At 43.8% G+C, this 72089-nt stretch overlaps 1 protein-coding gene and 1 pseudogene across 1 annotated transcript; one reads left to right on the forward strand and one right to left on the reverse strand.

Annotated features, from left to right (window-relative positions):
* Positions 1-22692: 22692 nt before the first annotated feature.
* Positions 22693-25713, reverse strand: CHST2 (carbohydrate sulfotransferase 2). The gene is made up of 2 exons (XM_037525837.2): positions 25133-25713; positions 22693-25015 (listed from the first exon to the last, which is right to left on the reverse strand). Exon 2 carries the CDS (start codon positions 24831-24833, stop codon positions 23241-23243), a length of 1593 nt encoding a protein of 530 aa, XP_037381734.1. The 5' UTR covers positions 24834-25015; positions 25133-25713; the 3' UTR covers positions 22693-23240.
* Positions 25714-47203: 21490 nt separating this feature from the next.
* On the forward strand, positions 47204-48608 carry LOC119256922 (6-phosphogluconate dehydrogenase, decarboxylating-like; annotated as a pseudogene).
* Positions 48609-72089: the final 23481 nt, after the last annotated feature.

A 72089-nucleotide genomic window follows, 5' to 3' on the forward strand; every position in this document is an offset into this window, starting at 1 on the left:
AGACCTCAGTCCTGGCTCGCAAGGGGAGGTGTTTGGGGGTACAGAGTCCCCTCAGCCCCTCAGCCCCTCAGAAGCAGCAGCCAGCCCAGGAAGATCAGAGGACAGCAAAGCAGATTACCATACCAACTCGTTACGAAATGCCTTATGGTATAAAGCACACTCCACACGCGATTGACAATATTCTGGCCTGGACCCTTGCAACAGCTTAATCTATGTAATGTTCAGTTGAGAAGACCTGAAAGGAGGTAAGAGCAAATGACTCTTCATTTGCCACCGAAGTCCATATTTTATAATCTCTATAAAGAGCACAGTCATGATAATGAAATGCCAAAAGACAGACAGGTGTAGGGCATGGGGATTTGCAACTTGGAGATGTACCTGAGACTAATGATAGAGTCTTGTTTATTCCAAGTAAAGTTGATAGCTGGCTACACAAATTGACACAGGCCTTGCAAACCTTCCATAAGACAATCTTCATCACTCCTATTCCAAACCTTGGGGTTATGCTCATGAACAAAAGAGACAAATTCCTTGCTCACAAGGGTCTTTCATTCTCATTCCAGGGGTCAAATAAACAAATCCACCAACAAGATAATATTAGTTAATAATAAGTGCTATGAGGAAAATACAACTGAGGAAGGAGACAAGAGCACCCGTATTATCAGGAAGCTTCTCGGAAGTATATATTGAAGCAGAGACCTCAATAGCAAGAGGGAAGCAGCCATGCAAAGGAAGTAGCATTCAAAGCATAGGGTAATACAAGTGCAAAGGCCCTGAGGTGACTCTAGCCCATGTTTCATTCCTTTCACTATCAAATCAGGTCCATGCCATGGCAGAGCTTCTTACTGCAGTATTTCTGATGGCCTAGCTCTCCAACATAGAATGCTGGCATGTTTCTCAGACAGAAAATGACTACCTTGTTGAAGAAGCAAACATAGGAAATCATAAGGGCACAGAAACCCAAGAGATTAGGAAAATAAAAATTTTATTTTCTAGGTTCAAGTACTGGTTCATAGAAACCCCTTCTGAACCCTCTCAGGTAATTACAAAGAGCAACAACACATGGAATCAAAAGGGGCAGAGGAGTCCTGAGAAGGTGTTTGACAAACACCAGGTTGTTTGTTCGGTTTTTAATATATCTTAAGGAATCACATGCTCTATTGCCACTTGGTCTCGGTCCGTCACAAGTTCTCTTGTCCCACATTTTTCATGATGATAATAGTATGCACCTTGGGGGTAATCTACAAAAGGGAACTGGTGTCTAGGACAGCAGGAGCTGTTGGGCAGCAGGAGCCAACAGGAAGATAAATCTGAGGGGTGGGGGGAGAGCAGTGAGAGTAGTTGACCTCTTCTACATTTAGAAGAAAAATGGATGCTCCCAATTGGCTTCAAAATGGCATTATACTGTATCTCAAGAGGCTGGGGTGAAAGACTTGAGTGGATCCTATTTATTCAGAATACAATTATAAGGGAAGAACTACTGAACCCTCTTCTGTTGAAATAATCCCTGCAGGCACTCAGGAAGTGATGAAGATTACTTTCCAAATCCTTCTAAAAATGTTGGGACTGTCCTTCCCTCTAGAAGGGCAGTGTCATGGTCAAGTCTGGTATAGCCTCTTGAAAGCAACAATTTTTTACAATAACCCAAGTTTGGTCATATCTGGAATTGATCACCTTTTGGGGAACTGGCTCTAAGCAACATTAAAAAACAAAATACATTGCCTGAGAAGACTATCTAGAATTTCCCCTTACTTCTTTCTCAAAATCATGCATTTTTTCTTCTAAATTTATCATTTGCCACCAAATGCATTAAATATAATAGAGGCAAGAATTTGACTTTCTAGATAAGAAGAATTAGGTGTTTTGATTTATATGATTGCTCTAACAGCATTACCCACATGGGAAATTGTTGGCTAAATCAACGTGATTGAATCATGTTCCAAGGGTTTCCTCACTGCACTCCTGTTTGATCTATAGCATGAATTTGATGAGGAATCCATAGAAAATGAAATAGAGACATCCTTCACCAAAACAGAACAGATTAGCTTTTGCAGTGGGAGGTTTGGAGTTCATAAATTACCTGTTGACTATGCATATAACTCTATGATATCCTCCAGGGAAATGGGTGTTCCAGAGTATCAGCTATGCTGGGATTTAATAGAATTCAACCATCTTGATAAATGCATTACAAACTGGAAAACTGAATTTCTAACTAAAGTTGTATCTACACAATAATACAATTTTTTAATGAAAAATGTAGTCAGCTAATTAGGATCTAATAATGCCAAACAACTACACAAGTTGACTTTTTTTTCCTTTTTACATTTTAAAAAGACAGATTTATTAGGAAAAGGAGAGAGGAAAAAAAGAATTACCTACATGGTCACAGGCAGACAGAGACACCAAGCTGAATTTTGCTCCACTAAATTGGCCGGTAGCTTAAGTAAATGGATTCAGTCAATCAGTTGATAATGAATTAAACATATATTTTACTCCCACCAAAACATATAAGTATAAAATCAGAGTTAGAATAATCAGTCTTTTCTGTTTTTGGCTCTAGTAGCAATCTATTCTGGGACTCAAAGGTAAATAGATGAATTGTTAGAACAGTAAATAGTCGATAAATATTTGCAGAAACACAGTAAATAAAAATAAATATTGTGTGATATTTCTGTAACTATTGGAATAGTAGCTTATTTCTTAGCATCTCACAGATATTTATAAGAATAAATTGGTAATAAAGAAGTAACTGTGTTAGAACTGTGTTAGAAAACTACAGCTGCTTTGGTAGTGGGTCTGGTATCGTAACATACCTATGAAGAAGTGTGAACCTGTATCTCTGCATCATATGCAATGTTGTAAACCAGTGCCTTATAAAAAATAAGTAAGAGCAGGAAAGAATGAATTGTGCCTCACTTGTATTAAGACTCACAATTGTGGGGCCTCCCCTGGTGGCGCAGAAGTTGAGCGCTGGGCTGCAAAGCTGCCTGCAGCCTCTACAGCTCCGGTTCAATCCTGGCCGCCGGCAAGGGTCCCACATGGTGCGCAGACCTCTCCTGCCGTGCCTGCTGTTCCCCTCAGCAGTGTATTTCGTCAGTCTGACTGCTCTGTTCCCTGCTCTGGCTCTGATGAATTCTCTCACCCTCCCATGCTTCTGACTGTACCCAGTGCTCGTATAAATAAATAAATAAATCTTAAAAAAAAAAAAAACCTCACAATTGTGGCCTATGACCAGATCTTAATTTCCAAATAGCATTTTCCAACAAAAGGTTTCATGACTCCTTGGACAAATGGCTGATTCCAGGACAAGAAAGGAACAGTAAAAGCTGAGCCTGGACCATTTCACAGTGCCAAAAAGTAAGAAATGCTCAAAAAAATATGTGGATATGTCAAAACGAGATTTCAAATGGAGAATCAATTGGTCAAATTTGGGGCAATTTCAACAATAAAACAAAAAATGATTACAATAGATGGTTGTCCAGCGAATAAAATAAAATCTATTATAAATAAATATCAAGAAATAATTGAATAAACAAATAAATGAGAGAGAAGGGAAAACACTTTCTTATAATAGTTTTAGTTAATAAGTACAGAAGGAATAATGGAAATAAAGATTGCCATTTGACAAATGCCACAGAGATCATTGTTCTAAGCAAGAATTATCAAGCGCTGCTAAAATTAATGGACAAAAATATGAGAAACAAGATATTCATATGGTTTCACAGCATCTCCCCACAAAATACTGATTAGTTACAAAGGGGAAATATCTTTCCAATGAAGAAATCCTTCAGATACCACCTTAACCAAGTTATCAAAGTTAATATCCACATTTATAAAAAAAAATCAATCTCATGTGATGGTCTTAAAAAAATGCACAACCTTTATATAATCATCAGGAAACCTGAGCAAACCCTATTTAAGGGACATTCCACAAAATAACTGCCCAGAATTCTTCAAAAAATATCAAGACCATAGAAGATAAAACCTGAGGAGGAAACAGGCAGACAGTAAAAGAAACTAAGGAAAAACATAACAACTAAGTACAATGTAACATCCTGAACTGGATCCCAGACTAGAAAGGGGTTGATCAGAAACAAATGTATGAAATATCTCTAGATTTTGCAACAATGTTAATTTTCTCATTTGTATTTGTACTGTGACTATGGAAGGTGTTAGCATTCAGGAATTTAGGTGAAAGAGATATGAAAATGTAATTTTTTGGAAGTCTGAAAGTATTTCAGAAATTAGTGTTCAAAAAAAAAGTTTAATTGGGTTCTGGTTGGAATGGAGTTGACACATAGAGGCTGGGTGTTAGAAGCAGCTTGTAAAGACCAGGCTGTATGATCTGTCAGAGTTAAGAAGACAGGCACCAACAGGAGGCAGCAGTGACCTGAAAGTACAAGATTTAGAAACATTAAGCCCTGCAGTAACATATAAACCTGACCCCACACTTTGGCCACACTTACCTATTTATACCACACTTACCTATCTATACTACACATGCTTCAGACCCTACCCTGCTTCCAGCTACTCTAAAAATAGTGAGCAAACTTCTTCAGGGGGCTATGGACAAGTCACTTAACCTCTTCATCCCTCACCTCTAAAGAGGGCCCTTAAAGCAGTTAAGCCAGGGCTTTTGTGAGGATGACATGAAAGTAATTATATGAAAGTACTTTGCATGGGGCCTGGCACAACCAAAGCTCTTATCAGCATTAGCTGCTCATCATTTCCTTTATCATCATTATTATTCTTTTGCTTAAAAAATCCTACAAACAACCTCACAAGACTTGAGTTCCATGGAGTGGTGGACACTCAGTCCAGCTTGGTCACAGCTGTAGCCCCAGACTTCACCCAGCCCTCTAGCCTGCAGGTTCTCAGTCAACATGCTATTCACATGGAAGAAACATCTGACCCAGCTTACTTATTCAGCTATTTTGTTTCATTTTTTTTTTAAGATTTATTTATTTATTTATTTATTTATTTATTTATTTATTTATTTATGCAAGCACTGGGTACAGTCAGAAGCATGGGAGGGTGAGAGAATTCACTAGAGCCAGATCAGGGAACAGAAATACACTGATGAAATACACTGCTGAGGGGAGCAGCGGGCATGGCAGAGGAGGTCTGTGTGCCAAGTGGGACCCTCACCGCGGGGGATCGAACCGGCGCTGCAGAGGCAGCCGGCAGCTTCGCAGCCCAGCGCTCAACCACTGCACCACCAGGGGAGGCCCCTCTTCAGCTATTTTGAATGCAAATATAGCTGCACTGACATTCCCAACAGTTTTAATAAGGATTTGGTAAGTAATAGAGACCCAAATTACCAATAACTGAAATCAGAGAGCTTATTTTTCCTTCACGTAAGCACCTTAACACAAACAGCTCATGACGGGAAGATGCCTCCAGTGTCAAGATCCGGCTCCTCTCTTAGGGTAGGGCCATTCCCGGAATTCTGATGACCTCATCCACATTCCAGCCTGAAGGAAGCAGGAAAGGCAAGGAGGAAGGACACGGTCTTTAAGGCCACAGCCAAGAAAGGATCCACATCACTTCTGTTTCCTTCTTACTGGCCACAGTTGAGATGCTGGCCACACCCAGTTGCAAGGGAGGCCGGGAAATACAGTCTGTATTCTGGGCAGGCATGTATCTGGCTAAAACCTGTGGGCTCTATACTATACAAGAAGATCAGAATGTATTGGGACACCACCAGCAGGCCTCCAGCCTCATCACTCACATTCCATACATCAGCCCTACTGTGCCTCTCCCAGGTCTTTGCACACACGTCTCCTTCTTCCAAGTGCCTCGATGCCACCCTTTAGAGAATTCCAATTTTGCCTGTCAGATCGCTGGTGAGATATTACTTCTTCTTCAAGGTCTTCTTGAGCACCACAACCACCAGTAAAGATTAGCTCCACCTCCTTCCATACAAGCCTCCTTGTTTCCCAGACTTGCCCTATCAGGGGGCCTCACAATGCATCTGAACTCTTTATTAGTCTGTCTCTCCTGCTACAGTGCACACTCCAAGAGGGCAGAGAATATGTCTGAGTCTTTTGCATATTACAGCTCTAGAAATTTCTGCTGATTCATTATTTATTTTTGAAATTATATGAATTCCTCAGCCACTGTTGCTTATAGAACATAAATACGACCCCACCCTACCCCCAAACCTGGGCAGGTAGTAGAGAAGGTAGCAGTAAGATCAGGTCCACTGCTTAAGAGAGAAAGGAATCCAGATGCTGTGGTCTCCTCAAAGGAGCTTGGAAATGCTTGTCCTGTTCTTGACCCGTGTTTACACCCAGTCAAGCTAGAGGACAACAGCTACCCACGAGTGAAATCAGCCAGATGGGGGCTGTCTCTGGACTCTGGACAGCACACACTCACTTCCTGGGCAAGGAGAGTTAGTGTGGAAACATCAGGACTCAGCTTGAAGTCACAGCACAGATGGCTTATGAACATGAAAAGGCTGTTTAATGTTAAAAGCCTTTGATTTTTTTTCCAGATTAATTCCTTTGGTGCCCTGTGAGCTGTAGGCAAAACAGTGCGAGCCAAAGAGAAAGGGCATTTTAACAAATACACTAAATTTCCTCACTTAATACCATTTCCGTGAGTTCCAAATCAGAATCTTAAATACATGTTTGTGGAGTCAGGGTTTTCTTTTGTTTGTTTGAGGAAGGGGAGTAAAGGATATGGTTTTAGGCGCTTTTGTTTACCCAAGTTTCAACAAAGGGAAAAAGAAATATCAAGCTCAGAGGGAAGAATATAGAGCAGTTACTATTTGCTAAGGCTGTTCAATGAAAGGAATCCTAATTTAAATCTAATCCTAATTTTCACCTTATTACTCTCTCACCCATTTTTCCTCACATAATGCTGCTTCCCTCTCTCCCAAATCAGTTTTAAATATAAATTTATGGACTGAGGGTTTGCTGTTGTTTGGTTGAGGGAGGAAGAATTTTTTTGATGGCCCAAATGGTTCACAACAATAAGTGGTAGAGAGCAAAGCCACCACAGTCTACAAGACACAATATAGGGACACACTCAAGGTAACCTGGAGGAGTGCCCTGGGACAAGAGTTCTGTACCCTGGGCCATCCTGGTTCTCACCAGTGAGGACTGAGGACCACTCAGGGTGTGGGAAAAATCAACAGGGCAGGATGGCTAGCCATACGCTATGTCACCTCCCTATATATATACACACATAGTTATGTGTATGTATGTGATATTTACATGGAGGAAGGAAGAAAGGAAAGAAGGAGATGGTTGAGGAGCCCAGATTTGGTTAACCAGAATGAATACACAAATCTGGCTGTTGAACAATCTGCAAAAGATAAGAAATCAGGAAGTCATTGATTAAACTATGGGAAGCTGTGTGGAGGACCCTCAAACTACTAAAAATGGAGCTACCATAGGATCCAGCAATTCCACTCCTAGAAATCAACCCAAAGGACTTAGAAACATTACTTTGAAAGGAAACCAGCCCTCCTATGACTATTTGCAATAGCTGAGATATGGAAACAAACAAAATGCCCAAAAACAGATGACTGGATCAAGAAGATGTTGTACATATACACAATGGAATACTGCCCAGCAATCAAAAAAGATACACTCATGCCATTTGCAGCAACATGGATGGAGCTGGATGGGATTATGCTCAGTGAAATAAGTCAGAAGAAAAAGGAAAAATATTGGATGGTTTCACTTAAAAGAGGAATAGAGGAGGCACATAACAAGGGATCAGAAAAAAAAGACTAAACTAATAGGCAAATTATAAGTCAGAGACATTCATCAGGGAGGAAGAGGGATCAAGATGGGAAGGAAGGGCCTCCCCTGGTGGTGCAGGCAGTTGAGCGCAGCGCTGTGAAGCTGTCTGCAGCCTCTGCAGCGCAGGTTCAATCCCGGCCAGCCAGCGAGGGTCCCACATGGCGCAGCAGACCTCTCCTGTCTTGCCCACTGCACCCCTCAGCAGTGTATTTTATCAGTCTGCCTGTTCTGTTCCCGCTCTGTCTCTGGTGAATCCTCTCACCCTCCCGCGAATCTGGCCTGTACCCCGGTTCTTGTATGTATGGATAAATAAATAAATCTTCAAAAAAAATAAAAGGGGGAAGGAAGAGCACAAGAGACTATGGTGATGGTTCACAGGTGACTAGGTGACTTGGTGGTGAGAATTTTATGGAGATGACACCTGAGAGGATAAATCAAACATTGTATAGTAATGAACAAAGAGTAGAAAATATATATAAAGTATAATAATTATATACATAAAGTGGTGCTGTCTTTTGGTGACAGACATATTATGTTATTTGGGCCAAGGACCCAGGACAATCTATGACTTCACATGAGAGTCCTTGGAGTCCCTTTAACTGTCCCTGGGTATTCAGAGAAAACACTGTAGCTTTGACTTCTTTTCCCAGGGGTTGGTCTCTGATGGGAAGGCACTACAGCAAGTTGAGGATCACAATGAACCCGCATTGTCACTGATTTTATATAGCTAGCAAGAAAATGAAATGAGGGTCTCCCTAGTGGCACAGGGGTTGAAGACAATGCTATCAAGCTATTGCCAACCACTGCAGCAGGAGTTCAATCCCCGGCCAGCCAAGGAGCAACCCACATGGTGCGGCAGACCTCTCCTGCCTCACCCGCTGCTCCCCTTAGCAGTGTATTTCAGTCTATCTGCCTGTTCTGCTCCCCACTCTCTCTGGTGAAACCTCACACACACACACACACACACACACACACACAAACACCCCGCACCTCTGGCTTATACCACAGTTCTTGTATGCATAAATAAATAAATCTAAAAAAAAAGAAAATGAAATGAGATGAACTCCCGCTATGGCCCAGTAATCTAAAAAAAAAGAAAATGAAATGAGATGAACTCCCGCTATGGCCCAGTATTTAGAATATCTGACCTTCTTCCCCACACTGAGTGGTCCTCCGTCCTCACTGGTGAGAACCAGTGTGGGCCAAGGGACAGAATTCTTGTCCCAGGGTGCTCCTCCTGGCTACCTCGAGTGTGCCCCACTGTGTGTCTTGTAGCCTGTGGCAGCTTTGCTCTCTAGCATTTATTGTTGTGAACCACGTGGGTTATCAAAAATTGTGTAAAAAAAAAAAAAGAAAAGAAAAGATGCTTCGCCTGCCCAAAGGAAATAAAGGTCAGGTGAAACGTTTGATATTCAAATGGGAGTCACCACACCAGGATATTTCCTTCAGAGCAGTCAGGTAACAACTGTAAGCAATTAGAAGCTCTGGGAAGTCCTCTGATGTTAATATCAGGCACCATAACATTCCTGCCACCCAGAGACTGGTCCACAACTGAAAAATGGAGCCTAAAAAGAACAACAGCCAAAGGTCTGAGATTATTTCAGGTAGCTTGAAAAGGCTGAAACAGCAACTGCCAACGGCAGTGTCAGGACGGCGTCCAGGAGGGACCACACTGAGGCAGTCTCTGCCTACTTGCAGGAAAGCAAACAGAACTGCTAGGGGGATGAGTATGTTCCTGTCCTTAGTTTGAAGTCTTCTAACAGCCATTGTGAAACTAATTCTTAAGTTACAGAAAAGAAATGACTCATTCCTTCTGCCCTGCATTATTCAGAAGTTATGCAAATCATTTATGTCACATGTATATATGGATAGAAACATGCATATATCATCCTTAGATGAGACTCTGTCTTTATAAATTCATTCAAAATTCACTTTAGGGTTGGGTGTAAAACTCGTACAGTAGAAATACATTCTCACTAAGTGGGGTGAGCAGAAAGCAGGAAAAAAGAACAAGATCTGCACAGCCATTTATAGCTAACATAACTTTTAGAAAATCTGGCAAATCAAACTTTCTCATCACCAGAAAACAAGCTAGCAAATATAAAGATTCATCATTATTTCTGTTACTCATACAATGTTTGTTTGCCTTTAATCTTAATATTGCACGCTCAAAAGTCTCTAAAAATCAAATTCTTGAGTCAGTCACATGGCTAAAATTCTGCAGGATGGAATCGCAGAAATTATTTTAACATGAATTTATTCCCTAGACTGTGACAGAATTCGGTTTCAATTAGTCTTCTCCAGGCTCCCAAAAACAAGAGGAATGTAGAGGGTTGCTAACATGTTCATAAGTAAACAAATGCTGGGTCCTCTGTCAGGCTGCCAGAACGTTGTGCCAAAGAAGACTCCAGGCATCTAAGGGGAAGCCAGGGGGGTCTCTCCCGTCCCTCACTCAGCAGGCGGGACCAGACTAGGGCAGCGTTACTGGCTCTCTGAGCATTTTTATCTATACATTTACGGAAGTGTGGGGGTAAGATGCTCATGGAAAGAAGACTGAAATGCCGCCAGAATTACTGGACTGAGGAGGGACTGACTCCTTGTGCACAACCACTCCAGCCTGATGTTGTAAAATGAAGTTGTCTGTAGGTCTGTAAATCATTCCTTCCCAGATTGCAATGTGCATGTGGATTACCAGAGGAGCCTATTAAAATGCAGATTCCCTTCCAGCAGGGTGGGGAGGGGCTGATGCTACTGGTGCGAGGACCCATTGTGAGTAGCGATGCTGTAAAGTAAGCTCAGGACCATTCCATCCATGCACATGAAATAAGTCTGGTTTCGAGGTGTCCAAGCACCAGGTCCCATGCCTTCTGCTAAAAGCATAAAGATGGTAAAACAAGGGCCCTACCTTTAATGAACTTAGCGAGGGACAGGTCACCACACACTGAGTAAACTGAGCATCCCCTGGGCTTGTCCGAATTAATGAAGAAGGAAAAAACATCCAAAATGGTTTGGAATGTAACTGGTTCCTGGGATTACAACACGCAGTAAGGCTGACTTCAGGTCCGGTCTGAAGCAAGGCTAAGGTGATGTCACCATTATCTAGTTTCTCTTTCTCTACAAATGCGAGGGTCAGCTCTGCTTCTTATGATTCAACTCCCTTCTGGGGGAAACATGGATGCCAGTTCCTTTCTCTTCTTAATAAGAGTGGCTGCCTACCCCCAAAATCTCAGCAAGAATCCAATGTATCTCCTTGGTCTAAAGGGGTCATGTGCTCAGCCCTTAAGCAATCACCATGTCCTAGGGAAGTCAGACTTCTAACTTGCAGAATCTACAGTTTGGGGTGGCATCAGCCCCACCAGAACCAAAAGGTACCAAAAAAATAAAACAGAAAACATGTATCCTCAAAGGAAAATCTGGGTACTTAAGAGGTTTGATAGAACCATGTGCAGGGTGCAATGAGATCATGGACAAAAGCGCTGGTACCTGATAAAAATTCAGTCCCTCTAGAAATATTTCATTCTCTTTCTGTAGAGCAGATAGGAGGTAAAAAGTATGGTTTACATAAAATATATAGAAGGAAATATAGGCGAAACACTACGGGATTTGCACATCAAAGACATCTTTACAGACACATCACCCAAAGCAGTGATAGTGAAGGCAAAGATAAACAGCTGGGACTACATCAAATTAAAGAGCTTCTGCACAGCAAAAGAGACAATAACAAAAACAAAGAGAAACCCCACCAACTGGGAGAACATTTTTGCACCCAACACTAATGATAAAGGACTGATCACAAAAATCTGCAAAGAGCTGATGAGACTCAACAACAACAAAGAAAATAATCCAGTCAAAAAATGGGCAGAAGAGCTAAAAAGAAACTTCTCTGAAGAGGAAATGCAAATGGCCAACAGGCATATGAAAAAATGTTCAACATCACTTGCCATCAGGGAAATGCAAATCAAAACTACCATGAGATACCATCTTACACCAGTGAGAATGGCACATATTAAAAAAACTAGCAACAACAAATGCTGGCAAGGGTGTGGAGAAAAAGGAACTCTTCTGCACTGTTGGTGGGAGTGCAAACTGGTCCAACCACTGTGGAAAGCTGTGTGGAGATTTCCGGACCTACTAAATATAGAGCTTCCATATGATCCAGCAATTCCACTCCTAGGTATTTACCCAAAGGACACAGAAACATCAATTCCAAAGAACACCTGCACCCCTATGTTTATAGCGGCACTGTTTACAATAGCTAAGCTTTGGAAACAACCCAAATGCCCAAAAATAGATGACTGGATCAAGAAGATGTGGTACATATATACCATGGAATATTACTCAGCATTCAAAAAAGATAAACACATGCAATTTGCTGTGTTTAACAGCAATCCATAAACACATGGATGGCGCTGGAAGGGATCATGCTCAGCGAAATAAGCCAAAAAGAAAAAGAAAAATACCGGATGGTCTCACTCATAGCAGGAATCTAGAAAACTTAAATAAGGGACCAGGAAAATGAATAACTATAAGAAAGTGAAAATCAAAATCAACAAAAAACTATGAACCAGAGACACTTTTTTGGGGGGCGGGGGCGGGAGGGAGGGATTGGGGTCAGAATGGGGGGGCTGCAATTGTATGGGGAATATAACAATAAAATTTATTATTAAAAAAAAAATAAAAAAAAAGTATGGTTTAATTGCTCCTGAGAAGATAGAATTAAATTGGACTATAGATAGATTGACACACATTAAATATTTTGAAGCCAGTATGAAATACTGTGCAGCAGAGTATTGTGCTCAAAGAAAGGAGACATTAGTGTGAGCTGGACTAGAAGCTTCCTCCAGTATGAGAAAACAGATTTAATAACTGGGACACGAAGAAAATAAACAAGTTGTAGGAGAGGATAATGTTCAAATAACAGAGATAAATGCAAGATCATTGATCTCCTCTCCATCAGGGTCCCTGTGACCATTAGCCATGGCAGCAGTGTTGGTGTTGGTGATGCATCCGAATCCCAGCCTTTCAGCCTTCACCTTCATTCTAACACAACTACCTCAGCCCTTCCCCCGTATCAACTGCACCATCTCAGAAATGTGGGTGTCAAAAACATGTAGAACCACATATTCTACATTCTATGCTGACAGAACTATATATTTGTATTTGTATTTACATAAAATCTTTAATCTCCTTGAGACTTTCAATCTAGTAACCCTCCTACTTCCCTCACTCACTCACCATGCAATTAACCATCTTTTCCAACCTAACCTAAAGCAGTAGAATATGGTTAGAGAAACACGCAACCTTTAAATTCATGAAAGCTACAAATGCCCAAACTAGTGGTGATGATGATGATATCATTATGACCAAATATTTAATGATTATCATGACATTACAAGTCAGTCTTATTTTCAGTTTTAAGTCAATTATTTCATGATTCTTTTTGGCTTAATATACCTTAGTATTTCTCAAAGGAGCCACTATTGGCATTGTGCATGCAGCACAACTGTTGCATGGGACTGTCCTAGGCATGGCAGGATACTCAGCATCACTGCTCCTGGTTCACTAAATATCCCAGTCATGGCTAAACACACACACATGCATACACATGTGCACACACATCCATTTTCCCAAAGACTGGTTCCCAATCCACATATCAACCAGATTGCAGGGACAGTCCCACACCCAGTTAATAACCACTGAGTGGAAAGAGCACTAATTTGAACATCAAAACTGACATGTAGTATACAGTGAGACCTTCAGCGAGTCACTTAGCCTCTCTGAGTATCAGTTTCTTTCCCGTAAAAGGCAGATCATAAGCCTACTTCTGTCCAGTAGTGTCAAGTTTCAAGTAGCCTAATAAGATATTAGAATTGTATTGGGTGGTATGTAACAAAAATGGCAGCAATAACATAAACCCAAATCACAGGTATCCTGAAGGCTGCACAGTGCACAGCCAGTGTGTGGTTCCGTGAGGTCATCAATGTCCCTGACTTCAGTTTTTCTGCCAACAGCTTTTACCTTCAGACCTGCTTCTTGGCCACAAGATAGAGGTCCCACTTCCAGCTTCAAGCTGCAGAAAAGACAAAAAAAGAGAAGGGAGGAGAAAGAGAGACAAAGGAAAAGGGAAAGGAAAGGAGGAAAAGAGGGTAGGAGGAAGGGAGGGGACTAAGGCAGAAAAAGCTCTGTCTACATCAGAAAATAACAAACATAACACCCAACAAATCCCAGCTGACTTTCATTTACATCTCATTGACTATAACATGATCATGCCTATCTACAAAGGAGACTGGAAATATTTTTAGCTGAGCATATTGCCTCTTTGAATAAAATAGAAGTTCTGTGAGCAAGAAAGAAGAGGAGAATGGATGTGAGGGGGAGGTCAGCAAGATCTGCCATATTTTATGAATTATAAACCATTATGGAAGCACAAGATGGCATTATTAAAACCTGAAGGAAAGCACATCACAAAATACAGTATCTACATAAATTTCACTACATGAATTCATCTGGCATCTTATTTATCTGCATTGCTTCAGACAGAATAACTGATTGTTCTTATTTACATCCCCCAAGCATGGTGGCCCAGTCTACTAAAAAGACACATCTCTGCCCATATTTTAACATAGCGCTGCAGAGTGAACTTCCCTGAGTGTAATGGGGGAGCTAAAGAAAATAGTCCCAATTATTCAAGATAATCGGAGAATAATAATAAATTATATAAATTAATATAGAAGATATTTATTGGCTTATGGCTACTTACTTTTGGTAGCAGTGTCGTGTTGCTTGGGACGCTCAGTGATGCGCTCAGGTGCTGGAAGCAGACACCTGACGAGATGGAGAAAAGGGGGAGAGAGAAGGAAAAAAGAGAGAAAACAGAAAGGAAGAAAAGAGGGAAAGTAAGGAGAGGAGAAGAGAAGAGAGGAGCGGGGAGAGGAGAGAAGGGGGGGGATGAAAGCCTTACTCCTTAGCTCTTCTTCAGTTCTGTGGGTTCCTCACATCTTTTCCAGTTAGTTTCCTGTTTTGCTCCAAATAGTTCAGTCAGTTTTGCAACCAAGGAACTTGGAGAGATGCTTAATAGAATGACACTACAGACTTCCCAGAAATTCAGTTGTCTGCTTGGTTTCAACCTCATCTCCTACTAAAGCTTGACCAGAATTCTAAAGGACACTCCTTTGACCCTAGACATTCTACAGAGATATTGAGAAATGTCGCAGTGGCCAAAAGACTGGTAGGAATCAAAGAGAAAGTCTTATGGCAAGAACATATCAGAGAGCCCCCAGCTGGGAATCAGGAACAGGAATTTCTAGTCTGGGTTCTTCCTCTAACTAGGGACGGAAGACATCTTTCAGTCTTTCTGCACCAGCTTCCATCCTGGTACATGACTGAACTGATTCTACCACGCCTATAACCTGTCAACATTTCCTAACTTTGCTAAGCCTCCACCTGCCCACTGTAGCCTTAGAGTTACAAGGCAAGTATCAGCCTCCTGGACAGCCCCTACAACTTGAGCTACTCAGGTTACCCCATCTTTTGCATTACAAATAAGATTGCCTAGAAGCTCCAACTAATAATTGAGAAAATCCTCTCTTTCCCAAACATACCCAGAGGGCCATGGAGTAAGCCAACTCTTCCATGGGTCAACTCTAGTTCAGGGTTTCTGGTTCAACTAAATTTGCAATCATCTCTTTGCATTATGCTTTCTGTGGTTTTTTGTTTGTTTGTTTGTTTGTTTGTTTGTTTGTTTGTTTTTGCCCCAGGACATCCTGTTGGCACTACTCTGATCCTTTAACCTGCCAAGCACCATTCACTTAAAGCAGTCACACAGCACCCTTTAGTAGAGGTTTGGGACAACAAGAGGCCTACACAGCAGCTCAGGAGGGCAGGCGGCTCCAGCTAAACGTCTGCTCTTCCTGTCGCTCCTGACGCTTCTCTTCTGGGGAGTATCACTCTAGGGTCCCCTCCTGGGCTGTCAGTATGTTCTCACATTACTGATTCCCTGTTATTCCTCCCTTCATCTCTTCCCCTCTCCTTTCTCTTTCCTAAATCCCAAATTTCCTATTCAGGAGTCACCCAGGGCTTCTTCCCACCACCAAAATAGCCTATTTCATGTTTTGTTAAACAAAGGTCATTCTAAGAGGAATTGTGACCAACAGCATTTAAACCAACAATTACCTTTTTTCTTTCCACTGCACTGGAATTCATCTCTAAAGATACTGATAACACCTGTTCTCTGACTAAAGGCATAATACCTTGAGCATTAAGGATGCTTTGCCCAGAAAGCATTTCTCAGACAGCATTTGGCTAGGACAAAAAGATCTGCTATTATATCAGTATCCTTTAAATGAAAAAAATAATATCCCTTAAATGATCTCTGATGTATCTAGCAAAAAGAAAGTTTTTATCACTTACTAACTTTGTGACCTGAAGAAAATGACCCATCAAAATCTATATTTCCCTTCTGTAAAATGAGGACAATAATAATATCTATTCCATAGGATTTTTATGAGAACCAAATGGAATTGTACATATTACAGTGCTTTGTACAGTGACTGGGACATAAAGAATGATCTACAAAGGGTAAATCATGGTGATATATTGTTATTAACGCCATCATCAGTATTGCCACTTAGGGCATTTAAAAATGAAATGAAAATAGAGGGAGAAAGTCATATGGAACACAAGACATGCGGAGGGCACTTGGGAAATGTGAAACTATAAATGAAAAGCTATGTGCAGCAAAGACAACCTACACAGAGAGTACTCGGAACTCACGTCCTGGGAAGAACGCTGGTCTCACCAGCAAGTAGGGCTGATTAAATAACAGGGCTCAAAACTGTGGATGTGAGTGCCATTATTTCAGAAAGAAAAATGTGTTTCTATTTTTCTTTTATAAAGGAATAACATAATACCCTTGTTCATCTAACCATACTGAGCCCCTATGTGAGAACATCAAATATTTTCATTCCTCCCAGGAGCTAGTTCAGTCCTAGAGAGAGAATAAGTTGCCAGAGTAACTGGGACAACTGAAAATGGAAATGTAATATTTAGACCTCCAGTCCCTGAAAAGGTGAGTTCCACTTGTCAAAGACAAATACACAGCCTTCGCCTTCATTACAGTAACACATTTTCCAATTGGGTCCTTAGGAAATTGTACCTTTTTTTTTTTTTAACTGTAATCCAGTTGGTATCTTTCTTTTGGAGGTTCTAATTTATTGTTTCTCTGTTTTAAACTTTACTATGGAAATACCACCTTTGAGGCCTTCTGAGGGCATTGTTTGGTATTCCTTTTCATCCTTATTAATTTGCCTTGCTTTTATAGCTTCTGCCTGCCACACATGAAATTCAGGACACCTTGGCACACTAGGATTTTACAAACTAGAGCTTAAGCCTCTTTGATAAAGTGCATATTCCTCTATCTCTTTGTTCTGGTTTTGGGGTTACATCTATTGTGCCACTCAGTAAAGACCTGCATGCAAGACACAGTGCTCCAGTATTGGGGTGATAGGCTTACACCACTAGAAGCCAGTCTCTTCCCTCCTGAAAGGGAACCTAAGAGAGGGAGTAACATACACGGGGGGTAGAAGGGTAGAATCCCAATCTGCAGGGATACACAGTGACAGATTTACGCACAAGGCAGTAAGGAAAACTAGGGGACAGAATGGTCCAGGATCTTCAATAACATAAAGAATTCATAAAGTGGAAAAAAAAAAGGAAGGTGGGAGACAGGTAGAGAGGTGGAGCACTGTTACTCAGTGGGAAATAGGATGTACCACACCTATAATAAAAATAAACTAAACTGACTATGTTTCCATAATGATGAAGTAGACCAGTTTGCTTAGCACATCTTGCACCTTTATTCTTCATGTTTATTGTGAGTGGACTTTCTGTTTCCCCAAATATAGACTTTCCCTTCCTATTACACATGAAGTAAGTTGAGGGTCCCCACAGTAGATTCAGAAGGAAGGAAACATAATTAGCAGAACTTGCCAGTGTCCACATACTAAGGATAAGGAAATCAAACTCTCCATCCTCATGGGAGACATCTGAACTGTCTTGTAGGGATGCCAGCAATAGCACAGGGGTCTCAGTCCTAAGCAGGGTCAGCCCAGAGTGTTCTTAAGTTCAACCCATGATGCGGTAGCAGGCACAGCACGGGAGCAGCCTGGGGATTGGGGAGCTGTGGGAGGTTTGCGCCAGGGGGCAGGGCTCATGGTGGGCTGCGTCTCATTGTCGATCATTTCTGCTGTTACCAAGGGTTGTCCTGTGTGCACGCACATCCTGACAATTCTGTCACTTGTACACCTAAGTGCACTTGTCTTTGTTTTAATTACAGTTAAACACAGTAACTCACACCTTTGCACCCATTTTGCAGGAACTTGCAGGTCTCCATTACTTACTCTTATGTGGTGCTGGGCATTTCAGACTCTGCGTCTGAACATAGGACAGTTTCACAGCATTCAGCCTGCACAGTTTGTGGGGCCCATACTCTGAGGCTTAATTCCATGTAGTTACCAAACTGAAAAGTTAGTAATTTTTTAACAAGGATTCCTGTATTTTCATCTTGCACAGAGTCCTGCAAATTATGAAGCTGGTCCTATCTAGAGGACTAACTGCTTCCAGGTGAGTTTCTACAGAGCCCTCTCTAGAGACTGGATAGGAGCCATCCCTGATTGGTTCCTTGTGTAGTTGTTGATGACAGTGATCATTTCACTGGCATTCACTTACCAGGGTGATTGTCACAAACCTAAAAATTTAAGCACCCTGAAACACTTTCGACATCTTATTACAAGTCACTGGTTCAACCCAAAATTAAGCTTTGGTCTAGGTCATCCTTTGTCATTCTGCCAAGTGCACAGCAAGCTCCTGCTTCTTCAAGCCTCCTTTAAGTTTATAAACAATACACCCCCAAACACTGGTTCATAAAGTTTCCTATTCTATAAACTTAATGTGTTATGCAGAATTTAACAATTTCCGTAGCATAATTTGATTAAGGATAGGCAGAATTGCATCAGATGTAATAAAAGTCAAGCCCTGTAATTTCAATTATTAAACACTTGTACTGGAGCTTGTACCCAAGCAGCCCAGTGGCTTGTACTTGAACTGCAAATGCAGCAGCTGGGATGCCCAGAAAGGACGAAAAGTGTGGGAACAGATTACTGTCTCAGCTGTGACAGATTTGAAAGGACTCTTCTCAAGGTAAGTGACAAAAGGGGTAAACTGTGCATTTACCTCAGGACATTCCATCCAATACCTCAAACCATTCACCAAATTGCGATGTCATTTTCTTCCTGTCCACATTGGATACTGACACAAGACTGTCACAGGTTCTGATCAAGTAACTGACCACCAGCTCTCCAGAGGCCCAAGAGCAAAAATGTCCCTCCCACATACCCGTTAGCTTATATTAAAACATTCTCTTTTTCAGACCTTAAAACAATGCAGAAACTTAATTGTGTGTGCTGGTGCACAAGCGTATTTTGCATCAGCAGGGAAGAAAGTTGGGGGAAGGTGGCAAAGTGACACTCATCCTTTTTCACAACTACAGGTAAGGTTCAGTCAGCATTTTTATTTCCCTATTGGTCTTCTGAATTCATCTCTAGATAAGTTCTAAACATGATGTTTATTTCATTGCTCAGACCCAGAGAATATTAATTTAGCGGCCTCACTCAGCTTCATATTAATTTCAAGCCAACAACACAATCTATCCACAACTTTATTGTGTGCAACAGAAGCCTTGGATGAACTCGACCATGGCCAGGCAGGGAATGCAAGGGAGTGGGCAGCTATTGTCTCATTCAGCACCCAAAATAAGACAACCTTCTGGAAGTAACTATTTCGATGCCAGGGTGAAATGCACTTCTCGGTCTTTCAACCTGCGCAGACACAGCACCCAAAATAAATAGTAATAGTAGTAATAATTATATATATTATATCTATATAATATATCTCACACTGATTGTGTAAACTTTTATAGTCCTCTTTTAGGCACCAGACCACCATTTGTTCTGGAAGCATGTTCTGATCCTTGCCTTCATTTTTGTTAAATCAGTTGGGGAAACAAAAATAAAAATTGAATTCCTCATTTGGAAACTATTACCTCTCCACATTCAGAAATAAAAATTCTGAATTTTTGCCTGCAATTTATCAGAGGGAAATGTCGGTCTCTACACGGTACCTTGTAAGTCTTGACACAGTGACCAGCTGGCACTTTTTCCAAACAGGTAACACATTCTTCCCCTCTTTCTCTTCTGAGCACTTTCAAACTATATATAGCTAATATATAGTTACATATCTCCTACCTTTATTTAGCCAATATTTATCTATGTACTGGACACCAAATAGAACAGGATTTGCCCCAGCGTCGGCAGGCAAGGTACCCACAGGTCGGTCTGAATGAAGCCTTTCAGTGCCTCCGAGCGCACTGAAACTCAAGCACACAGCCTGTGCCACTGCCTTGTTCCAAAAGCAGACTTGTTGACAAAACGCACTGAGTAGACTCGTTTGATAAAGAGTGCTTTCTAATTAGCAAAGGTTTTCCATAGTGAGGGGTGGGGGGAAGGGGGGGGGAGGGAGGGATGGGGATCAGGTGTGCTGTATCAGTGGGGCAGAATTAGAAAATAAAATTCACTCTGATAAGCTGCTCTGAAGAATGTCTCCTCTGCTGATGGACATATTGCCAAATTGGAAAATGTGATTCTCTTCTGCATTTGCAACCTCAGAAAGGGCCACAGGTTCTGTTGCAATTTGTTGCGGCCTAGGTCTGTTTGTACCAGAGGCTGACAGCAGTCTATTAACACACACACACAAAAGCTTCTCTCCCCAAACCTGCAGAAGTGGAATATCACTGAGATGACTGTCTTGGCCTTTAACGGGAACAACACCTGTCTCACTTTCCTAGAATGCAGCAAGGTGCAAATCTCCAGGAGCCAGCGTTCACCTTTTCAAATTACAAAGCCCAGGAGTGGCAGGGTGGAGAGAATGCAGCTGCTACAAAACAAGGGAATTACCAGCAGAAAACCCCATCCAAGACAGCTAGGAGAGATGTGCTGGCGTTTAGCTAAAAAATTTCATCAGAGCAGAGACCATGGATTGTCTGTACGCAGCATTAATAATTTTTTATAAATACAGGATCCAAAACATTTCATTTTTATGCAAAAAATGAACGCATACATTCCAAAAATGAATGCATTTTCTTAGACTGAGAAAATGAATTCAACTGCTTAAGAAGCCTTCATTCAAAAACCAAGCATAAGTTTTATTATGATTAAGTGATAAGAGCTGCTTCTAATGTTACAAGAAATTTGTTTTTAATGCCACATGAAATTTGTTTTTATATGGTTATTTTATTCAGAGTGGTTGCTTTTTAATGATGTCTCAATTCCTATTAAACCTGTTTCATCTATAGTCATCCAATATTAATATTTACTTTGCTCATTTAATTTTAAAGTATGTCTCAATTAAAACTATTACAAATATTCTTCTGCTGCTAAAGATAATTCAGCAGAGGCACTATTATTAAAATATCACAGAAAGCTTGATCAATGTGCGATAGCTGTAGCCTGACTTAATAACAACATATCATAAAACTATTTTATTAAATCAAGAAATAACATTCTAGAATATTATAAAATCCACTGCTAAATACATTTTTTTAACCTCTGTGCTTCTTTATTTTGGAATACTTTACAGTGCAGATTTCACATTGCAATTAAAATTATACTTACGAAACATCTTGTGTTGAAATATTCCCCAGGTACATATTATTTTCCATTTTTTTCCCTAAGATAAAATCCTCAGCATTTAACCTGTACAGGTTGGCCTAAGAGCTCTCACAATAAATTACAGTGAAATAAAGCCATGATATTTATTTGTACCGTGTTTAATGTAATATGTAACTACACTGTCTCTTGCTCCTTTTTAGGCTTCATGACCTACTGTACCCAGACATTCTGAGGATTGCTTCCTTACAAATGGGCTCAGGACAGCAGCAATGCCATTCCCACGCAGGAAAATGCTGTGATTTTTCTCCCCAGAAAACACCAAATCTCAACATCCAACACTAACTCATCAATCACTTTCGTTTCCTTTCCCCAGTAACTCATTTTCATATCTAAAAGGAGCTCTTTTACTGTCCATAGCATGTTATCATTTCTTGTAAATTTACTTTTAGAAAACACCATCAAGTAAAGCAATGTAAATAAAAATATCCCATGGGCATCCCAAGCAGACCAGTATAAATTCACATTCTCTTGCACTAACTCAGCTGGGAAGCGTGAGGAGGAAAAGTCTGTGAGTGCCTTTTTAGTTCTCAGATAAAACTTCCCTTTTCATATGCCTCCCTGCACTGTGTCAGACGCAGAAAAACACTGCAAACATGTATACATATACATACACACACTTTTCTAACAGAAAGTTGCTATCATTGCCAACAATATAATCACAGAAGTTTGAAGTTTGTGTTCTCATCACTTTTTAAATTACATACTTTTAATGACATGCCTGTCTTTTAAAAACTCTTTTTCTGAACTAACTTCCGGACCAGAACATTAGTCTCTGCTTCAAGGTTCCCCACCTTTACCTAGTAACAATCAAAAAACCAAATGCCTTCAGATTCTCCAGGGGCTGCTTCTTCCTTTGCCTGCCCAAATTTGAACAGGAAAGTGGTATGTGATTTTTTTTCCCTCCCCTTCCCTGTTTAGCTTTTGCCTTTAAAATCTGAAGGTTGGTTCCCACTCCTGGGCACCTGACAGGCTGTGATTTACATGTGAGAGAACAACTCCCAGGTTCTTATCAAGGAGTCAGAAGCTGCTCCCATCCATGTTAGCTTTTTCTCTAAGAACAGACTGGAAAAGGCCTTGAGGAGAGCAGATACTGAAACTACACAGGCCAAGCAACACTGGTAAATCCAAAGTAATGGAGGCAAATATAAAAAAGAATATTATTTATTATCTTCTTTATTAATACTCACATATAGCCTTCGCTCTTTACACAAGTCTACTTGAGAAGACTGCCTCCTTGCTTTATCAGCCCAATGGGACTTTTCGCAGCTGGGCTTTCCCCTCTCCACCCCACCCCCCACATCCAAATTGCTCTTTTACATGTTCACAGATAACCACGAAAATTTTGTAAACAAGATTTGGGTTACTGGATCTTGATTTAATCAACATCCCACTTCAAAGTGGAAGGCTGGTAGGGGAGAGGGTAAGAAGTGGGATGAAGGAGACGAGAGAACGAGGAGAGGAAGGGCAGCTGGTCAGAACTTTCAAGTCTCGCCTTTTCTGAGATGTGTGTTGTGGCTGTTCCTTGAAATTCAATGACTCAAAACACTGACGGCAAGTGCCTGCGTGGTTATTTATATTATGTATCTATGATAGAATATGTGGGCTTCCTCAGCTTGGGTCTGGGCTGTTTTTGTCTAAACACACCACACTCTTCCTCCGAGTGTCTCCCCAGGAAGTCAGGTTTTCCCCTGGGACCCTACCCCCTTCAGAGCCGGGGTTTCCGGAGCAGGGTCTTGCTGAGGTCTTTGACCTCCTCTGGGCTGCTGACCCGCTCGTAGCCCAGCACAGCCATGGGCTGGTAGCAAAATTCCTCCACCTGTTTGATCTGCTGGAAGGTAAGGGCGGTCCGCCAGGCGTTGGCGGCTTGCGTGGCATTGCGTGCCGACACCACGAAAGGTTTAGATGAGGAGCCGGAGCCACTAGTCATGTTGAGGGCAAACTGCTCCATTTCAGGGCTCACCAGCAGTCCCACAAAGTCGTATACCCTCCGTAGGGTCTTGACTGGGTCTCCCACCAGGTCCTCGTACCGCACCACCAGGTAGTGGCCTTGCAGCCAGTCAGGGGGCTGCAGGGCCGTCTGCAGGGTCTTGGCCATGCTATTGCAGATGACCTCCATGGCGCCGAGCGCATGATAGTCTGCAGGGCCACCCACGCCCTCCTTCTTGGCGCCCAGTTTATGACCAGCGGCCTCCAAGAAGGGCATGCGGTGGGCTCGAGGGTCCCGGCTGCGCACTACTTGCAGGCTCTCACGGATGAGACCGTGGCGCGAGCGGATGCGAGAGCTGGCCACAGCACGGGGGTCGCGCACCAAGTGAATGACCTTGAGGTCCAGGGTAGGGTCTCGTAGCAGTGGCGCCAACACCGCCACGTCGAAGACCCGCACGCCCTTGATGACCAGCGTGCGGTACTTGCGGCACTCCTCCTCAAAGCGCGCCAGGCGCTGCGGCGGGCACTTCTTGCACACGCGGTCGTCCACCAGCCCCACGACCTCCTTGCGGTAGGCAGGGCAGAGAGGAAAGGAGCACACCACCTTGTTAGTGGCCGCGCCAAAAATGCCCAGCGTGGTGAGGTTGCGCCCCCCGCTGCCCGCGGGGCTGTACAACTGGAAGACGGAAAGGTCGCAGCGATAGAGCGCGCTCAGCATGTCCCGCGCCGCACCTTGCAGGGAAACGGCGTCCCCCGGGTACAGTTTCTGCCACACGTGCCACACGGGTTCGTAGAGGAAGAATACCTCGGGGTTCTGGTTGAAGAGCTCCCCAAAGAAGGACGAGCCCGAGCGCCACGTGGTGAACACGTACACCAACTGACGCTTGTCCCCGCCGCCCGCTGCGCCTCCCGTGCCATTGCTCGGAGGGGCTGCGGCCCCCGCCAACCCCGCCGCTGCTGCTTTGGCCGCCCCGACGGCGGCAACGGGAGGGCGGTAAGGGGTCCGGGGGTCCAAGCGAGCGTGCGCGCGGGGCGGACCCGCTGGGGGAGGCCCCGGGCGCCCCCAGCCGCCCCCAGCCGCCCCCACCGCGGCACCCAGCGGCCCGTCCGGGCTGCACTGCTGCAGCGGTTCCTTGTGCCACTTGTAGTCCAGGAGATTGAGCATGGTGAGCACCAGCAGCAGCGCGTAGCCCGCGCACAGAACCAGCGCCTTCCTGCGGAACACCTTCATTCCGAGCGGCGACGCGGGCCAGCGGCGGCCCGGGCGCCGGGGCCACCGCGAGAGGAGGGCGCGCGGAGCGGCGGCGGGCGCGGCCGGGAGCAGCCGGGGGGGCGCGCCCGGGGGCAGGGCTCGCGGCGGGCTGCGGCTCATCACAGGCTCAGCCCGGGCCGGCGGCGCGGCGGAGGCGGCCCTGCAGCCCGGGAGGGGGACGCAGCGGGCCGGCTTCGGGCGCGGGGACTGGGGCCGCAGCTCCGAGGCGGGCGCGGCAGCAGCGGCGGCTGGTCCCCGGCGCCCAGGGCTGGCTCTCCCATGGCAGCGGCTCCGGGAAGGACCTGCGAGAAAAAGCGGAGTGAACGGGTGCACCCCAATCCTCCACCCCGGACTCCTCCCCAGACTCCTCCTCCACCCAGTAACACCCTCCCTTGGATCTGCCAGGCTCCCCCGCTCACCCGCAGCCGCCGGCGCGCCCGGAACCACCAGAGACCGCCGCCCGGCTTGCTGACCGACGGTCACTGGTTCCTCGACTTCTGGGGCGCTCTCTCCCGCCGGGGGTCCCCGGGCCTCCGCGGGGGCCGATGGGCTCGGCAGTCCAAGCCCTGCGCAGAGTTTCCGGGCAGCGAGCGCCCTGGCGTTCGGGAAGGGAAACTTTCACCCGGCCCGGGGCCCCGCTCTCCACTCCGCGGAGCCCGCTGCGCCCGGGTCCAGCGGCGTCTCCTCCGCCCTCTCGGGACCGCAGCTTCCTTCCGAGCGCAGGGGGCCAAGCAGGCTAGGGGGGAGGGGGTCATACGGGACCCAGCTCCCGGCGAAGCAGCTCCGCCTCTCTCGCTCCCGGCCTCCGCGCCGCGAGTCTCCCCATCTCTCCGGCGGCGGCCAACGGGGCGCAGGACGACCCCGCTGCAGCGGCCGCGGCAACAGCTTCTTTTTCCATCACTCGGAGGATGCCCGGGCGGGCATAGCCGGCAGCCCCCGCCGCCTCCGACCGGCTCGGAGAGACCCGGCACACTCCGCTCTGGGCCCAGGCGCCCGGTCCGCAGCGTTCCCTGGCCCGCCCGCCCCCCGCGCCAGCGGCGATGGCCAACGAGGTATCGGGGCAGAGGAAGCCCCCGCCGCCACCGCCGTGCGAAAGCGGCGCCCGGGAGGATGCCGCTCCCCGACCCCCCCTACGCCGGCGGCTGCAGCGCGCTCGGGCCGGCCTCTGCGCGGCTCCTGCCAGCCCGCGCCGGGTTGGTGCGCGCCGCCGCCCGTCGCCTCGGCTCCTCCCCTCGCCGCGCCAGCCTCCTCCTCCCCCGGCCCGCGCCCGCCCCTCCCGCGCGGGGCTCGGGCCGCCGCCGCCCGGGGGCTGGAGATGCGGGGTCCGCTTTACAGCGGCGCCGCCGGGGCCGCTGTTCGCGCCCTGATGGCCGCAACTCTTCGTCCGAAGCGCGCTCGGAGCACGCTGGGGACCAGGGTACGGACCGGGATTCGGCAGCTCCAGACCCCTGAGCTCTCAGAAACTTGGATTCTGCGTGCCCCTGCCAGGTTCAGCTGCGCAGATTTTGGAAAGAGTTCTTGATAAAGTTGAAGCAGAAATCCCCCCATGGTGGCCCCCTAGGCTCTCCCCCCGGGGTCGGCACCACCCGGTCCTCCCGGGAACCGGGATGCGCCGCGGCTGCAAAGACGCCGAGCGCCGCTTGCAGGCTTCCGACTCCCGGTTCGCCGCTCCCAGCTGGCCTGAGGCTTCTCGCGCCCAGGGAAGTAATAAATCATTCTGACCCCCGGGTCAAAGAAGACGCTACAGTTTTCCGGAGGAGCGTGCGCTGGCGGGGCGTCTGCCCCCCGCTTTACTTAACCTACGGACGGGGCTGCTTCGGTTTTACACCGGGCGAGTATGCTTTCCCCATCAGCGCTCCTAATGCGGTGTCTTCGGGTGTGACTGAGCCCTCCAGAACTGGGGTGATGGGGGTCGCGAGTTACTGTTGTCATTGACAGTAAAATCTCAATACTTACCTTCTTGGTTTAAGATGAAATCAGATGATTTGACGATTTAGTGACTTAATGGAAACACTTTTGTTGTAGAAAGTCATTGTCGAGTTTGGTTTAAGTACTTTTTTTTTAAAGACATTTATTTATGTTTTTATACAAGAGCTGGGGCACAGGCCAGAGATGCTGGGGGGTGGGAGGATCCACCAGAGACAGCGGGGAACAGAACAGGCAGACGGCCGAATTACACAGCTCAGGGGAGCAGCGGGAGAGACAGAGAGGTCTGCCTCGCCATGTGGGTTTCTCCCTGGCCGGCCAGGGATCGAACTCGTGCTGCAGAGGCTGTGGATTGCTTCATAGTGCAGTGTTTAACCCCTTGTGTCATCAGGGAGGCCCTAAGTACTTTTTTTTAAAAGATTTATTTTTATTTTTACACAAGAACTGAGGTACAGGCCGGAGGCATGGGAGGGTGAAAGGATTCACCAGAGACAGAGTGGGGAACAGAACAGGCAGAAGGACCGAAATACACTGCTGAGGGGAGCAGCAGGCGAGACAGGAGAGGTCTGCCGCGCCATGTGGGTATCTTCCTGGCTGGCTGGGAATCAAACCTGTGCTGCGAGGATACGGACAGCTCCATAGCGCAGCGCCTCAACCCGCTGCGCCACCGAGGAGACCTGGTTGAGAAAAAAAAAAAAAGTGAAAAGACTGGAAAGTGAGGAACTCTCTCTCAATACTTTTGTCTCCTCCCTCTCATCCTCTCCTCTCCTCCAAAGACTAAGCCATAGCCACAATTTTATCCGTCAAAGGGGTGGGGGGGGGCTATTATAATAGCCTCCAGTAATTGAAAGGTAATTGGGTGTTAGATGCACAGAAAATGAAACCCCAGTTGAGGCCTCAGCTGAATCACTCCAGAATCAGGGCCACGAGTAAACAGCGCTGGGCTCCTGGAAACGTCTGGTTGCCTCCTGGCCCCCTGATGGAGTTTTTAGAAGTTTGACAAACTAACAACAAAATTATCTCTGTGCTATTTTCGGAAACCTCTCTCAGCCAGAGGATCCTTCTAAATTTAAATGTTGCTGTTTGCGGCTTTATTTTTCCGTGAGTCTTACAGAACCTCCTGAGTGCAAGGACTCTTGGAACTTAACTCACTTGGGTTTTGAGCTTAGAAACATGTTCAAAAAATTCGACTTAGCCCTATTCTCCAGAAAAATCAAAAATACTGTGAGTAGAGTTCAGCTCATTTTTTCCCTTGTGATTCTGATAAAGTGTCCAGATGAGCTGTTTCTAGAACAGAGTTTGTGCGCCTTGTGGGAGGGAGAGTAGAGCTTGAATTTTACAGGCAGCTTTTTCAGCAAATAACTCAAGTAGCATTTCCTCTGGGAATGAGTAGGGACAGACAGACCTTTCTAATCCCAGTTTACAAATGAAGGTTGGAAGCATTTCATTGAGTGACTTCCTATCTTTCCATTTCTGGGCCCACCCACCTCCTTTCACAGGCTGTGTGAAATAACCCTGGGCCTCTTCCCTCTACCATTTACTTCTCAAAAACAAGTTACATTGGAGGGTTAAAGGATTGATGGACGTGAGAAGGCATTAGGGAGGGAAGAAAATCTCAATCTAGTATTCAGCATGCTTCCAAGAAAAATCATTTCTAACGTTTTCAATTTAGTCTTTGGCTTTGTAGTGGTCACTCAGAAAGCCTTGAATTGTTATTTGATGTAAAGACTTTTTAAACAATTGTTTGCATAGAGATAATTTTGTCGAAATTTTGTAACACTTTCAGTAGAGTTGGCAAAATAGTAAATCCATTTGTCAGCCGCCCCCACAGTGAGTGCTCAGCTGGCATAAATTTACAGGTTCTAGCATCTCCACCCTCCTTTGCTTGCAAATATTTTACCACTTTTCATGACGTCACTATTAATTCTAAACTTTGTTGCAACTAATGACATTCAAAAACTTTATAATGCCTTTCTCCCCACCTTTGTTTGGAAAGTCCTCATTTTAATCCTCTTTATCATTTTAAGCATGGTAATGCCCCAGACAGGTTAAATCACATAATAGTTTCTTGGCAGATAACCAGTCACACCACAGGGTGGTCCTTTAGTTAGCTCGATGGTGAGTTGATGACAATTCAGTCTTTTCCAGGATGCTCCTGTGTCAGTCTATTTGCTGCGTATAATGTGGAAAGGAAACTGCTGTTGGAAATGTGCTGTGGGTTTTATCTAATCATGGACAAATTGGAGCCCCCAAATTTGAAGGTGCTGTAGGCCCAATGCCAGCTTGTGGGATTTGGCAGAGCGATCTTCCAGAACCTCTTTCCATAGTCTGCATTGGGCATAAACAGGTTGCCTGGACTTTTCCATTCAAGTAAACCTGCTCACTTTTGGGAAACGTCGGTCCTGGGGCACCAAGATAGGTACTTGTTCTCAGCAAACATTCCTTTTCAGCAAACAGAAGTTTTCAATGGAACTTGAATGCACAGAAAGGGATGAGTCACAATCCTTGATCTTAAACATGCTGTTGTCATTAGCCCTTTTTTATTTCATGATTTTAAATAATATAATGCATATCCATGAACTCATCACAGAGCCCAAGAACCTCCAGAAGTAACCAGTTTACTTAATTTAGTTCAAAAATGTAAATGAAATTGTCCAAGTTCAAGAAATAAAACTTGCCATAACCGTCTCAAAAGGAAATAGCCCAATAGTCTTTAATAAATTATTAAGGAAATGAAGCAGCCATTTAAAACTTTCCCATAAGAAAAATTACAGGCCCAAAGGGCATCAAAAAAAGTGTTCTACCAAACATTCAATGACTAGATATAATTTTTTACTTTATACAGACTCTTCCAGAGAATTAAAAAAAAAAAAAAAGGATACTCCAACTCATTATAAGAGGACAGTAACTAGAGGGGGATTTCAGAAGAAAATACAGATCCTTTTCAAAATTAATATATACAAAACTCAAAATAGCAGCAAGACAAATCTAATTGAGTGCAAGAAAAAAAGACAGTACACTACTACCACATCAGGTTATCCCACAAACATATGGATGACTCAGTAAACATTCCCTAAGCACTTACAAGGTACCAGGTGCTGGTCTCAGTCTGCATGAAGCAGAAGTGAAACAGGCCAGTGCCCACCCAGGTGGGGTTTATACTCTGGAGTGGGAGACATTTACAGATAAGATTATTTTAGAAAATGTGAAGTACTATATTAGAAATACAACAGATTGACTGGAAGCAGCTACTTTAAATTGGGGAGGTGACCCTTGCAAAGTATGAGGAAGCAACCAAGTGAAAACCGAGGGGGGAGCACTATGTGCAGATGATACAGCAAGTGCAGAAGCCCCGAGAGAGATGAGGTTGCTGTGTTAAAAGAACAGCAAGAGGGCTTGGGGCTGGAGCCCAGAGAGAGATCCCTGCCTACCCATCGGGGGTTGGGTGCCTGGTTTACAGTAGTTGAAAGGGTTTCCTTAACATTAGGCTTTAAAAAGCAATTTGTTATGAAGCACAGAAAGTTTGTCATGGGACAAATGTGTTCAGGTTCACTTCAAGAATGTGCGTGCCTGATTATCAAATGTGTCTGTGGATGTTGTCTTTGTTTGGCACGGCTCCTCTCCCCAGATGCCATCTGGACTGGCTCAGCCTTTCTGCATCTTCACTTGTAGACCTTGCCCAGCTAATAACTTCCTGTTCTCTGGCCTTGAAGGTTGGCAGCCCTTTGAGTTTCTTCCTGCAATTTTTTTCCTCCCAGACATCAGCAGACAGGGATGAGCTAACTGGACCAAGAGACAGTCCCCTGCTGTGACTCGAGCCTCCCCCATCTGAGTCCAGCCCCCATTTAATCCACTGCCTGTAGTGAGCATCACCTTGGGTTCTGTCTGCCCAGTGTCCATTCTCCTTTCTATTACCAGTGACTTAAGTGGGGCATTCGGCCACATGCCTCCTCCTCCTCCCAAGTGCATAGATGTGACCCAAGCTCAGCAAATCAGGTGCTCTCTCCCTGATGAAATTCTGCTCATTCACTCAATCTGTCTGTTTTGAGTGCCTACTATGTGCCAGCAAACTATGTTTCTGCCCTCTCATCTCAACAGTGGGTCATCTAAAGTGGTGACCCACTATCCTCTCAGAAGGAACTCAGCCCATTTTAAGCCTACTCTTTGGTCTTTCTTTACCATCTGTTAGCTACTCTAAATGCATCTGCAAATCTCTGCCCCCTTGCCATTAACTTTATCAGAGCCAGTTTCTGCTACAACCCCAAATTCCTAATTGCCATGGTGACAGCTTACATAGTCCTGACATATTAGTTCTCAGTGGAATTTATTGGCTGATTTACTGTGGGTCCTTAGAAAATAACTATTTGTTATAGAAAGTGAACTATGTGCTTATATCTATACTAAGCACAACTATAGTGTTGGGGAGGGAGGAGCTGGTTGGGATGAATGACTTCTAGGAAAAGGCTTCATAAATAAATAAATAAATAAATAAATAAATAAGAAAAGGCTTCTAGGAAAAGGCTTCTTAAATAAACAAACAAGCAAACAAACAAACAAACATAAACAAATAAATAAGAAAAGGCTTCTTGGAGAAACTATTGACTGGAAACAAGAGACCCAGCTTCTATCATCCCTTCCTATATCTCCATGATAAACATCTCCCACCAGCAGTAAAGTCTGTCTTGTGTTAGCCTCTGCTGGAAAGTACTCTTGAAGCATTTGAAAAATCATTTCATTTCCCACCACTTCCCCTCTCAGATTCCCAGGTGCTGTGAACATACCACATGGGCTGGAGGCAGAGGTGGCTTGTGCCGTGGCCCTCCACCGCCCCTCATCCTCAATCAGGGGATTAGCTTCACAGGATCCCTCCTGGGAGCAGCCCCATTCTTTCCATGGAGGGCTGGCCCCTGGCAGCCAAGGGCTGAGAGGCCAGGTGCCCCATATCCACTGAGAGATGGCCATGACTTCACTGGGGACCTACTGGCTCGTCTCCTTCCTGGTCCTAAGCAGTCAGGAGAGCTGGACCTCATTGTATTTTAAAGCACAACATATTTGAGAGCCTAGGGAAACTGACACTGAGGTATTAGTCCATGATCAGAAATGCTCTACAAATAATCAACCAGTCACCAAAATCAACTGTCATGAGGACGCTGAAATAATGTCACATTAGGAGACACACCGTGGGACATCCATGGGGTTCTTCAGTAATAGAATTCTGTTTAAAACAAACAAAGGGATGTCTATTGTGATTCCCGCATGCCTTCCATGTCACCTCTACCTCAGGTACCATAGCATCTGATAAAGGCTGTCAGTTAGAAAGCATCTCTTTATTGACAGAAAAAATTAAGAAGACGTGTTCCATAGTATAATGGTTAGCACTCTGAATTCAGAAAGAATTAAGTTCCTTGAAATTTAGAAGCAAGACGTAGTGGCTCATGTACAGAATTTGGAATCAGTGGTGGATGTAATTCCATACAAGCTTACTTACTAGTTCTTGGACAAGACAGGCAATCTCTTGGAGACTTGGTTTCCGGTCTGTAATAAGGGATAATTGCTCTCTCATAGATGGCTCGGAGAAGCCAAAGAAATGCAGAAGTAAACACCCAGCATGGCATGGAACGGTCAGTGAGTAATAATTGCTGCCTACACCTCAGATGAAGGACCTCTTCCTTTTAGGGAGAAATGAAGCAAGTTTAAAAATGGCAGAGTCTGCAAGAAATAAGGATGTGATCTTTTCTTTATTCCTTTTGTGGTAAGGATATTTGGGGATTTGGTTTGGTGAGGGTTTTTATTTTCAGGGTGGGAGGGTTCTGGTTGAGCTTTGTAGGGGCAGAAAGATGGAGGGGAGGGTTTAGCGGTTAGCAGAGAAGTTGGGGCCCACCGTGGCTGAACTTGACCTTTGTATTTTGTTGGCCTTGATGTCCACTGAGCCTTGATACTCAAAGTGTGGTCTGTGGGTCAGCTGAATCACAGTCCCCTGAGAGCGTACTTGAAACGCAGGATCTGCATTTTAACAAGATCCCTGAGTGACTCCTATGTGCATTAGACTTTGGGGGGCACAGTAGCAGCCATTTTGGTGTTTAATGGCAGGTAAACACCAGCAATAAATAGCTCCATGTCGTGCAGGTGGAGGACTGGTTTTGCCCTTCCCTTTTCTGTTGCATAAGTTTTCAGGTGGCTAGTAGAGGCTTCTTCTAGAACAGCTGCTAGTCTATGCAGTGCAAATTAGAAAGAGCTGCCTCTACCCTCCACCACCCCCGCAGTCACCAGGGCACGCAAGTAGCAGGCAGATGCTGGAAACTTTGTGGACAACACAACACAACCTGAAACCGCTGGAGCTGTTAATAACCCCAAATAAGTAAAATAATACTCACAAATTCCCAGAACTAGGCCATCACTCTTGACTTCTGAATTTACCAAAAGCAACAGAAATAGCTGCCTTGCTTGCATTTAGCAGAAAGAAAACATGGTTGTGTTTAATTATGGTAACAACATATTGTGACATCAGTTCTTTCTGAAGAAAGATGAGTTCTTTGGGCCAGCCATGAGTTTCAGGGTACATGTAGTCACATGCAAAAGCAAATTCCATTCTAGGCAATTTTATCTCCATCTTTGTGACTTAGAAACAAAGTACAATGAAGGAACATAGCAATTTTCCACAGGTGACCTCTAGGCTTTCCCAGGTAATTTCTATGGTGTGTTGGGTAAGGAAGTGGAATGTACAATGTATACATAAATTATTTTGTTAATCAAAAGAGAAAATCCAACAGGGAGAGACAAAGTAGCTCTCAATCTAAATAGCTTCATTCTGCCTCTTCTCAACTCTGTAGCTGGTCTTCCCCTTTTATCTTCTATGACTGTGTCTGAGTTCTGAATTCCCAAAGTTTTATGTCAACTCTTTATACCTTGGCTCAGATCCTGCTTAGTTTCATGCTGAAAAGTTGGATGTGATTTTGGCTTAAAATGTAATGTCTCATTAGTTTTCAAATGATATGTCCTTATCCCTCTACAGATTTCTCTTTTCTTCAGTCACTACATAACATGTGGTTTTACTTACTTCAAAGGAGCGACCTTTTGGTTTAAATGCAGTTTCTGCCACAAGATTTTCCAGAGCACAAAATGTTTTGCTGATTTGTTGAACTGTTTCTTTTCCTTTGCCTTGTTAGTTGTCTAATTTTATGCAAGATTTCATTGTTAGGACACAAGTTATTATGCACAAAATTCTCTTCTGAAAATCCATTGTCCCACTTGGAGTTCTGGAAAACAATCCACATTCTAATGCCACAGGTCAAATTCCAATCCAATAACTATCTAAACTCCCAGCCTTCCTATAAAAAGATATTATCTTCTTCATTTCCGCCCAGTGCCTCCCTTGCATTTATTCTGGGACCTCATTGGCTTGAGGAAATTTCAGTACGACATAAATTAAGAATTGATTGTACTGAGATATCTACTTTGATTTTTGACAAATATCTGAGTTGTTCAAGATTAACCTTCCCAGCGTTATTTTAATAATGGATATAGTGTTTCTTTTTCCCCCAAATCTTCACTGTCTGGAACAGGAATTTGGTGAACTTTAGACTAACAGTTTCACTTCATTGTTTCATACTACTTACGGAGAACCAACAGTCAGTCATTGTCACCTCCTGGACTCTGCACCCACAGAATGAAGACATGATGATGTCCACCCAGAGTCATGCATGACAGAGTGCAGTGCTGGCAAAGTGGGGATAAAAGTCACTAAGGACAGAAGCAAGCTCTGTCCCTATGGTGAAAGTTCTTTCTGAGTTCTCAATTAATACGTCTGGCACTACTCTCCAAGCTTTGAGACCCTGGGCTGGTTTAATTCTGTCCATAAAGATGTTGAAGCCACGACATCTTTATATATTTGTGGCATTTTGATGGCGTCATCAAATCACAGCATTTGTTCCTTCTGCTTGGAATGCATGTTGGAGAAGAACCCAAGAGAGATGGTGGCATTTGGTATGTTTTGGCTGAATAGAATTGTTTCTATAAACAGCTGGATTTGTCCAACCATGTTGGCCATCAGGTTGGGTGTTTATGGCCCTTATGAAACTCCCACATCACTCAGGCAGGCAATTGTTTACTTATGTTCCACTGAAAACCCTTAGAAATATGTGCTCAATAGCTGCAGATGTGCCTACAGCTTGCCCACAGTCCCATCCTGGGTCAGCAATCTCTTACATCTTTTTAAATAACCCACACAGAATATCCCCTAACAGAATATTATCCATCTGGTAGTTCAAGACAAAGTGCTGAATATGCACTGCATGCATTTGGGGCTCACATTTAGTCTAATCCCATGGTTCCCCTGATTCAAAAAGTCTTTATTTACCTACAAGACCCCCCCACACTGTTGATCCCTGCTGTCAGGAGAAGGTGGGTAATGTCATCTGCCTGCACCATCATGGTTCTTATTTCAAAGCAATTTACAAATGCTTGTCCCTATAATCTCCCACCAGAGAAGGATAGACATTTCAAGAAGACTGGAAATGAGGCCCTAATTTTACCCATGAAAAGCAAGGTCCAGTAGAATTTTAGCTTATTTCATTCTGTTCCCCAAGGACCACTGAATGCCTATCCCTGTACTTCTAGGCTTATACAGAAAATGTGAAGAGAGAATGCAGAAAAGTTCTGTCTCCATCCTCCCACACCCAAGCATTCTTTTCCCAATCTTTCCCACAGAGATTTCATCTGACTGGTAGCAAATACATGCACAAGCCTCATGGACAGAGTGAAAGATACATAAAAGTGTTCAAGTTGAGTTCAGAAAAAAGCCCAGCAAAGCAGAAGCAGCTCAATTTGATTGCAAGCAAAAGGAATGCTGACTCTGTGTTCAGGAGGGTCTGCCCTCCACTGCTGTGTATGCTCCAGATTCACAGGCTTTGTTTTTTTTTAAATAAGTTTTATTGATTTGCTAATTTTTTATATAACTTATAATTTGGGAAGCACAACTTCAAACCTTACATGTGAACACACTACACTCACCCTCCACCAAAGTCCCAGCACCAGTACGTGATCATGTTACCCCCCAGCCCCCCTCCTTTCCCCTCCCCCATCTGGTAAGCACTGGTAAGATTTTATGGTCCAAGGACCTTCTCAAAATGAGGTTCAAATATTCCTGTCACCCCACCCACTGAATCATCATCTCCAAGGTAGGTCTGTAAATTCCTCCCGTTGATCCTGATGCACGCTGCAAGTGGAGAGCCACTGTCAACTGCAGGGCCCAGCTCACACTCAGTCATCTCCCCCTGTGATAGACAGCTTGCTCCAAGGCCAGTCTCCATTCACAAAAAGAGGGCCTCAAAATGCTACATGATGAGGCAGCCAATCCCCAGACCTCTTCGTAGCTCATGCTTGAGCCCCTGAGTTGGCTGAGATGAGTGTACGTGTCACTTCTCCCTGTGCAGTTCCCCACACCTCTTCATTCCTCCGGCACTGGCACTCTTCTTGCCATGTGCAGACACCTCTTGTTCTATTGTTCATGAATATTGCTTTCATCACATTCAGTGTTCAAGACGTAACCTGTGTTTATTTTAAATGAACATTTTAAATAAACATAAAAACATATAAAATAAACAAATACAAAATAAATGTGTATATTTTTAAATAAACAGATATTTGAAATGAAATATTAAATAAACAAATATTTAAAATAGAAACTCTCTGTATTCTAAATAGAAATTGTCTCTACTACCATAAGTGGAAGACCATTATCGTGTTCCAAAAATGAAAAGTAACCAAAAAATGGATGTAACAAAAGCAAAAGAGAGCCATTAAGTTCCGGGTAGATTTATAGTTTATAAAAGGCTTAAAGATGCGCTCTCTTTTTAAAAAGGGGGCGGGGGGCAAGATTCGTAAGTATTAAAAAAATGGTTAAAGACAGCCTTGACTCAGAATAAAATTGAAAACTATTCCTGTTTTTCCTGACAACTACCTGACATGTCATGAGTGGTAGAGTTCCTAATCTTTAAGAAAACACTGTCCAGAAGTTAAAAGTTCCACAAAACAAGAACAGTATTTTATGGGAAGTATAACAACTCAAAGGTAGACATATTGCTTATGAAATTCATCTGAACATTTTATAGTAGATTATGTACTTCTTTCAAACTGCTTTAGGACTTCGCATAGTGCTTTGTGTATGGAGTACACTAAACAAATATTTGTTGAGTGAATGGAAAAAGAAATGTACCATCATCCTGGCTGTAAAATTGATTTTGCAACTTTCCTCAGTTTAACTGCTCCATTAACCTTTGTGGTTCAGCCTCGTGTTTCCCTTGTACAATTCTGATTCTACCCTGGGAATCCCTTCCCCTGTGTGTTGAGTTCCAATTACACAATGCAAGCAGACAGGACCTGATTTGCATTTGATTTGACTGTGGTCAGAATGTTCATTAACAGAGCCTGAAGTGGGACTTAGTTTATTTATTTGACTGTTTATTACAAATTTCATCTGGCATGCCAAATCACCCCTTTCGTTTGTTAAATCATGAACCACTCAAATATTGGAGCCACTGGTGCCTCCCCTGGTGGAGCAGGCAGTTGAGCGCTGGGCTGCAAAGCTGCCTGCAGCCCCTGCAGCACCGGTTCAATCCCCGGCCACCAGGTGAGGATCCCACATGGCGCGACAGACCTCTCCTGCCGCCCGCGGCTCCCCTCAGCAGTGTATTTCATCACTCTGCCTGTTCTGTTCCCTGCTCTGGCTCTGGTGAATTCTCTCACCCTCCTGCGCTTCTGACTGTACCCAGTGCTTGTATAAATAAATAAATAAATCTTTAAAAAAATATATTGGAGCCACTGGTTTGTTTTTACTTAAGTTCAGGTTGTGGTTTAAGATCGTATGTCTAATATTAATCCTTCAATTGCCAGCTTTTCTATTACTGAAGGTTTTGTGCTTATGCCTGTGAAATCTGAAACAGTTTTATTCAACCTGTAGCTCTGGCTCCAGCTCATTGAACAACTTTTTCATGCCATTTTCTTATTAGCTGAAGGGTAAATATTTCTATTCCTGGCTCACAAGCATTGCAAAAGATGCTAGCAAATTCCATGCAGCCAAAATCTGATAATTCCTTTGAAATGCTTCTGTAAATTGCATCCATAAATACAGCTTGCCTTTGCTATTAAGGTTTGCAGTTAAGACAGAACTTTTAAAGACACTAACTTTGCTCTTAAGAGTATTTAGGCCTTCTTTCCTGAATAGTATATCATCAATTATTGCAAACTTCAGAGCCACATGGGTGCCACACAGGCACTCACAATAAGAGAAAATGCATTCTGCTTGTCATCACACTTGGCGTTTTTACTTATCCAAAAGATTCATATACTCAGCACATACTTTTTGAGCAGTCACTAGAGGCATAGAGTCCACATTCTATCCCCATGCAAATTAAATCACAAGACATGTCTACAGTCCTCTCCATTGCAAATCTTCTTATCACATGCTTGTTGAAGTGCACATTGTTATCACCTTTTCCAGAATGCCATTTGCTGTGACATAGCCAAATCCATAAAAATGTTCTACTCAGAAGGTACTGCTTCTGCTAATGACAAGATTGGTTTTGGGGTCAACATATCTACAACTTAAAAGCATGGTGGACATATAATGCTGAGGGCTGAAAAAAAACCAAAGCACCTCAAGGGAGAACAAGTAAGAAATATTGTTCTTTCAGATATCAAAACTTGGTATAAAGTTCGCACTATTAACACAATTGGTGTGGGGACAGAAAAATAGAGGGATAAGTACAGCCCAAGTAGTTCCATCACAGACTCATGCATATATGGACCCTGAATTGTGAAATAATTAGCACTACAAAGTGGTAAGACACAGACAATCTTTCAGTAAATGATGCTGGACAATTGGGTCTCCATCTGGGAAATAAAACAACATTGGACACATATGCCGTTCTATACACAAAATTCAATTCCAGCTAAATTATATACCTAAATGTGAAATGTAGAACACTGATGCTTTGAGAAGATAATGTAGGAGAGATTCACAATCTCAATAGGGGGGAGAGAAGTAAAACAATATACAACACTAACCATGAAGAAAATATATGTATATTTAATGATATTAAAATGAGTGCTCTGCTATTTATAATAGCCACCATAAGGAAACAACATAAATGCCCCAAAATAGATCCAGAGTTGTGGTTTATTTATACAATGGAATATTACTCAGAAATCAAAAAAAAACACTCATGCCATTTGTGGCAACATAGATGAAACTGAAGTCATTATGCTAGCCGAAATTAGAAGGAAAGAAATAAATACCGTATAGTCTCACTCATATTTGGGCTATAGAGAAACCAAGCAAAAGGTGAAGAAAAAGTCAAAACTAGCAAGCTGACCATAGAACTGAAGCACACAGCAAAGTAGGGGGTGGGAGGGGCCACAAAATGGGAGAAGAACACAAGGGAATATGGTGATGGTTCACAGGTGATAAGGTGGCAGGAGAACCATGGGGACTTCAACGATGTAAGAAAAAAAATTTTTTTCATTGTAAAAAGTAAAATTAAATAAATTTAAAAATTAAATAAAAGAAATGCTCTATTCATCAAAAAAATGAAAAGCTTAATGGAAATGGAAATACAAACCATGGAATGGGAAAAGACACAGAAAGACATTTACATGAAGAAGGACCCCATGCACATTATAGATCAGTAAGGAAAATGTCGGTGATCCAATAGGAAAAAAAAAAAGTTGCAAAATAGTTTCATAGACTCCTCACAAGGGAATAAGTTGAAATTGCCAATAAACATGAAAGCTGCTCAATTTCATTAGTAACCAGGGAGATGCTATTAAATCCCACAATGAGATATTACTACACAGCACCACACTGCTGAAAATGAAAATTCTGGAAGCACCAATAGTGATTATGGGAACTCTCACACACTGCTGGTGGGAATGAGAAATTACTGCTACCTTGGAAAAAGTTTGTGGCATTATCTGGAAAACCTGTATGCCCCCGTTTCTATTCATAGGATATATTTGTGACAGAATCTGCAGAAGTGCACACCAGGATACACACCAGAATCTTCAAGGCAACATCACCTATAAGAATCAATAAACAAATTGGAATATGAAATGAAAAGGAATTAATTAAAATATAAACAAAAATGTAATGAGGGCCTCCCCTGGTGGCGCAGCAGTTGAGCGCTGGGCTGCAAAGCTGCCCACAGCCTCTGCAGCACTGTTTCGATCCCTGGCCACGGGGCGAGGGTCCCACATGGCACATAGACCTCTGCTGATGCCCGCTGCTCCTCTCAGCAGTGTACTTCGTCACTCTGCCTGTTCTGCTCTCTGCTCTGGCTCTGGTGAATTCTCTCACCCTTCCACGCTTCTGACTGTACCCAGTGTTTGTATAAATAAATAAATAAATAAATAAATCTTTAAAAAAAAAAAAGGAAAGCAGATTGTCCTTTAAAAAAATGTAATGAATCTTATAGACACTGTTGAGTGAAAGGAGAAAGATATACTGTATTATCTCATTCATATGAAGTTCAGTAATGGCAAAATTACACTATATTCTTTTGGGATATGCACAATATGGCAGCTACATTTTTTAAAGAATCAAGGAAATGTCATAAGGGTCCTCTTTGGGGACACTCAATATACTATATTTCTTGACTTGGTGGTGGTACATGAGTGTTTACCAGTATTAACTATAATATAATTTTCTTATGTGTGGTGTTTCATAAGACAAAAGGACAATGATGGAAGGAAGACAAACCAGTGAAAGACCAAAGGAAGGGAGAGAGGGAGGAAGGGAGGGAGGGAAGAAAAGGTGGGAGGGAGAAAGGAAGAAGTGAGGGAGAGAGGAACTAAAAGGGAGATGGGATTCAGAAAGACCAGCACGCAACTTTGGAAATTTATGCAGCATGATAAGGATATGTCTAAAGTTTTAGCAAAAAATTACAACAGTGTTTCTAATAGCAAACCTAGGAAACATTCTGAAAGTCCAAAAATAAGGAAGCTGACATATGATGTGGTCTATCTATACTATCAAAGTCTATTTTTTAAAGATTTATTTATTTATGCATATAAGAGCTGGGGTACAGGCCAGAGATGCGAGGGGTGAGAGGATTCACCAGAGACAGAGTGGGGAACGAACAGGCAGATCTACTGAAACACACTGCTGAGGGGAGTAGCGGGCGAGACAGGAGAGGTTTGCTGCGCCATGTGGGTTGCTCCCTGTCCAGCCAGGAATTGAACTCATGTTACAGAGACTGAGGATTGCTTCATAGTGCTGTTTGTAACCCCTTGCACCACAAAATCTATGCAGCTATTACAATTGACTTTATAAAAATATCTTTATTGTTGCGACAGGAAATTTGTTGCTGCTTTGCAGCAAGAAAGCAATGAGGGACACAGCAGTGGTGGAGCAGGTCTGCAAGGCAAAATTCTGCTACTTGCAGATGTTCTTGTGCCATTTATTGAAAGCCCACTGGCTAGTAAAAGCTGATCATGTGACATTGGTATGAGGAATAAGATCCAGAGGGTGGGATAGGAATGGTGGACAAAGTTTTACGAGGGACAGGAAAGGGGACATCGTGACCATATGTTAAGAAACATTTGTGATGTTATCACAGGCAGAGTTAACCCGAGACCACCATGGAGATGGCCATGTAATCAGGTCAACAGTGGGCTAGGCATCCCGGGCCTGCCTCATGATACAGGCTATACTCTGTAGGTAGTCAAGGAATGCTCTGCTGTGATTTGTAGACAGCAAATAGGTCACTGTTGCCCACGAGTGACCAGCTCATAGGAGCACACTTGTCCCCCCTTTCTACTATAGAGGCAAGAGGAAGATGGGGGAAATGAGGAAGCGTGGTCTGGCAGATCAGTATGGCCTATGGGCGGCTACATGATTGGATGTAGAGGCAGCACCAATGTGCTGGGTCATGTTGGAGGAGAGATGGAATCCATAGAGCTTGTTGTTGAGTCCAGAGCCCAGAGTCCAGAGGGCTTACTGATGGTCACCAAGCCAAGCACAGCGGTCTCAAGGGCATCAAGTCTTGATTCTGGGGGACTGCACAGTCGATGGAAAAGGATCCATCCCAGGTGGCGACTGAATCGCTAACAGCTGGCGCTCAGGAATAGGACTCATCCTCCCTTGATGCCAGCTCACGATAGGGGCGTACTGCTTTCACTGGAACCCAAGAAGGTCGTGTAAGTGACAAAACAGAAACATGCCCTCTCCCCCATGTTAAAACTTCTACAGGCCCCAGCCAAGTTGGTCCTTGCAGTTGGTGGCGATACACGACCAAGGGTCTAGGGCCTGGTTCTTCTGGGATAAAAATGTTGTTTTACTGCTGAGCCCACAAGAATTAGGAATAAAATGTTGCTCAACAGCTGTTAGGCTGGGGGAACTACAATTTAAGAAGTTGAAAGTAAATAAAGCTTTGCCTATTTGTTCTTATGGAGGCAAGTTACTCTCTAGAGTCCCCCTTTCTTATTTTAAATGTTGTAATTTAAGGATTTTTTGTTTCTGAGTAACTTTTATCAGTTTTTTATAATTGACTAGCTTAAAAATTGTCTTATATATGACCTGAAGGTAATCATATGTTTTTTGTTTCTATGACCGGCGTCTTGAAGTGGTGAACTCCACTGGGGTCAGTGTTAAGGACCTACCAAACTATATTAGGTTTTAAGAAGCCTTATGTATTTTTACAGTACTGTATGACCTGGTGGGTCATGTCCCGTGGTGACACAGAGATGTGAGAAGAATCGCTGCCCACTGCAGGGAGTGTGTGTGGCGGACCTTCTACAGCTGTCAACTACTTCTAGGTTGGCCTCAGCCGACCCTAAGCAATGGTAGAGTAACCAGAAGGAGGGGTCTGGGCCCCCCTCATTCCCCTCTAACCTGGGCTACTAATACTTTGGAGAAATTAAAGCCACTCTATTTTTTTTTCTTTTTTTTTTTAATTAATAAATTTTATTTTTATATTCCTCATACATTTGCAATCCCCCCATTCTGACCCCAATCCCTCCTCTCCCGCCCCCCCCCCACCCCCAAAAAGTGTCTCTGGTTCATAGTTTTTGTTGATTTTGATTTTCACTTTCTTATAGTTATTCATTTTCCTGGTCCTTTATTTAAGTATTCTAGATTCCTGCTATGAGTGAGACCATCCGGTATTTTTCTTTTTCTTTTTGGCTTATTTCGCTGAGCATGATCCCTTCCAGCGCCATCCATGTTGCTGCAAATTGCATGTGTTTATCTTTTTTGAATGCTGAGTAATATTCCATGGTATATATGTACCACATCTTCTTGATCCAGTCATCTATTTTTGGGCATTTGGGCTGTTTCCAAAGCTTAGCTATTGTAAATAGTGCTGCTATACACATAGGGGTGCAGGTGTTCTTTGGAATTGATGTTTCTGTGTCCTTTGGGTAAATACCTAGGAGTGGAATTGCTGGATCCTGTGGAAGCTCTATGTTTAGTAGGTCCAGAAATCTCCACACAGCTCTCCATAGTGGTTGGACCAGTTTGCACTCCCACCAACAGTGCAGAAGAGTTCCTTTTTCTCCACAACCTCGCCAACATTTGTTGTTGCTAGTTTTTTTAATATGTGCCATTCTCACTGGTGTAAGTGTATTTGGTACAACAGTGTTGCCCTTTTGATAATTTATACAGCTATGTACATTACAAATTGGGAATGCTCACACACGACTTCAGATTTCTATTGAAAAACCTGAAGAACTAGAAACTTACAAAATAATCTTCCAGGGATGAGCAGTGGTTGGCCCCCTCAATAGGCCTCAATAGGCAACTCACCATGGGAGGGATGTTAGGAGGGGTGCAGACCCCATCACTTCATTCTTTCATAATACCTATCTATCTACTAAGGAGTTCCCACCTCAGAAATAACTATACTGTTACAGATCCATTCTCCTGATCCAAAAATGTTATTTCCTTTTGGAAAAAGGAAAAATCCAAAAATGTTATTTCCCCCATTGCCAGCAAAATGTTGCAGGACCTCCTCGGCCACTGCATTCTCACCCCACCCACCCCAGAAGGCTCCCCCTCACTCCTGCCTCTCTGGGTGCCACTGCCTTACCTTGTCTGCACTGGTGGTCTTCTTGCCTGAAAAAACCAGCCTTGCTAGTCCTGTTGGCTTAGTGACAGTCGCCTGCAGAGCTCCTCAGCACCCAGTGGCTGTCATTTTCTAAGCTGCTAGGACAGAAGTTGATCGTGTTTCTCGAAACATCACAGCATTTCAGAGCTAGAAAGAACCAAAAGGAAAAGCAATCAGGAGAGGTAAAGAGTGTTTGAAATGACAAAACTAGTTAATGGTCAATTTCTAGAGGGAAAAAGCTAGATTTCCCAACATCTTGTCTGTTTCCTCCACATCACCCATTAACTTCTCCTGGTCTGTGTTTCATAAACATTTTATCACAACACACAGTAAGGAAGTGATTTTATGTTATAATTCTGTGTATGGACACATATACACATACACAACACATCAGGCATATTCTGATATTTTCCATTTTATTTTCTTAACGCTGTGCTTAACCCTGAATTATTTTCATGAAAGATTAATGTTACAACCCACAATTTGAAACAGGCATTTCCATGATTCCTGTTTGTCAGGCTGGGTGACAAGAAGTTCTGCTTGCCTCAAATACCAGTTCAGTCACTTTAAGAAGCTCTGGGAACTTGAGGCAAATTAATTAACCTCTTCAAGTCTCAGCGCTCCATCTGTAATATGGGATAATGACATTTACTTAACTAGGTTGTTGTACAGATTCAACATAACGCATATGAGGACTTAACATAGCGCCTCATACTTGATCCATGGTCAATAAATTGTGACTTTGTTGTCAGTTTTTCTTGGTGCTTTCATATCATATTCCTCAGTTGCATAGCAATTTCTCTAGGACACCATGGTCCCCAGAAAACTGTTGTGTACCTGTATTTTGGTATATGCAACAGGAACACAGTACTGTCACCTCTTGGTTCCTGCCTTGGAGACCCAAGCGAGTAATCAACTGATAGATTCCAAATGGGAAGTTGGGGATGGGGCCGGGGAAGAGCAGGCAGTTTAAATTTCTCGTGTGGGGTCGATCTGGTGCAGCAGGAAACTTGGGTTCGAACAGTAGTACTCAATCTGGGCAATTTTGGAAGGCAGCTTTTAAAAATCATATTATGTACACTTGCATACATCTACACACACATGCACACTAAGTGGACTGGTAACATTAAAAGTGTAATATGGGGTGACGTTGCCATTTTACACATGAGGAAGCTAACGTCCACAGAGTGAGTGGCTAACAGCCACAAGTTAACACGGGTCTGGACCAGGAACACAGTTCTTTTCTCAACAGTGCAGCTCTCTGTATCACTGCCAGCTGCGCACTTCTGAAATACGCCCTCAGATGCCCACTCTGCCTCCTTGCTGGAGAGTCAAGTTACATATTGGCTGTGGAACACCATGGGCACTTAACCTTCTGTTCCTGTGTTTTATAGGAACCAAGGTTATTTTTTTGTTTGTTTGCTTTGCTTGCTTACTTGGTCTTCTGTTTCTTCAGTCTGGGAAAAATAACATTGATCACGTGTGATGCTAGAAGTGTCTTCACTCTACTGGCCTCTTCAGGGGCAGCCCCAAACTATCAACAGTGGGGAGGTCTCTTTCAGGGGTCTTTTCTGAAGATACTGCAGTGGTCATATAAAATTGTCTTTCTTCCCATCCTCACATTTGACTCATTTGATTCTGGAAATCAAATAACCACTGAAGCGTGAAAATACTGTTGAATCACTGATTGATGTGAAACCAAGTAAGTTCATTGGCAGCTCACACTCTTGGCTCCACACCCAGTCTGGGGAAATGTAGAATGTTTAGGCCATAAAGTGCAGGCCAGGTCCGATCCACTCCATCTGCAAAATGCAGAAATATCCCATCTATAGGAAGCCAAACAACAGCTCAGTCTCTAAATTTCTAGGCTTTTGTCACTTTAAGTTAGTATTTTAATGCCATTTTAATAGGTAGTGATTTTATTTTGTATCTAATGAAATCAACAGAGCATGAAAACAGACATCAGAATTTGGAAGATAATGAGTCTGTTAGGTTCGCTGCCAGTGTAGCTGAGCGAGGTACAGTACTTAAGGTACAAAGAATAGACTGCTTCAGAAGAGGCTTTTATTAGCTTCATTAGGGCGGTCATCAAATGAATGATTTCATAGCAGATCTAATTAACCAAAGAATGTGCAGGAGCTGCATCTTCTTCCTCCTAATTGGGCATCTAGACACAAGGCATATTAGCTACCTTAGGAATTTTGCATCCAGATAAACTTGATAGCTTCTTTGCAGGAAAGTGTTTCATGAGAGGGAATGTTATAGAAGAATTTTAAACACAAAAGAAAAACTTTGCAGCCCCTGACTCTTTTTTTTGGTAAAGATTTATTTATTTATTTATTTATTTATTTATTTATACAAGCACTGGGTACAGTCAGAAGTGCTGGAGGGTGAGAGAATTCACCAGAGCCAGAGCGGGGAACAGAACAGGCAGAATGATGAAATACACTGCTAAGGGGAGCAGTGGGCACAGCAGGAGAGATCTGGTGCCATGTGGGACCCTTGCCAGCCAGCCGGGGATCAAACCAGTGCTGCATAGGCTGTGGGTAGCTTCGCAGCCCAGCGCTCAACCACTGCACCACCAGGGAGGCCCCGCAGCCCCTGACTCTTGATGGTGGACAAGAACACTGGTGCATCTCATCTCCTTCCCCAGCCATCGGAAATGATGGTATCAGAAGTAGAATTTTTGAGGGAACCCTGAAAAATGGTTTCACTGATGTGAAAAGAATATAGAAAAAAAAGCAGTGTGAGATGACAGATGGAGTGTGAGCCAGAGCTATGGGAGCTCTGGAGAAGAAGCAAGTTCTGCCAGAGACAAATCATCAGGACCCGCCACTGTGCCTGCTCCCACATAGACAAGGTGGACCGACCATACTGACGCTCTCTAGCCCAGGATGAAATCCTCCTCAGTCTCCCAGGGCCTCCTGCCCTACTCCTTGTCAACGCACTTATAAGGCCTGCCTTCCTGCCACTTCCATGAAAGCCCAAACTTAGATGTTCACCAGGAAAGCTCATGCTAGCTGTCGAGTGCTGTGGAAATGGTCAATCAAGGCCTCTGCTGGTGGTGCAGGCAGTTGAGCACAGTGCTGTGAAGCTGTCTACAGCCTCTGCAGCACAGGTTCGATCCTGGCCGGTTGGCAAGGGTCCCACATGGCGCAGCAGACCTCTCCTGTATTGCCCGCTGATCCCCTCGGCAGTGTATTTCATCAGTCTGCCTGTTCTGTTTCCCGCTCTGTCTCTGGTGAGCCCTCTCACCTTCCCGTGCATCTGGCCTGTACCCCAGCTCTTGTATAAATAAATCAACAAATCTTTAAAAAAATATAAATGAAGAAAGGGTCAATCAGAACAAAGAAAAGAGATCTTTGCAATTAAAAAATATAGTCACCCAGCCAGACTCACCCTGAGTCACCTGTGCTGCGGAACTCCCCACCCTGCAGCACCTCAACCGCCACAACCCCCACCACCATGGCCCAAGCTGACATTGCACTGATTGGCCTGGCTGTCATGGGCCAGAACTTGATGTTAAACATGAATGACCATGGTTTTGTGGTGAGTGTTTTTAACAGGACAGTCTCCAAGGTGATGATTTATTGGCCAATTAGGCAAAGGAAACCAAGGTAGTTGATGCTCATTCCTTACAGGAGATGTTTTCCAAGCTAAGGAAATCTCAGGAAGCATATTCCCTGTGGAAATATGAAATCAAACTGTGCATAATTTCATTGAAAAATGGTACCATTTTTGAACACTGGTGACATTGTCATTGGTAGAAGACATTCTGAAGACAGGGATGTCACAAGACAGTGTGGAGACCTCAAGGCCAAGGGGGTATAGTGATGAGCAGAGTTAGTGGTGGAGAGGAAGGGGAACAGTGGGCCTCTCACTCACACTGGCAGGAAACACAGAAGCTTGGCCCCACATCAAGAACATCCTCCAAGGCATGTCCCCTGCTGGGACTGGGGAGATGAGGGAGTTGGGCAGCTTGGTGAAGATGAAGCACAGCTGGACAAGGATGGCGACAGGCAGCTCATCTGTGAGGCCTACCACCTGCTGCTGTGGAGCATAGTGAGATAGTGCAGGCATTTGAGGAGTGGGATAAGACAGAGCTAGACTCTTCTCTGAACGAAACCACCACCAATATTCTCAAGTTCCAAGATAGTGATGGCACACACTCGCCCAAAATCCAGGACAACTCAAGGCAGAAGGGCCCCGGGAAATGGCCCGCCATCCCTTCCCTGGAGTGTGGGGTTCGGGCTCCTTCATTGGATAAGCAGCCTTTGCTTAATGCCTATCCTATCTGAAGGAGGGGAGGATTTAAGCTAGCAAGAAACAGAATAGCCCCTGAAAGATTCATTTTGGAGGTGTTAAGAAATCCTTCCTGGGGGGCATAAGAAAGGCCTTTTGTCTTCCAAGATCATCTCTTATGCTCAAGGCTTTATGCAATGGAGACAGGCAGCCACCGAATTCATATGGCCCCTCAACTATGGTGGTATAGCCATTAAGTGTGTGCATGTGTGTGGGGGGCTTTTTCACCAGAATCATGTTCCTAGGAAAGATAAAAGATGCATTTGATGGAAACCCAGAACTTCAGAATCTACTGCTGAATAACCTCTTTAGATCAGCTGTGGAAAGCTGCCAGGGCTCCTGGTAGTGCAGCACCAGCGTCACTGTCCAGACAGACAACCTCGTGCTCAGCTTCACCACTGCCCTTTCCTGCTATGCCGAGTTCAGGCATGACAAGCTGTTCCAGGCTCAGTGGGAGTACTTGGGAGCTCACACCTATGAACTCTTAGCCCAACTGGGACAGTTTATCCACACTAATTGGACAGGCCACAGTGAGCGTGTATCATCATTGTCTTCATGCAATGCCTGATTCCACTAGTTGTTCCCACACGTGCATGACTGGGACACCCCATCCCCCACACACAGGGTCTACAGCCCCCTTTGCCCTACCTTCTGCTCAGATCTTTTCAAATAAAGGGTCAAGAGACTCCTGTGAAAAAAGTTAACCTCGGTTCATTTGTAAAGTGGTTCTGAGAGAGTTGGAGCCTCCACCCTTCCCTCTGGGGACTGACCGAGCATAGTTCCTGCTGGTGACATGCTCACAGGTCCTGAAGAAGCATCTCCACCAGATGGAGAATTTGACTGAACTAGAACCTTTGTATTAGGCCGCAGAATTCCCCTTTCTTCCACTTAATAAAAGCTACATCATATTTAAAACAATATATGTATATGATCTATTAAAAAAAATTAATGGGGCCTCCCCAGGTGGCGTAGCAGTTGAGCGCTGGGCTGCGAAGCTGCCCGAAGCCTCTGCAGCGCCGGTTCGATCCCCGGCCACCGGCAAGGGTCCCACGTGGCGCGACAGACCTCTCCTGCCTCCCGCTGCTCCCCTCAGCAGTGTATTTCGTCAGTCTGCCTGTTCTGTTCCCCACTCTGGTGAATTCTCTCATCTTCCCGCGTTTCTGACTGTACCTAGTGCTTGTATAAATAAATAAATAAATCTTTAAAAAAAATAAAAATAAAAAAATAAAAAATAAAAAAAATAATGAAAGAAATAGCAGAGAAGATGGAAGAGCAAGTGTTGATTTAAAGACAGAGTCCAAATCTCCCAGAAAATAGAGGAACAGAAACTATGACGCAAAAGTCATTGTGGAGGGAGTGGATGGGAACTGACTGCATTTTGTGGCCTATATGTTCTTCATTTCCTCAGGAAATGGGGAAGGGAACAGACAGTAGAGCTGATAAACTTAGTTGGCTTCCATCCGTCAGCGATTCAACAATATTTTAGGTGTTTCACCAGTTATTTCCTGATTTCCAGACTCAGATGAGGCAAGTGTAAAAGCATATGCATGCCTGAAGAGAAGAAATAATCAAAATGGTAGTAAAAGAAGTTGTCCCTGGGCCTCCCTGATGATGCAAGGGGTTAAGTATCAACACTATTAATCAATCTGCAGCTACTGCAGCACGAGTTCGATCCCCGGCCAAGGAGGTGACCCACATGGTGCAACAGAATTCTCCTGTGTCATCTGCTGCTCCCCTCAGCAGTGCATTTCAGTCAATCCGCCTGTTCTACTCCCCGCTCTGTCTCTGGTGAACCTTTCACTGCTCCCCTACCTCTGGCCTGTACCCCAGTTCTTGTATGCATAAATAAATAAATCTTTAAAAAAAAAAAAAAAAGAAGCTGTCCCTGAACTGAAGAAAGATGTGAATTTCAGATGGAAAGGGCTCCAAACAAAATTAAATAAAGACACTCATCTAGATATACCCTACTAACACTTCCTAGCTTCATGGATAAAGGGAAAATTCAAAGTTTCCCACAGAAAATCAAAATACCAAAAGGGAACAAAAACCAGGCTTTTTCTTTATCAACATGACTTTAGAAGGCAATCATGCAAAGTATTTCATAGTCTAATGAAAATTTTTTTTATGTCTAGAATTTTATGCCTTGGCAAATTGAGTCAAGTATTGGAATAAAAAAAAAAACATTTTAAACAAGTACTAAAAGATTTATCACTAACATACCAGTTGAATTAAACAAGCATAAACAATTAAACCAGCAAGATTAAATGAAATAAATCTATATTATGTAATAAAAGAATGACTATTGAATATGATTTCATAGAACTGAAGAAAACTGAGAGAATTTAAGGGGAAATCTATTAGCAACAATTAAATAAAAGCATCAGTGCTTTAGAATGAGATGCTTGGAAAATTTTTTGATGAGCAAAGTTTTTTTGTTGTTTTTTTTAAAAGAATTACATTTTCTTGTGTGTGGCTCCAATCATAGTTGACTCTACAATGACCAACGCTAACCTGCAACATTGCTGTAAATGCTGTTGTTGATAGGCTTGCAATTATTACGATTAGCCTAAAGACAGGCTGGGAGCCTTATGGTTACAGGTATAGAATAGATGATAAACTGTGACAATGTCACTATAAAAACCATAAACTGGGAGGTAGAGAAGAGGTTGAAGATGAGATGGAAAGACGAATAAGTGGGTAATCTATGTGGAGTCTCTGGACTGACGGAGACAACTGAGACAGGGATATAGGGGTACTGTAGCCTCCCAAGGACAGTGTCCAGTAGAGGACAGTCACTGTCTATGGGTTCTTCACCTACATGCACAATTGCAAGACCACTCAGTCTCCAGAAACAACAATAATGGGGTTTATTTAACAAATAGGGGAAACAAAGAGTTTCTAAGGCCACAAATGATGAGATATCTCACCCTAGCTAGTATCCTAGCTAGTGTTCAGAAGTCCCAATAAAAAAAATTGCTCATCCAAGATGGCACCGTCCCACCAACAAGGGCCTGGAACACCTGGCAGCTGGAGGCAGCAGGCCAGGATCCAACTCACAGTGGCGGCCAGAGGTGCTGACAGATGGTGCTGCTGAGATGACGCAGCAGCAGGCCACAACAACAGCCTGAATGTCAGGATGGACAACACCAAACATTGGACCAAACAACAATGGAGGCAGCAACACCAAGTGGCCCCAAACAATCAGGTATAGCTCTCCGAGACTCCAGGCCCGGGGCCTTTCATTCTTTTCCCAGGCAGTGGCCATGACAAGACAAGAGGTAGGTGCAGCGTCCCAGTCACTGTAAAGCTTTTTGGCTCCTCTCTCTTTGGAGGTCAGCTGCTGGAAGCTTCTTATTTTTGGAGGTCAGGCACAAAGTACAAGTCTGGGAGTCTGGGCGGATCCCAAGCTGGCTCCTGGGCTGATTTGTGTACCTTCTAAGGTCCGCCTAGGTGATACCTCCCGATAAGACCATTTAACCTGGCTGGCACCCGAGGGGAAGGACTGCCCACAGGCAGCAACTTCTGGTGTGGGCAGGTAGACCCACCATGTTTTTCTTTTTTGTTTGTTTGTTTAAGATTTGTTTATTTATGCATGTAAGAGCTGGGGTGTAGGCCAGAGGTAGGGTGTGGGGGTGAGAGGATTCACCAGAAACAGAATGGGGAGCAGACCAGGCAGATCTACTGAAATACACTGCTGAGGGGAGCAGCTGGCCAGACAGGAGAGGTCTGCTGTGCCATGTGGGTCACCTCCCTAGCCGGGGATCGACCTCTTGCTGCAGTGGCTGCTGATAGCTTTACAGTGCTGAGACTTAACCTCTTGCACCACCAGGGAGGCCCCCCGACCATGTTTTTCTAATGGTTCACGCTGCTTAGGCAACAGTCAGAAAAATGCCAGTCTTGCCCTGCAGTCTACACAGCAGGGCCCCAGTTACACAACCATTCGGAGAATTAGGCAAAATTATAAGCAACATGCAGTCGCTGTGCAGAGTGGAAAAGGGGCAGCAGTACGAGGGAGCTAAAATCTTTTTTCTTGATAGAAGTTAAAAAATTCCATTAAAGTCGATAAATCAAGAAATAGAGGTACAAGCATATTACATAATGTTACAACAATAAGTGATGGAAGAATTCATGACAGAAACTATTAGGAGTGGTTGCCTCTGAGAATAGGCTCTGATAGTTGAAGGAGATTTTTACTTTCATTTTCCACTCGGCTAAATGGTTGAAATTTACTCGTTACCACAGGCATATGTTTCCTATGGAATCTTTAAAATAAGAAAATGAATTTTCACAGAGACAGCTTTGCCTTTGTCAAACGCAGTTAATAGGAACACACTGAATTGAATCACAAAACCCACTTATCTTTAAAGACCTTGTTTAGTTTGATGTGCAAGATCAAACTGAAGTCTTAGAATTTTTATTTCTTCGTAAGAGAAAAAATGAGTAGCTCTATGAGAACTCTAAAAACATACATGCACATAAGTACACTACTTTTGGATTAATTTATAAGCAGAGGCCAACATTTATACTGTTGTCCCCAAATATGTCATGCAAATATTAAGAAAAATATATGCGATGTTTTTATTGTCTTTCTTTCTGAACAATCAGCACTTCAGCATTTCAACGATGAGGAGGAGGAGGTGATGGTGGTGCTGATGATATATCCATAATATTTCTCCTTATTGGGTTTAGAGAGAGAGTTGGAGAGCAAGAAGTCGTAAGGAAATTCCAAACACCTGTAGCTTCTAGAATGTTAACATAGAACTCCAGAAACTTCCTTTCCGTGTTTCTTTAGATGAATTCATTACATCAATTAAGTATGTTGCCATGACCCTGGCATCTTTGTAGAGCAGAAATAAATAGATATGTCTTGTTATCACAAGCAAGGTTCTTCCTTTCCCTGGTGTCAGCCAAGTTGACAGTCTTTCAAATCTCAACTCTGGAACATAACTTGGCCCCAAAACAGAAAGCATAGCCATGGCTTCCTAGCCCAGATGTATGGCATCAGAGTTAACTGTACCCCCTAGCAGGGCAGAAAGCCATGTGTCTCACATCATCTGTCTGAGAATTTTAAAAATTTCACTAATTCCCTTCATGGTATTTCTACATGGGGAGAGCGAACCATTCCAATGTTAGAACTGTTATTAGAAAAATATGGGTTTTTTTTTTTTTTGCTTGTTTTAGTTGAGTGTGAAGGAAAACATCTGAGTGTCTTTCTGTCCCTACAATTATTGCAAAACATAGTGTGATCCCAGGGTGGTTCCAGAGTCTCAGGTTTTGTTGTCTAAAACCCAAATGTGGGCCTCCCCTGGTGGGGCAGGGGGTTGAGCGCTGCATTGTATGGCTGTCCGCAACCTCTGCAGCACGGGTTCCATCCCGGCCCGCCGACGAGAATCCCACATGGTGAAGCAGACCTGTCCTGCCACGCCCGCTGCTCCCCTCAGCAGTGTATTTCGTCAGTCTGCCTGTTCTGTTTCCTGCTCTGTCTCTGGTGAATCTTCTCACCCTCCCGCACATCTGACCTGTACCCCGGCTCTTGTACAAATAAATAAATAAATCTTTTAAAAATAAATAAATTAATTAATAAATACATAAAATAAAAAAATAAAAACCAAATTGAATGGTCAGAAGAGCTAAGAAGGCAAGTACATGAAAAAATGTTCATCTTCACCTAGCATCAGAAAAATGCAAACCAAAGCCACAGTGAGAGGCCATCTCCTGCCTGCGAGAAGGGCCCATATCAAAAAGACCAAAAACAAATGTTGGCGAGGGTGTGGAGAAAAAGGAGCCTTCTCACACTGTTGGTGGGAATGCAGGCTGTCCAGTCCCCATGGAAAGCTCTGTGGAGAGTCCTCAAGAGACTAAAAATGGACCTGCCACATGACTCACCAATCCCACTCCTAGGGATTGACCTGAAGAACATGAAGACACTAATTCAAAGGGAAACCTGCGCCCCCTTGCTCTTTGCAGCACCCTTTGCAATAGCCAATCTATAGAAACAACGTAAGTGCCAAAACACAGGTGAGTGGATCAAGAAGATGTGGTATATACACACTGTTATATGCACTATATATTACTGTTAAGCAGGCTATGTATTACTATATATTGTACACACTATATATCACTATATATTACTCAATGATCAAAAAAGATAACCTCACGCCATTCATGGCAATATGTTTGGAGCTTGAAGGGATTATGCTAAGCAAAATAAATCAGAAGGACAAAGATAAAAATACTGGATGGTTTCACTTATATGTGGAATATAGAGAAACAAGACAAGGAAGGGATCAGAGGAAGCCAAACTCCAAAACTAGCCCTGGAGAGCAGGCTACAGACCGAGACATTCAGAGAAAGAGAGGAAGCGGGAGGAGTGAGCACAAATCGGGGAGGGAGCAGAATGGACTACAGTGGGGCACTATGGTGCTTTGGTAGTGGGAACACTATGGTAGCAGCACCAGAAGGGAGGGTGTAAACCAGCATCACCTAAAAATAAAAAAAAAAAACTTAGAAAAGAAAAATAAAACACAAATGTACATGAAAAATCAACAGTTGCCTCCTCACTTTAGCTATGCTTCCTTCAAAAGAAATGCTTTTACCACCCCCCACCCCCATAATTTAATTGCTCTTTGGCACTTAATTTGTGCCAGAAGAAATTTTAAAAATTAGGAAGATTGTTACCGTGATGTCCACCTTCTTCCCCATGATTCCCACTGCCAGGGACTACACCCCTTTGCCATGTGAATCCAACACTCGTCATCTAGAGGAGTCCATCTGACGACTCTTTGTGTCGACCTTCACTGTGACTTTGACCAAGAGAATGCAATGGAAGTAAAATCCTATGGCTGCCATGTTTGGGCCTCAAGAAGTTTTGCAGCTTCAAACTCATCAAGGACCCTAGGGCCAGCATGGCATGAAGAAGCCCTGGGTAAAAGATCACACAGAGAGAGAGGCCAGAGACCCGGATGTCCCTGCTGTGCTTAGTCTCCTACCCACGCTGCAGAGAGCTGCTCCTTTACACACATGGACAAAACCAGCAAAAAGGGCCTCCCTGGTGGTGCAGGGGTTAAAGTCTCAGCGCTACCAAGCTACTGCCACCCATTGAGGCATGAGTTGGATTCCTGGCCAGGGAGGTGACACACATGGCGCAGCAGACCTCTCCTGTCTTGCCCGCTGCTTATCTCAGCAGTGTGTTTCAGTAGATCCACCTGTTCTGCTCCCCACTCTGTCTCTGGTGAATCCTCTCACCCCCACCCCCCACACCTCTGGCCTAAACCCCAGTTTTTGTATACATACATAAATAAAAATAAAATATTTAAAAATAAAAAACAGCAAACAGCCTGTCAACCACAGCACTATGAAACTGTCATTGTAGGTCACTGAGGTGTGGGGTGGTTTGTTAACAGTTATAAATAACTGATGTAGAGGTCAGATAGCGCAGCCCACTAATTTTACAGCTGAGGAACTGGAAGTAAAACAATTCACCAGGTCCTTGGTGACAGAATTAAGGTAAAGGCTGGCAGGACAGGCAATCAGCTGGAAGACCAGAGGCATCTCCTTCCCAGACTTGGCAAAGTACCAGGAAACCTCATGATTAGTTGGGGAGGGGTAGGATGGAAGGGTAGGAGCAAAAATAGCTTCGGGATTCCCTTACTTGTCCATGGAGCCTGAGCTTGGAGATTGGCAAGTGAGAGAAACATCAGAGGAAATCAAAGTGATCCCCTCACCTCAGAGACTGCAAAACTGGGCTCAAACTTCACCTTCATATCCTTGTTGGGAACCAGGTGGCCTTTGAAGTCCCACACTTGCCACCACTGCTTCCTTGGGCTGTCTGCGCTGGGGTGGGGTGATCAGGGGACCCTGAATGAGAAGGGGAGGGAAAGAGAGCAGGAAGAAGGGAAAAGACATAAGAAGAGCAGGGAGGGGCCCTCCCCGGTGGCACAAGGGGCTAAGCACAGCACTATGAAGCTAGCCGCAGCCTCTGCTGCATGAGTTCGAGCCCCGCTGGCCAGGGAGCTGCTCACATGACACAGCAGACCTCGCCTGTCTCGCCCGCTGCTCCCCTCAGCAGTGTATTTCAGTCAGTCTGCCTGTACTTCTCCCCACTCTCTCTCTGGTGAATCCTCTCACCTCCTTCACCCCTTGCACCTCTGGCCTGTATCCCAGCTCTTGTATGCATAAGTAAATCAATCTACCTGCTTGGAGGCAGTGAAGGGGGTGCCAGAAACACTGGGCCCTAGCCCCAGGCAGGCACAGCTGCTGGAGCACATGACATCTGCATGGTCTCTGTCTGCATCACTCTGTGATCCAAATCCCAGGGCGGGAATTCTGATCTTTGGCCCGGGTGCCTCACCCACCTCTAGGGCCTCCCCTGGTGGCGCAGGCGGTTGAGCGCAGCGCTATGTAGCTGTCCACAGCCTCTGCAGCGCAGGTTTGATCCCGGTAGGCCGGCAGGCGAGGGTCCCACATGGCATAGCAGACCTCTCTTGTGCCCGCTGCTCCCCTCAGCAGTGTATTTCATCAGTCTGCCTGTTCTGTTCCCCGCTCTACCTCTGGTGAATCCTTTCCCTCTCCCTTGCATCTGGCCTGTACCCCGGTTCTTGTATAAATAAATAAATCTTAATAAATAAATAAATAAATAAATAAATCTAAAAACAGAAAAAGAAGAAGCACCAGCAAAGCTCCTGGGGGGCCCTTTTCCCTCCCTGTCTTAGTTGATCCCTCCAGGCCAAGGAAGGAGGCTATTAGGGATCCTCTGGTGTTTCCACTGCCTCAGCACCCCCTCTCCAGCACAGGCCTGGCTAGGCAGCTGCTGGGTCATGGGGGGAGACTTCTCCTTGGTTCTCGCCAACTCCAGGCTCTCCTTCTAACCTGCCCTTGCGATGACAGAGAGGGAATTCCCCAAAAATCAAAACTGCCATCTTCTTTCCACAAAAATGTGACAGGCCCCACGGCCTCCACCAGCTATTTTCACACCACCTTTGTCATTTTCCCCCCAAACTCACTGAGACTTGTACTATCACTTATGCTTTTCTTTAAAATGACTCATTTTCTGACTTAAATGAATGTCTCCACATACTAAGCAATAATACCCATGACATTGTGGGTTTGATGTGCTGTTTATAGTTTTTCCCAATATGCATTAAAATAATTACATAACTGAAACGTTTAAAATGTTCCTGTGTGCCACCTCAAATCCTCCCACTGACAGGTTTTACACTAAAGCCATATTCAGTGCGTCAGTCAGATACCTGGGCTGCAAGAAACAGGAGCGGAGTCTGAACACCATAAATACAAAGAAATTTTATTAGAAAGCTGTGGGGACATTGGTGTCATCTTACAGGGTAGCGGGAAGCAGAAGACCCAGGGTGACAAAGCCTGGGTCTATATACCTGCTTGGAGGCAGTGAAGGGGGTGCCAGAAACACTGGGCCCTAGCCCCAGGCAGGCACAGCTGCTGGAGCACATGACATCTGCATGGTCTCTGTCTGCATCACTCTGTGATCCAAATCCCAGGGCGGGAATTCTGATCTTTGGCCTGGGTGCCTCACCCACCTCCTAGCCACTCCACCAAAAGAACCACTAACCACTCTCATTTCCTTCTTTTTTTTTTTTTTTTAAGATTTATTTATTTATTTATACAAGCACTGGGTACAGTCAGAAGCGCAGGAGGGTGAGAGAATTCACCAAAGCCAGAGCAGGGACCAGAGCAGGCAGACTGACGAAGAAATACACTGCTGAGGGGAGCAGCGGGCGGCAGGAGAGGTCTGCGCGCCATGTGGGACTCTTGCCAGCTGCCGGGGATCGAACAGGCGCTGCAGAGCCCTCTCTCTCATTTCCTTCTTAACTGAAATCTGCCTTTGCAACATTTTACCAACTTTACAATGAAAATGGAAATAATTTTGTGTCTTTGGGGCAGATTTGGTTCTTTTGGGGAATTTTTATGTAGTTGACTTGTTTGATGGAGGACTTTTGTTTGTTCTATATTGTTTAGTTTTATATTTTTGAATGGTTCTTAAGCATGATACATCACAGCATGGGAGATGTGGGTGATGATGAAGATGAGGAGGACAGTGATGATGCACATATATATATAAACATATACATATGCATAATGTTACCATAGGTCCTTTTTGGTCTCAATTTTGTCTAAAGCTCCAAATCAGTAAGTGTCAAGTCCTCCCCATGCCACAGATTGGTACAAAACCATTCATGCAAGACTTGCAAAAGAGGTACTCAAAAACTGCCATCTTAAACCAAAACCACTTTATGGGCTAATGGGTGTTAAAAGGTGGGAGTGAGAGATTATGAAGAAAACTATTACCAATATGTGAAAATATTTCTCTCCCTTCTATGGGGAGAAGCGGGAGGAGAGAGGGCTTATAGGGGATTGGGAACAAAAGGAGAGAAAAAATGGTTTTTTAAGAGTCCCCAAGACTCCTAACCTATCAAAACACCAGTTCTGCAGACTCAGTCCTAACACAGAGCTGAGACCACAGGAACCAGTTCTTCACACAGCATTGGTCAAGGGTCCCTGGAGGCAAGTCTATGTGATTTCCACAAGAAAACATCACTGAACTAAGTGAAAGCTTTTACTTGGAATTGAAGCATAGAATTGTTCTGAATTTACCAAAATGCCACTCCACCCAGAAGCCTAGATTCCCCTTAGGGGTCTTTGGATTTTAGTTTTCTTGATATGGGAGGCTTTCCAAGTTTTTCCTTGTTTTATATTTGGCCAGCCCTGATCCTTGAGGAAAGGGCTAGACAGACGGGTCCTTTTACTCTCCCTTAAAGTGTGCTGACAAAGGCCACTGTCCTGTGCTTGTCAGGTAGGTGAGAGTCGGGATACGGATGGATTTAGGATGAATAGGGTTGACGAGGGATGGATTTGGGATTTGAGAGCACCTGAGTGGTGGGCTGGGCAGACAGCAGGGAAACCCCAAGACAGAAACCTTAGGAAAGTCTGTAAAACATTCTGATCAGATCATCGCTCCAAAGAGCAAGTGGTAAGGTCATTGTCTGACTTCTCCTTAAGCTGAGAAGTTAAACAGCCTGCCCTTTCATAAAATGTAGTAGCTACATGCAATGTTCTTTCAGGAAACTTAATTCCTAATTGGTAAAATGCTTCAAGATCAGGTCTTTCTATGGCTCTTCAATGACAGGTTGTACTGAACGTTCAATACATGTTAATAGACGTGGCAGGAAGAATGGATTGTGCCGCTTAAAACGAGTGGTATGAAATTCCAGCAGACCAGTGCACCCTGGGTTAAATATTTTATTACAATCACTGAAGAACTAAGAGGTTCAAATAATAGGTTCAAAATAAACTTTCCCTTGTTTTCCGGAGGTTATGGCATTAGAACATTATCTTTTCCGAAAATCAAAACTACAACAAATGAGATTCTTTTTTTCCTTCTCTTTTTCTTTGTTTAATTACTTTTCATTCACCTCTGGGATTGTACCCGATAGCTAGAAAAATGAGAGATCAAGGCATCCCAGGGCTCCTTATTAATTCCGCACAGCAAACATTTCCAAATAACCCTATACAATAATGCTGCTGATAGTAAATAGTTTAGCCTGAGAAATACATATTTCATTTGAAATCTATGGTTTGGGGATAAGTTGGCTCTCTGTTTCTTAAGCTTTTTATTGTTTCCCAAAAATTTCCCAAAGGTAGGTATTAAAGAAGGACTTTTCAGAAGGACTCTTTTAATGAGTTATCAACTCAATAAGAAATGGACAAATGATATCAACAGACACTTCACCAAGCCCTTTCTCCTACTTGAAAACATCCACAATCTGAGACCGTCCTTCTAGAGAAACCAAAAGGGGCCAACACTTAGGTATAAGGCCCAACTCAGCCAGACAGAGGCTGACCAGCCAGACAGAGGCAAAAATAGATGAGAATCCAGTCTGCTGGCAGCTGAGGGCCTGTGGCCCAGGCACCTCTATTTCCACTCATTCTCTAAGCAGGGGTCTCCTGACTTAGAAATTCTAGGAGCTTCCCATTAACTCCCCAGTCAGCGCGCATCAGTTTCTATTGCATGCAACTAAGAACCCTGGATTGTTCAGCATCCGATTGGAAATGTGGGGATGAATGAGGAAACTAGGCGATGGGAACAGGTAGTCGGGATCAGGGAACCCCAAGCCTATGTCCCAATCTGTGTAAGAAGCAGTCGGTTTGCACCAGGAGGGTGCCCCCCAAGCCCAGGGGTCCTAAGCCCATTTATTATCAAATTGAATGAGCTGGAGTCAGGGTGCCCCCAACCCAGTTAAAAATTGAATGTCCTATAACACCAACACAATAACACAATGTTAAAGCAGACCAGAGCTTGCTTCAGGAAAGCAGGCCAGGTAACCTGGGAGACTCAGAGGGCCTCACCAACCTAGCAGACCCCACAAGCCCCAGTCAATCAGGAAGAGACACAACAGGGAGACACCCAAAGGCCAACCCCCCTCTCCTTGCCCACTACACCAAGAAAAGGACCTACTCCTTTTTTCCTCAGCGGCAATTCATTCAGGACCCCTCTCTGTCCTTTTTCTTATCGGCCAATAAATTTCTTGCTTTTCTACCTAACTCTGGTCTCAACATTGAATTCTTTCCTTACCGAGACAAGAAACAGGAGCCCCTCAGGGTCCTTGGGCTCCCAGGCCCAATTCTGGGACACTGCTGAGACAAGATGCCAGACCTGGGCCTCCCTGGTGGCGCAAGGGTTTAAGCATAGTCCTATGAAGCTGTCCGCAGCCTCAGCCGCCTGAGTTCGATCCCCCAGCCAGCCAGGGAGCTGCTCACATGGCGCAGCAGACCTCTCCTGTCTTGCCCGCTGCTCCCCTCAGCAGTGTATTTCAGTCAATCTGCCTGTTCTGTTCCCCACTCTGTCTCTGGTGAACCCTCTCACCCTCCTGCACCTCTGGCCTGTACCCCAGTTCTTGTGTGCATAAATAAATCTTTGAAGAAAAAAAAAGATGCCAGACCTCAAGCCCGTCTCAGTTTCCATTCCAACCTAAAATATGAAGCTGAATAAAATATTCAGCCTTTATTCACTGAATTCTTGAAAAGTAAAACTTGTAAAAATGCAAGAGTTCTTTGGAATCGAGCAACACGGAAAAGCAAGTATGTGAACATGTTTTTGAACCAGTATATTTTACTGAAAGGAATGCAAATTTCGGAGCTGGTAGAAAGAAAAGGAGCCCAAGCAGAAATGCTGTTCCATCCCCGTGTTCCTGTTCTTTCAGGCAGTAAGTGGAAATCCAGCCACACAGCAGCCTGACTGGAGTTCAGAATTTACGGAGCCGCCAAGGACAGGGGTTTTCCACATACCCAACACTGCCACTGGAAGCTCTCATTGAAAACATCTTCGGGAGCTGGAGCCGTAGCCCACCTTCTGTGCCACAGTTCCTATGCGTTTCCTCGCCCTTTCTCTTTCTTTCAGCTGCTGAGATAAATACAGGACCTAGGTCCCTTATTCAACTGTTCAAGCCTTTTCTCCCCACAGCGGTCACCTCCAACCCTTAAGCATGTGAGGTAGAGGCTAGGGACTTGGCTGCCATGTCGCGAAGAATAAGCCCAGGAATTGTAAGGCAGCAAACGGGGAAACCCTGAAGGTCAAAGACCCATTCTCAGAAGAAAATGCGACTTACGGGGGAAACAAAAAGGATATTGAATGCAGAGAATTTGGAGAATACTCCTTCATTAAGACTTTCTTTTTAATATTCTAAGTTCAAGGTGGCCACACCTTTCTAGACTACCATACACTTTCACAGTTCCGTCCAGCCGTGCCATGCCCCCTCTCCCTGCAAATGTGCCTGAGAAGAGGAATAAGCAACCATTCCTGCGCGCACACCACGGCCAGGGGTGCAGGACCTGGGACTCCAGGGCATTAGACCAGAACAAGCTGTTGGACTGAGTTAACATTTTCCTGTGGCGTCAATGACTTTGAAAGTCAATTCTGTTCGGCCGAGCCTTTTCATCAGTGATGATACCCTGAACCCATCTTCTTTTCACGCCTGCAGCATAAAGAAAAATTCTGTGAATCAGCCTGTCATCAGCCCGCCTTGGATAATTCTCCAGCAGGGACAGATATGGCTGTGACCAGCTGGCCCAAGGAAACACAGAATCCTTTTAGAAGGTGCTACCAAAAGAATATCAGCGTCTGGGCACACATACGGGAGAGCTGCAGACCTTGTCTCCATGCCACCAGATCCCTCTTACAGGGCATGGAGGGGGGGAAAGAGAGACGGTTCCTGAGCTCTCAAGGCTGAGCTCGTTGGTTCTTACCCATCCCAGGAAGCGGTGCCCAGCGCCGCAGCAGTCACAAAGCACCTGCAGAATTAAGAGGAAGGAAGGGCCCGCTTGGATCTCCCCTACAGCATGGAAGTGACCAGACGTGCCTCCCACCCCAGACTGGTTTTTCAGGCCAGAGAGAGGGCCGGGGTGGCCCAACTCCCAGGTGGGGGATATTAGGCACCTCAAGCTTGCCCTCAGCCTGCCATGCCCCTCACCCAGAGCCCAATAAAAATCCTCCTCTCAACTGGAGATGGTTATTTCTTCCTACAGTTTCAAAATGCGGGCAGGCCCCTGACTTCAGCCATTGTCAGTTCAAATGGCTTCGATTTTCCCTCGCCAGTCGGGAAGTCAGGGGAGGATGCAGACCTGGACTTAACGTGACCCTGTAATTTCACTTCTATACGGTATGTCTGCAACTGGTTCACTGACCACAGCACAAAAAAAACTGACTCTGCAAAGAGCTTGAACAATTTGCATTATCATTTTTCGATATTATTCCTAGATGAGACACAACTTTATTACCGTCTCTAGCTGCCCTTTCCGATTCTAATATTCTCATATTTGGTGCATCCCAAGGGGCCCCTTTCCTGACAAAGATATTTACCTTAGATATGTGTAACTTCCAGAAGTCTAAAATAGCATCATAAAGCTATTAGCTAACCCGGAGCTTTTAGCTTCTCCAAAGCAGAGCTCACATCATTAATGTCTTTTAGACTATTCATCTTTGCGCGGCTTTCCTAATCCCCCTATGGGGGGAGAACTTAGAGACTATATCCTGGATCTACCAGGGGACCACAGAAATGAGGTCTGCATGGCATTTTATTAGCCTAATAGATTATGTTCAAGATGGAAAGGGAAAAATAACAAGTTAATAGCCCCAGGAGACTTGTAATGGTCGGAAGTTTTTCCTTCAGGTTTAAATAAGAGGGACAAGCCCCAATCTGGGCAAGTGAAAAGTCAGGCTCCTGATTTTCCTCTCATAGGCTCACTTCTTCTCTTGAGAAGTCCGGGTTAGGCTGTTCTGGAAACCAATCCCAAGAGGTCGTTGTGATCCAAAATTGGTTCAAACAGTGCTTCTTATACTTGACTGCCTAGCAGAATCACATGAAGGGCTTATTGAAACCTTGCTGGAGGGCCTCCCCGGTGGCGCAAGGGGTTAAGCACAGCACTGTGAAGCTATCCGCAGCCTCTGCAGCACAAGGTCCATCCCTGGCTGACCAGGGAGCTACCCACATGGCGCAGCAGACCTCCTCTGTCTCGCGTGCTGCTCCCCTCAGCAATGTGTTTCAGTCAGTCTGCCTGTTCTGTTCCCCACTCTGTCTCTCATGAACCCTCTCACCCCCTGTGCTTCTGGCCTGTACCCCAGTTCTTGATGCATTAATAAATAAATCTTACCAAAAAAACAAAAAACATTGCTAGAGCCCACTGAAGTTTCTGGTTCTGTCGGTCTGGGTGGGGCCCAAGAATCTGAACTTCTAAGCAGTTTTCCAAGATGCTGTTGTAGCAGATCTGGGAAAAGCACTATAGAACCAAGATGAGTCACTGATTTAGGACACTCTAAGGGAGTCAGTGAACACTGAACACCACAATCCAGCTGCTCTTGAGGTCCCTGGCCCTAACTGTGCATCCCCCCTCAGGACTTCAGCCTGTCCTGGGTGGCCCAGGCCCATTCTCATTGACCTCAGGACCAAGTGCAGTCTGTGCAGCCACTCCCTCCCTACAAGCTCAAGTGCTTGCTGGCTCTGCCCGTTTTTCCCACTGCAGGATCAGCTACATCATTTATGGAGTCTGATGCAAAAGGAAAATGTGGGGCCATGTTCAAAAATTACTATGAATTTCAATAGAGTAACAACAGAGCATTAGGCTAAACATGGGTCTTTCTTCCCAGGGCTTGGTCTCTGGGCCCGCATGATTCACACCAGTGCATATTAACTCTCAGCCTGATCTTCCTTTCTCCCTCATGTCTTCATCTCCCCCTTTGCTCATTTCCACACTTCTGCTCCTCAAATAAGAGGAATTGATATATTTTGGGAGGGAAATTGAAATACCTGTCAAGATTTTTAAATGTTGCTACTCTGTGATACAGCGATTGCACTCCAAGGGATTTATCTGTCCTCCAACAACTAGATGCCCTCGTGTTCTCTGCCTTCACACGGTGTTTACAGATGTGGTGTTTGTCACAAGAAAAATATTGGATTGTGGTGTTTGTCACAAGAAAAACATTGATAGACATTAAATGTCTATCAATAGTAGTCTTAAAGTGAGGCAGATTTATAGGTCATGAAAAGGAAATAAACTGAAGACATAGCCAGTAGCACTCCCATGTTTATTGCAGCACTCTTGACAGTAGCCAAGATACAGAAACAACCTAAGAGCCTGAGAATAGATGAGTGGATCAAGAAGGTGTGGTATATAGACACTATGGAAGATTACTCAGCAATCAAAAAAGATAAATTCACGCCATTTGAGGCAACATGAATAGATCTGGAAGGGATTATACTAAGTAAAGTAAGTTAGAAGGAGAAAGATAAATAGCAGATGGTTTTACTTGCATGTAGAATATAGAGAAACCAAAGGAAAGATCAGACAAAGACAAAACCTTGAAAGCTGACCATAGATCTGAGGCAACAGCGGGAGGGAGGGGGGAGTAGGAAAGGGTAGAAGCAGGAAGGGGAAGAGCACGTTGGACGCTAACTAAGGCTACCAGAAGGGGGGACGTGGTAGGGTGGCAGCAAAGGGGAAAGGGAGGTCTACTGGAGGATTACTGGGGCTTTGGTTGTGGTGTGGTACAATAACATACAATTGTACAGGTGTAAACCTACACCCCTGAGATATATACTGTGATATAAATCAATATTACCTCAATAAATATAACTTCTTTTTTAAAAAGTAAGTTGAAATTGTATGAGTGTTCATGTATGAACAGAAAAATATTCAGGAAAACGAAACAGAAAACTGTTAGCCATTACCAGAGGTATTTTCACTATATAGTTTATACTCTAAATTTTAATTTTTTATTATCCCTTTTATTATTCTGAGTATACATAGAACTAAAAATTACTAAGACTCCCATCAAAACTGTTTTCATCCAGAAGCCCTGACCTGCCCAGGGCTGCTGTCTCCACCCCACCTCTCTCCTTCCAGCTCTGGCCCTTTTCATTGAACAAGTCCCCTCCCTGGAGCTGTGCCCTTGCTCCCAAGAAGCCTCTAGGGTACCCAATCAAAGGAGACTACAACTGAATCTATTTCATCTAAGTACATTTAGTTCTCTCCAGATAGGTTTCTAGGAAAATCTAATAAAATTATCGAAAGATATTTCTCGTAGTTCTATTGCCATATTCAGTTTCACTTTGAGGTAATAAATTCTAATTTTCACATTTGGACTTTGGATATGGAACAGGATGCCCACCCAACACCTCAAAGTCAAAGGTATCTCAAGGTATCCCCATTGAATTTTTATCTTGACAAAAGGCTTCCAGCCCCCTAACCTCCTGTAGTTGCTTTCTGTATCAATCCTGAATACTAGCTAGCTGAGGCATTAGGGTAAGTAATAGTAGCTAACAACAAACCCCTAAATTTCAGTGTTTAACACAGAGGTTCATCACTCAACAAGCTCCACAGTGGATGTTTCTCACTGGCAGATAACTTTCTGCTTGGTTATCCAGGTGCTCCCATTTTCTGGCCGTGCCCTCCCTTGCGTGCTCTGCTCAGGGAAAGACAGAGTGCATGGAAAACTACAGGGAGACCCTATGGGCCAGGACTACAAGTAAAGAGCAAAAATCACCTTCTTCTGGTCACATTCTACTGGTCAGAGCTTGGCCTGAGAGCCCCACCTAACTATGGGAGACTGTGAAGAGTAGGGTGGTAGACAGAATAATGGCCCCTAAAGATGTGCACATCCTAACCTCCCACAACTGTGTTACGTGTTACATGCCAAAAAAGAACTTTGCAGATGTGATTAAATTAGGAATCCTTAAATAAGAAAAGAAAAATGGTGAAGAAATTGCTCTACTAGATATTGCCATCGCATCACTGTAACCAGATTAGTAAGGTGTTGGCATGAGAAAAATAACCAGTAGATGTAAACATAATAAAGCATTCACAAATAGATATAAGGATATAAAGATATTTTACATATTATGATAGTGGTATGTCAATTCATTGAGTAAAAGATTATTTATGTAATAAATGGTGTTAACATAATGGATTATTCATCTGGAGTGAGGATTTCTCTCTCACTCCATATATACAATTAAGTTCAAGATTCATTAAAGGTCTAAATGTCAAAACAAAAACAATAAAATATTAGATGAAATTATAGGGGTAGATTCACATAAAGCAGGAGGATCTTAGTAAGATATACAGGAAAAATAGACATAACTGTCTACTCAGGATTTAAATTTTGAGTAGAATTAAAAACATAGGATAGTAAATGATATCCCAGATAAGTTCAAGATACAGTAGTAATAATTATAATGGCAACTAACATTTAACTTTCTGTGGGCGAGGCACTGTTCTAGTGCTTTACATATATTAACTTACTTAATTCTGACAATAACTAATTATAGTAGGCAAGTTATTAACTTCATGCTAAATGTGACATAAAGGAACAGCATAGGTGATATTAAAATATCTCCAAACCTGTTGAGGACAAAACAGAGACAGCCCAATAAAAAAAGAAAAATGGGCACAGAGCATGAATGGGAAAAACCACTAAGAGGAAATCCAAATGAAAAATATACGAAAAGATGCTCAATTTGACTCTTAGTCAAGGAAATGTAAATTAAAGGTACAATGAGATGGTATTTTTTATTCACCAAGTTGGCAAAACTCTAAAGGAGAGACCTCCAACTTGGTGAGGCTATGGGGGAAAGTTACTGTCATATACTGGTAATTGGAATGTTAATTTGCTACTTCTTGGAAACTAAATTTGGAAGATCTATTTAAATTAGAAAAATCTACATACCACAGGGAAAGCATAGTGTATCAGGATATCTGCTCACTCTGAGGATTCAGTGAATGTGGGTACATTAAACTATATCAGCACTAACGTGTGTGTGTGTGTGTGTGTATACTATAAATATAAGATATATTAAACAACAGAGATGATAAACCTAGAAACTATAGACAGGATAAAACCCATAACGCTACGGTTGAATGAACTCTAAGATTCTTATAGTAATTTGTGACTGTCTACAGAGCGTTGGCACTATACATTATATCACATCATGCACAACATGACATGCACAACATGAAATTCAAATTCAAGAATATTATGTATATGATTATTAAAACCCCCGATATATGTATATATGTTTTCTTGACTTAAAAAATGGTGTGGAGGATACACACCTGACTGTTAAAAATAATTATTACCTTGGGGATAGAGGATCTCGAGATGAGATTGTCTTGGATTGGGTAGGCCCATTGCAATCACAGTGTCTTAATGACAGCACTGCATGAAAGTCAGTCAGAGAAGAAGATGTGAGGATAGAAGCAGAAGCTGTAGGCAAGTGGGCCTCCCTGGTGGCGCAGGCGGTTGAGCCACACTGTGAAGCTGTCCGCAGCCTCTGGAGTGCGGGGTTCGATCCCGGCCAGCTGGTGAGAATGCCACATGACGAAGCCTGCTGCTCCTCTCTGTATTTTGTCAGTCTGCTTGTTGTGTTCCCCACTCTGTCTCTGGTGAATCCTCTCACCCTCCCACGAATCTGGCCTGTACCCCGGTTCTTGTATAAAAATAAATAAATCTTTAAAAAACAAAAAAAAAGGTGGAGCCATGTGCTTGAATATGGAGGAAGGAGACCACACCAAGGAATGTAGGTGGCCCTTAGAAGCTGGTAAAGGCAGGAATTCAGAAGTCTCCCAGAAGCCCTCCCTAAGGAAAGAAGCCTTGCTAACACCTTAGATTTCTCACATCCGGAACAAATTTGTTGTTTTAAAGTCACTAAATTTGTGGCAATGTAGTACAGCAACAATGGGACTACTACAAGTGGCTCAGCCGTTTGCCATGGAGGAAAAGGCAACAGCATTTGGTAAATAGCAGCAGCCTTTTCCTCAGAGCCCACATCCAGTCCACCCTCTCTGCTGCTGCCATCTTTGTTCATTGTCCTGTGGCCTTTCACCTACCATGGCCTTGGCCATTTTCCCACTGATCTGATCTGATCTGATCTCCCAACACCTTTCCTACTGAGTTGCCTGAGAGGTTCCTCTAAATTAGAGGTCAGACTGTATCACTCCTTGTTTAAAATCCCCTGTAGTTCCTACAGAAGAAAATCCAGAATTCTCAGCCTGGTATCTAAAGTCTATATTAGTGGTTCTTATTTTTCCACCCTTACCCCACACAAGGTTCTCTGTTCTTTGAGAGGCAGTGCTGGGGGCCTTGAAGGCCATTGAGTAAATGGCAAGAGATGTAGGTCAAGGAGGCGCAGTTAGGTGCTAGCAGATGGCCTGCACCTTACCCCTTCCTCACCTTCAGCTCCTTCTCAGGCACCACCTCCTCTCCCAAGAAAGCCAAGGAACAGCCTTCCAGATGTGAACAGGGGGCTGAGAAAAGATGCCTCACATCTCTATCACTTCAACCCAAAGGAGCTGATTCTAATTCAAGGGCAAAGGCCCAAACACATCTTCGCTGACTCCTTCAGTTACCTGAATATATTAAAGCCAAATTCCACAGCATGCCAGGCTACCCATCATCCCTGCCATCAGACCACATTCATTGGAGTCCTCAGAGTGAACAATGATCCACAGTTTTCAGTGATGAAAAACCTGTGGTGTTCAACAAGATGAAGGCGTCCATATGATGCCAAGCCCATGCTTGTAGCTGAACTGTTGTGAGCAAAATGAAGACAAAGTCCAGTTAAGATTAAGGGGAGCAGAGTCATGGTCACTGTCACTCCCTCACTCCAGACCTCACATCTCCTTGCCCTGCTCCTCCTCCCCAACCTCTGGGTTGTGCTTGTGCTCTGGGCCCCTTTCCTCTAAACGCAAAGGGACAGCAAGTCAGTTAATCATGTATTATCACAAACTCACAGAATTTAAAAATACTGCTTAGGTAACTTGGGGAAAAAATTGGAAAAGGGAAGGGGTAGAGAGTCTACTCTTATCATTTTTATTGTTTCTGTTTTAAACATTTCATATATGTATTTTAACAAAATGTCATTAAGTGCAATGTTGCATCTGGCTGCACAGACCTCCCAGGCATTAAAGGCCTCATAATATTCCTTTCAGTAAATTCTTAACAATCTACCAGTCCCAGGTGCTCCCTGGTGGCGCAAGGGGTTAAGACTCAACCTATGAAGCTGTCCGCAGCCTCTGCAGCACGAGTTTGATCCCCGGCCAAGGAGTTACCCACATGGCGCCAACGACCTCTCCTGCTGCACCAGCTGCTCCCCTCAGCACTGTATTTCAGTGGATCTGCCTGTTTTGTTCCCCACTCTGTTTCTGGTGAATCCTCTCACCCCCCACACCTCTGGCCTGTACCCCAGTTCTTGTATGCAAATAAATCTTTAAAAAAATTCTACCAGTCCCCCACCTCCTTTGATAGATGTTCAAGCTGTATTTTTTTAAGCTTTCAAATAAAGCTTGATGTATGCATCTTTTTCCATATTTTTTCATTTCCTTATACCATATTTCTAAAAGAGGTATTTCTGGATCAAAGTATATGAAAATATTTAGGGCTTAACAGTTGGTCAAACTGGGTTTTAAAAAACTGCATTTTAGGCAGCAGTCCCACTGCCCACCTGTGCCTATGCAGGTGCTACTTTTCACCAACTCTCTCCCTCTGCAGGGCAGCAGTCCCCCTGCCTGCTCATGACCTGTACCATGCCGGGGCTTCCCGTCGCTGACCTCCCTCGGCGGAGGCAGCTCTCCTCAAGGCCGCCCGCCTGCAACCATGCAGGCTTCTCTCAGCAAACCTGTCCGCTGTGTCTATGCAAGTGTCCTTTACTCTCCTGTCCCCTTTCCCTAAACCTGCTCTTTAAATATAAATAATAGGGCCTCCCCGGTGGCGCAGCAGTTGAGCGCTGGGTTGCGAAGCTGCCCGCGGCCTCTGCGGCGCCGGTTCGATCCCCGGCTGCTCCCCGGCCACCAGAGGAGGGTCCCACATGGCGCGCGGACCTCTCCTGCCGCCCGCTGCCCCCCTCAGCAGTGTACCTCGGTCCTTCTGCCTGCTCTGCTCCCCGCTCTGGCTCTGGTGAATTCTCTCACCCTCCCGCGCTTCTGACTGTACCCAGTGCATGTATAAACAAAGAAAGAAAGAAAGAAAGAAAGAAAACATGCCTCTATAAAAAAAAAATAAATAAAATAAATAAATAAATATAAATAATAATAATAAAATAAAAAAATGCATTTTAAAAAGTTTTACCCATTTAAAGTGCAATGAGCAAAGAAAAGAAAGTCAGTTATTGAAATAAATTTTTATTTCATATAAATATTTAAAAATCACTTCAAATATATTTCTGGGGAGATGACATAAAGCTTAGCATTTTGGAGGCAGAAGGAACCTTCACTCCAACCCAGTAGTTCCCAAACCCAGCTGTACATCAGAGTTACCTGAGGAGTCTTTTGGTAATGAGTTTCACTAAAGTTTAAATAATGACTTTCAGGTAAAAAATGTACAGAGTAAAAAATGTACAGAATGACCCTAGAGAATCTGTCATTTCAGACAACAAGGAAACTGAAAAACCAATGTTGCATGTCAAAGGGACTCAGGAGCCAATTTAAAGAAGCGCCTACTGGAAAAAGAGAGAAATTCCAAGGATAAGAATTATAATGAATTAAAATACATCAAATATGTTAAAATCCACAAAGTTATAATCATAGAAAAATAGTAAAACTTCATCAGCCACTCTGGAGGATGGTAGTGATATCCCAGCATCAAAATGATTTTGAAAATTGGAAAATAAAGGAAAGAGACAGCATTTAGACTGTCTTTCCAATTTGAACTAAGCTTTAAACTATCAATAGACCAGTTGATGAAGTAAGGTTTCTTTCTGTCTGTTATCCCAGATAATAAGTGGAGGAAGAACGATAAGTTGAGGATAGCACCACTTGTAACCATAATGAATTATTAGAACACAGGCAATGACTATGGATGGCTACTAAATATCACAAAGAGACACGACCAGATATTATGTGCACTTCCTCTTAATGTAGTATTGCCAACATTTTTGAATCCAAATCAGATCAGGCCTCTAGATCAATTTACAGAAAATAAACATGGTGGGGATCCGGGGGACAGTCAGAAAAATCAGACTATAGCGAAATCTTCAGGACAAACACTTCAGTCTCTTCAACAAAATAAAGGGGAAAGAAAATGAAATTAAGGGAAACCAATGGACTTAAAGCTACTTAAGAGATTTACTAACCAATTTTAATGTACGGGCCATATTTGGATTTCAATTCGAAGAAACTGGGAGAAAACGTATTTTTTTTTTTATTTTTATATTCCCCATACAATTGCAACCCCCTTATTTTGACTCCAATCCCTCCACTCCCGCCCCCTAACCCCCATAGAGTGTCTCTGGTTCATAGTTTTTGTTGATTTTGATTTTCACTTTCTTATAGTTATTCATTTTCCTGGTCCCTTATTTAAGTTTTCTAGATTCCTGCTATGAGTGAGACCATCCGGTATTTTTCTTTTTCTTTCTGGCTTATTTCACTGAGCATGATCCCTTCCAGCGCCATCCATGTTGCTGCAAATTGCATGTGTTTATCTTTTTTGAATGCTGAGTAATATTCCATGGTGTATATGTACCACATCTTCTTG

This window comes from Talpa occidentalis, unplaced genomic scaffold (genome assembly GCF_014898055.3).
Source record: "Talpa occidentalis isolate TD23 unplaced genomic scaffold, MPIMG_talOcc4v2.1 talOcc4.4, whole genome shotgun sequence".
In the NCBI taxonomy this organism is placed as follows: domain Eukaryota; kingdom Metazoa; phylum Chordata; class Mammalia; order Eulipotyphla; family Talpidae; genus Talpa; species Talpa occidentalis.

Excerpts from the sequence above, each read along its gene's own strand:
- CHST2 (XM_037525837.2), bottom strand. The coding sequence starts at position 24,833 with ATGAGCCGCAGCCCGCCGCGAGCCCTGCCCCCGGGCGCGCCCCCCCGG.